The 71,884-nt window shown below is 42.1% G+C and overlaps 3 protein-coding genes and 2 non-coding genes across 5 annotated transcripts; 4 read left to right on the plus strand and 1 right to left on the minus strand.

Moving 5' to 3' along the window:
- Positions 1 to 4,987: 4,987 nt before the first annotated feature.
- On the plus strand, positions 4,988 to 20,743 carry kri1 (KRI1 homolog). The gene is made up of 18 exons (XM_039826330.1): positions 4,988 to 5,196; positions 5,361 to 5,437; positions 6,877 to 6,979; positions 7,637 to 7,736; positions 7,916 to 7,973; positions 8,057 to 8,106; positions 9,193 to 9,307; positions 9,399 to 9,476; positions 10,937 to 11,049; positions 11,147 to 11,375; positions 12,224 to 12,394; positions 14,770 to 14,842; positions 16,144 to 16,253; positions 16,388 to 16,550; positions 17,853 to 17,983; positions 18,923 to 18,987; positions 19,083 to 19,178; positions 19,931 to 20,743. The coding sequence occupies exons 1-18, from the start codon at positions 5,112 to 5,114 to the stop codon at positions 20,445 to 20,447; spliced, it is 2,334 nt and encodes a 777-aa protein (XP_039682264.1). The 5' UTR covers positions 4,988 to 5,111; the 3' UTR covers positions 20,448 to 20,743.
- LOC120575509 lies at positions 17,461 to 17,560 on the plus strand. The gene has a single exon (XR_005642000.1). It is a non-coding gene; the product is annotated as a Z30 small nucleolar RNA (small nucleolar RNA).
- On the plus strand, positions 18,688 to 18,787 carry LOC120575510. The gene has a single exon (XR_005642001.1). It is a non-coding gene; the product is annotated as a Z30 small nucleolar RNA (small nucleolar RNA).
- An 869-nt stretch (positions 20,744 to 21,612) lies between the features above and the next one.
- spc24 (SPC24 component of NDC80 kinetochore complex) lies at positions 21,613 to 31,867 on the plus strand. Its single transcript, XM_039826332.1, has 6 exons — positions 21,613 to 21,679; positions 27,020 to 27,202; positions 28,312 to 28,456; positions 29,397 to 29,501; positions 30,939 to 31,015; positions 31,646 to 31,867. Exons 2-6 carry the CDS (start codon positions 27,037 to 27,039, stop codon positions 31,750 to 31,752), a joined length of 600 nt encoding a protein of 199 aa, XP_039682266.1. The 5' UTR covers positions 21,613 to 21,679; positions 27,020 to 27,036; the 3' UTR covers positions 31,753 to 31,867.
- A 7,306-nt stretch (positions 31,868 to 39,173) lies between these two features.
- Positions 39,174 to 43,416, minus strand: s1pr5a (sphingosine-1-phosphate receptor 5a). Its single transcript, XM_039826331.1, has 2 exons — positions 43,243 to 43,416; positions 39,174 to 42,368 (listed from the first exon to the last, which is right to left on the minus strand). The coding sequence occupies exon 2, from the start codon at positions 42,108 to 42,110 to the stop codon at positions 40,905 to 40,907; it is 1,206 nt and encodes a 401-aa protein (XP_039682265.1). The 5' UTR covers positions 42,111 to 42,368; positions 43,243 to 43,416; the 3' UTR covers positions 39,174 to 40,904.
- Positions 43,417 to 71,884: the final 28,468 nt, after the last annotated feature.

Consider the following 71,884-nt stretch of genomic DNA (forward strand, 5'->3'; position numbering starts at 1 on the left):
TGACAGCTGCACACTGGGGGTTGAGGTTAAAGTCCCTTCATCAGACATGACTTTCAGTGTGAAGAATGGCAGGCTGTAGCTAGAGTGTTTGTACTAGGGTGGAAACAAGCTGGTTACTTCCCAGTGAAACTTGCAGAACCATTTCTGGAAGACGCATTGTATAGCTCGACAACCAGTAGTTTCAAGGATTCCCTTTTTCTGTACGTATCAGAAGAGGAAAGAGCTATCCTTTTGAAGGCTTTGGAGGACTTTCATTCAGTGAACACAGATGAACTTCTCGACGTACTCGATGCATATGAATGCAAGCAAGTCCCTAACAAGGACACATGTGCTCCCTGTTTTTGCACAGATAGGCCCCAATGTATGTCATTAAGTGCTGGCATCCTGTTGTGGGCTCTATAGCTAGTTTACTGCCACCAGAGGGTCTGCATCATTATATTGCACAAAAAAAACCTCCAAAAACAGTGAAGCAGTTTCTAAACTTCCCAGAGGAGATGACAAGAGCCCAATCAACAGTTTCTCAGTATCTGAACAGGTACATCGGGGAAATTGAACGCAACACTCTTCAGCTCCTTGCTGGACTGGATGGTGTTGTTATTTTAGCTCTGTAGTTCTGTGAGCCTTTTATGTGGGGCATTTTATTTCATCTGCTCTGAAAGTGGTTGCTGTGTTCTTTCACGTTCAAATGGTTAAAGGGATAGTTCAGTTTTTTTTGAGGTGGGGTTATGTAAAGTATTTATCTCTCGTCAGTGTTTACCTGCAGTAGACAGTGCTCAGCACTCTCACAGTTTGTAGAGTGTGTGTGGCGTTTGCAGAGCATAGTGCAGAAACAGAAACAGTGCAGAACACTGCTATGGACAGAAACCACAACACAGCAACAAAAAACATATTTAAGCCACCTAAAAGAACCCCCACTTTTAAAAAAAATCATCAGTTTAACTGTACGCTATATTTGGTACATTTTAAGCTTCACCTGGTCATAAAACAGCTGTTTTTTTGCTCTTTTAACAGTAAAGCTCCTCTATTGTGTAAGCTCATATGTACCTGCTGCATACTATTACTCCAGTTAGTGCCAAAAGAAATAGATGTTTAAGTCTAGGTAAAGCACTGACAATATTCCAAGTAAAGCATACAGTTTTGGAAGTGGGACTTCTTTTAGGTGGTTAAAATAAATTAGTTGTTGCTGTGTTACTACCCAGCCCAGTCTCACGGCAGTTCATGAAATGGTCACGTTACTGAATCTACTGATTTGTGTACTGAACACGTTAATGTCGTTATTTTCGTGTGGTGAGCACGAATTTTAAAGCAATGTATTTCAATGGGAAGCATATTTCGTGAAATATGAAACGATGACGGTAGCGAGTAGTATTGATAAGGCGCAAATCCGTGCAGGGAGGTTGGTCGGGGGGGGGTGGATTGGTCAAACAACACAGGACTTTCACCCCGGAGACCGTGGATCGCGTCCCGCGTGTGGCGGTCCGTCCCGTTGTTGTCGCCAGCGTGTGGCGTTTCATTTCCCCGTTGTGGCGTCCCCCAGAGCAGCCCAGTGTCATGGCAGTTTGTGAAATGGTCACGTTCGAGAATCGTGACCTGTACACAAATCAATAAATCTAAATAACGTGACCATTTCACGAACTGGCGTGAGACCGAGTTGTACTGCCTCTGTTCTTAGCAGTGTGTCACTCTGCTTTTAAAAACTGGGAGCTTACTGACCACTGTTTACTGCAGGTAATATACTGAGAATGTACCTCATAATACCCCACTTAGAAAAAACTAATTATCCTTTTTGTGTTATACAATGTTGTTTGTACCAACCCCATCAGAAACAAGAAGGTGAGCCTTGACTGATCGTTTTAAGGTCTTTAAAACTGAGTGAGTTGTTTACACTTTATTTCAAGTTAAATGATTTTGTAACTATGAACCTGCCTAACATGAGGCTTGGAACACAGTTCCTATCCTGTTATTATTCTGTACATACAAAATACAACATGTACCATACCATACCGCTCATTCTGTGCGCAATTTCCTGCAAGACAGGAAAGTTAGTGTTCTGCCATGGCCAGCGAAGGATCTCAATCCCATTGAGCACGTCTGGGACCTTTGGATCGGAGGGTGAGGGCAAGAACCATGCCCCCCTAGAAATTTCCGGGAACTTGCAGGTGTCTTGGTGGAAGAGTGGGGGTAACATCTCACAGCAAGAACTGGCAAACCTGGTGCACTCCATGAGGAGGAGATGCACTGCAGTACTTAATGCAGCTGGTGGCCACACCACATACTGACTGTGACTTTTGATTGTGACCATCCTTTGTTCAGGGACACATTTTTCCATTTCTGTTAGTCACATGTCTGCGAAAATTTGTTCAGTTTATTTCTTAGTAGTTAAATCTTTTTGTGTTCATACAAAAGTTTTATGCATGTTAAGTTGGCTGAAAATAAAAGCAGTTGAAAGTGAGAGCACGTTTCTTTTTTTGCTGAATATATACAGAGTATATATATATATATATATATATATATATATATATATATATATATTAAAAACATTTAAATGCTAATGAGAAAAGGAGACAAAAACTGTAAAAAATACAAAAACTTGTAAAAATATGGTAGAAAGAAGGAAGGAAGGAAGGCAAGAATAGGTCAAAATAGTATCAAACTTAAAAAACAGTGACATAAGAAGAAAAAAGCGAGAAACTTGTAAAAAGTAGGACAGTAGAAGGAAGGAAGGCAAGATTAGGTCCAAAGAAGTCATGAATGCAAGAATGTGACAAATGTCACATTTTTGGTAGAAAAAAAATAATTCTACATAAAGAGGAACAATGTTCTGGATAACAGCCTTGTTACTATTAAACATTTTCTTAAATATCTCACGTACCCCCTGCAGTACTCCAAAGTACCCCTAGGGGGACACGTACCCCCATTTGAGAAACACTGCATTAAAGGCAGAAAAGCCCAAAAAAATCTTTAAAAAAACAAACAAGTACATCTAATCAAGTACTTTACTTAAGTACAAATGTTAAGGTACTTAACTTGAGTCTTTTCTTTTCATGCCACTTTCTACTTCTACTCTGTTACATTTCAGAGAAATATTGTACTTTTTACTCCACTACATTCATCTGTTACAGCTTTAGTTACTAGTTACTTTAGTTACTCCACTACATTCATCTGTTACAGCTTTAGTTACTAGTTACTTTACAAATTAAGATTTTTGCACACAAAACACATGCAATATGATGATTTATTTTGAAACTACCCAACAATATGTCAGCCTACAAGTACAGCTAAATTGATCAAACACAGACAAAACTGTTTTGCTTGTTAGGATTTGTCTGCATTGAGTACTTTTACTTTTTGTACTTCAAGTACATTTTCCCTGATGATACTGATGATTTTCAATGCAAGACTTTTACAGTGTGGTATTAGTACTTTTATTTAAGTAAAGGATCTGAATACTTCTTCCACCACTGATCTTATGTAGCCTATGTATCATATGTACAGTATATTTTACATTTGTTACATGTCTTTTATGTTTTTTGAGCCTGCCCTGTCACGTGTGACAGACAATAACCCTTTTCGTATCTTATCTTATCTTATATGCCATGCACAAGAGCTATCTGGTGATCAATATTCAGTGCTTAAGCAGGCCAAAGTTTTGTGTTTACCTGCTGACCTGATACTGTACGAGTTATTAGCCTATGTTATTCTGTTTCAGGGGGGCGTTCTTGATGTTTTGGGTCTATATTAACGCTGTCAAGAGTCATATCTGAGCCATGTCAGTCAAGTTGATTCTGGATATGTTGTTCATCTCAGACTGCTCTGATAGGACATGACGTTGGACTGGTTAGTCTCCTCCATCACACAGCCTCGCCCCCTCAAATGCCCCGGCGTTGAGTAACCATCCTCTCAGTAAACTGGGGGGAAAAGGGGCGGCCTGTCCGATTAGTGATTACACAAAATGACTCACTTTAAATAATACTATGTAGGTCAGTGATTCTCAATGTGGGGCCCGGGGACCGTCAGGGGAACGTGGCACTCTGTTTCCAGATTCATTCAACTATACAAAATGCTTCATAGTTCAACAAATAATATTTAATTTTTTTTTTTTAAATCTATAATGGTTATTACATTCTAATTTAACAAATCTGTAACTCTTAGAATGTGTGAATATGTTATATAGCCTACATGTCTGATATCTTTCTAATACATTTTTCTTGTGTTGTTCTGTGTTTTCTTTAAACTGTTAAATATATAAATTTGTACCTGTGTGAGTTTCAGTCAATTATAAAAAGTAAAGACAAAAAAATTGGAAACCAAAAATGTTGTGAATGTTAGTGAATAAATAATTACCCCAGTAAAATAATTAAAATAACAACACATTAATTAATAGAGATTTGCTTCTGTCTGTCACGGTGAAAATAACAATATTTAAAGGATAAAGTGGTGAGAAATGTGATCAGGTAAAATCGGTATTAGTGCGCCCCCTGGAGGAAACTGTACTACACTCAATGCTACTTTATACATGTTGAAACCATTGACATATATAAAAGGTTGAAACAGACAGCGTCAGGTAAACATGAGACTTGTAACTGCAGGGAAACTGGTAAACGTGACTGTATTTAAAGAAAGGCTAACCACCTTTTTACAGTCTACGGGAGCACCAAAGGACAGTTAGAGACAGGTGTAAAACAAGTATAATACAAGTTTAATATCCAGAATATAATTTATTAATACAGATTTGCGTTTCTCAGGATGGAAAAGGCATGGCCCGCCCTAATCTGCATCTGATTGGCTAATACTCGTTTCCTTCTTTGGTTGGATTGGTTAGATTTAGTCATGAGGAGTGAGATTGGTTAGCGTTAGAGTAAGAATACCAAGGTAAGCCAATCAGAGGCAGAGTAAGGCAGAGCAGGGCGGAACATGCCTTCGCCATCCTAGGAAACGCATATTCGCCTCCGTTACAGTAGGTGGCGCATGCACCTTAAACGTTGATTTGTAGTCCGTCCGGACTCCGGAAGCCACCTGGTTCAGCTTTCCACACGCGCATGCTGTAGTTGGAATGACTTCCCTTTAATAGCGTGTAGTTTTAACTATCTGTAATATCATTCTTTTAAACCATGTCAGGCAAATCGGAGTTAAAAATCAACTCTGGCTTCGCGCAAAAATATGAGAAATACCGACAAAAAGAGGAGCTACAGAGACGTGAGTGTGTTACTGCTAACTTAGCTAGCTAATGATGGCTACGCTGTCAAGCTAACAACACAACGTGGGACAGAGTAACGTTAGCTAGCTTTTAAGTTGTTTTCCGCGACGCTGTGTAATATTTGTGGGTATAATATGTCTGCGTGTTGTGTGTTGTTGTGCAGTGAAGGACCGATACGGAGACCGAGCAGATGAGAGTGACTCCGAGTCGTCGGAGTCCAGCTCTGGTGACAGTGAAGTGGTTAGCATCGCTGCTTTTTCTCTTTCCACACACTATTTATCACACCGTTTTAATGGGATTTCATTGCTAGGCAACAGCCTGGCCCCTTGTTAACTTCCTGTCAGAACCAATCGAGCTGCTTCTTTTTATTTTTTTTATTTACTTATAGAAATCATTACAGTCAAATACAACACAAACCACACAGAACAAATGACATACAGCATTACATCAGATACACAACATACAGGGGTACAGTCACAACAGGCCTAAGTGGACAGGCTGGTAGGCAGAGAGAAAAAAAAACAACAACCTTATTAATAAACCTTAGAAAAAACATAGTTAGGGATCAAATTCAATAAGGATGCAGGGTTATTAAATCACTGGTCATTTTGTATTATGGCGTGACCACACTTGTAGATTGGTGAATTCATGATGCGGTCTAATGGCCAAAGACTCCTCAAATATGTCTTCCACCTTTCCTATTGTAAACTGTCTAATCCAGTTCATTTTGAAGGTGTTATTTAAGGTTGTGAAGATTTAAAAAGTTTGCTCGATGGTGTTTTGAGCCCCCAACGTCTCCTTCCAGGCAGCGCTGTGACCATTGACTTCAAGGCACCTAACCATAACCTTAACCTTAACCATAACTAGAGGGGTTGAAATTAATCAAATAATCGATGCATCGAATTGTGGACATGGACGATGCTGCATCGATAATCGTCCGGCTCATAATCGATTATTTCTGTTTACAATGTAATGTAGGCCTAACAACATTTCTGTTTACATATTCTGGTATGTTAACACATTCAGGAAGTGCCATGTGCTCAGTGCTGTATAGTTTTATGTATCCAGTTTATTTAGTATTAGAGCACTGCAGAATGTTTGGTTTTTGAAGCTTGAAAAGCTATGAATTAAATATCCTACATGGCTTTAATAGAAAAATGTATTTGATGCATTGAGATATAGAATTGAATCGCTGACATGATAACCGTAATCAAATCGGGAGATCAGTGAAGATTCACACCTCTAACCATAACCATTGCCTAATCCTAGCGCTGCCTGGAAGGAGACGTTGGGGGCTTAAAACACAGATAAGCAAAAAGTTCAGACCCCCCCCCCCCCATTGATTAGAGTTCATTATAACAGATTTTTTAATATAATGTAGTCTGTTTTTCCATATAAAGTTAAACAACATTGAATACATTTTTTTTGGACAAGCTACTATATACAGCTAAAGAGAGAGCACCATTACAAAGTCTGGACCAATCGAGCTGCTTCGTAGGGCGGGACTTTCCTAGAAGTTACGTGGGATCCCATAACACGTCCTTCACATACACTGAACAGGAAATCAACCTGGGGCCATTTATAATATTTATGTTTATAACTGTCAAATGGATAACCGTGTGTTACTCTCAACAACGGGCCGTTGTGTTTAAAATGTTGTCTTGTGTTTACCCTCCCAGGAACTAGACCCTGAAGTTGAGAGGGACTTTTACAGAACATTGTCTCTGCTGAAGAAGAAGGACCCCAAGATCTATGAGGCAGATGCAAAGTTCTACTCAGAAGGTGATTGTGGTGTACATTATAGTGTGATGCGCTGTCACTTAAAGCTGCAACTTAACGATTATTTTCAGTATCGATTAATCTGTCGATCATTTTCTCGATTAACCGATTAGTTGTTTGGTCTATAAAATGTAAAAACCTGTGAAAAGCCCAAGAGGACGTCCTCAGAGGTCTTGTTTTGTCCACAACTCAAAGATATTCAGTTTACTGTCACAGAGGAGAGAAGACACTAACTTCACATTTTAAAAAGCTGCAATCAGAGAATTTTCACTTAATAAAAAATGACTTAAATCTATTATCAAAATAGTTGGCGCTTAATTTCATAGTTCAGCTCTACTATCACTGGTATTTCTGTCACAGTGTCTAGGATATCTTTTTTAAATATTAGATTAGATTCAACTTTATTAAAGACAACGAAATGCAGTTTGCGTCCAACCAGAAGTGCGCAAAGAGCAGAAAAGTGCAATGCGATATACAAAGTATAGACAGGTATAGACAGGTGGTGCATAGACAGGACAAGGACTCTAGTGCAGTGTAGACAGTAGTATACAGTTGGTTTACAGAAGGTGAGTTTAGAGTAATATATATTAAACATAAATATGTGCAGTGTATTAGCAGTTACCTTATAAGACCTATAAACAGTACCTCTAAATCTTTCAGATGCATCCACCAGTAATGAGAAGCCTTCAACGTCGAAGACAGCAGTGAAGCCCATGTATCTCAAGGACTATGAACGTATAGTCATACTGGAAAAGGAAGGGTGAGCGAGCAAATGGCTAATTTGAGAATGTGACAAGATATAAGCTACTCTTATTTTGGCAACATTTTTTGCAAATTTAACCCTGATAACATTATCGTCTTTATTATTTACATATACACATAAAACCTGCTATTGTTCTTCTACTCCTATCTCTGATCTTTTTTGTTTTTACTTCACAGCAAATATGAGGATGACGACGACAGTGATGACGAGGAGGCTGCCGCCAAGAGAATAGAGGTAGACCCTGTTACCAAATAACTTTCTTCCCTCGAGAATATGGAGATAGTTTTTATTTTAATCCTCTTTGTTTTCTTTCAAAGAGAGCTGCCTCTCCTAGCTACATTCAGGAGCAGCGGGAGCTCAAACAGAGGTAAGACTCAAACAATCGTAAAGTGTCCGGCAGTATAAAGGCTGATTTATGCTTCTGCGTTAATTCAACGCCGTGGCTACGTACGTAGGTAGGTGGAGACACGGACCGTAGGCTGTAGCCTGACGTGCACCTCTCATAAAAATGTAACCGCACGTCGCTCGGCCGTGGCTTGGTAGCGTTGCATTTCCCCCCCGACTCATGTCCTGGTTCTCCTTCTCCATAAACATGAAATCAAGGAGAGGGTTAACTTCTCCTGCTCCAGATCTCCCACCGTGGTCAGAAAGAACAGGGGAGACCCTTTGGTTCTCTCACTAGGACTCTAGACTCTGAAGCTAATCGGCATCACTCTCTCATGCTGGCGATCCATTTGGCCGTGCGCTGCTTCTGTCGCGCTCCACTCTATTCCTATGGGTGACGTCAGGCGACTTCAACGTGCACGCAAAGCATCCCGGCAAGGCGGCACTGCATTTGAAAAATTGCTGCGCGTCCAAAAGCTGGCCGATGCCCATTTTTTTTATGCAAATTAATCCGTTGAACGCGATGCGACTATCCAGTAGAAGTAGACGAAAATCTTTCAAACTGACCTTTGTTGATCTGAAATGAAGAAAGATTCAGCAACTGCACGGCCTATTTCTCTCTTAAAATGTTTTCAGAAACACGTCTCGGTGAACTATCTTCGTAAAATACGAGATTGTATTCTCTAAGAGAAGCCAGACCCACGTCACGCGTTCATCCAATCGGCTGCCGGTCAGGGGTGTGGAGCATCAACCATGGATGTGTGACGTCGCGACACCACGTTTCAGTCGTGTCACCACGTTTCAGTCGTGTCACAAAAATGGATCAGCACAGTCACTCTCTCTAACACACACACACACACACACACACACACACACACACACACACACACACACGTGTGCCGGCCCTGCTATTCTCTTTTCTCTAGAGATCGACGCACACACCAGCGCACAAGTATAAACTTCAGGCCACTTACGGAGGCTACGGAGAAAGCTCTGCGTGGAGCCTCCACAGAACCATAAATCAAGCTCAACTCGCAAACTATTTACAGAAAATAAAACCTCTCCTCAGCTTCCGTAAGTTCATCCAAGACAGCGACGATGATGACGACGACGACGACAAGGACAGTGGGCGAGAGGGACCATCCAAGCTGCTCATCAGGAGGATCAAAACACAGGAAGAGAAGGTCAGAAGCCGTTAGCAGTTCCATCCCATCGTGAAATAGAGACGTACAAAAGCATTACAGACCAGGATGGATTTCTCTGCTCCTGTTGTAGGATAAAGAAGAGGCAGACTATGTGGACTGGCTGAAAGGCCAAGCTGACCTCGAGGGTCCGGAGGAGGTGAAGGACATGGTGAGTGTGAGATATATTGGGTGTAAAGACCAGTTCAGACCAAAGATTTGTAAAGCTTAGACAATGTTTTTAATATGTGGGCCGTTACAACTGACATTCTCAACTACAATTCTGAGTTGTTTGAACTGCAGAAATCGGTTTAGAAGGGCTATGCTTTGGAGAAGTAACACAAGAGGACGTTGAAGGCTGACTATCATCTTTTCTGCCATAGCGAGCCTGCTTCATGTGTCTGTTCGTCAAAGTCCCTGTTTTTTCTTTTTGCTGTCCTAGGCGAGCAGCGTGCCGCACTAAATGCACTCGACAAAGCCGACACATATGTTGTCGCTGCCCACGACTTGTTTAAAATGGTTCCATACCTCCGACTTTCCTCCAAATTTGATCAAAGTTAATTCTCCTGTTTTTTCTTTTTTTCTTTACATCCTCAAGCTCCATGTTGCTACACACAGCCCAGCAGGCCCGGTGTGATGCGTGCCAGTGGAGGAGACGCTGCGCATGATTATGGCATAGTTTTTTCCCCACCCAATTAGGCTAATAAAGTAATGTTTAAAAAAAACACAAATGCTTGATCAAGGGCCAAACCAGCTGGACGAGTCTCCAGAGGCTGGTTTTACAACGTAAGGGACGTCACCTGTTTCAACAGCCTATCAGCTTATAGCAAAGTCAGCTTGTAAAGTCAGCTACAAACTATAGAAATAAAATGACCCTTTTGACATTTTATTTCTATGTTACAAACGGTCAGCTGGTCAAAATGGCAGTTTTGGGCCCACAAGCGCGGTATGTGGTCGAGTGAGCTAGAGAATGACTGAAGAGAGGGAGCGGGGCTAAGTGGCGTTGGAACATCTTTATCTCTACTTTCCTGTTATTTCTGACAATTTAGTAAACAAAATGTCGATTATGCTTGAGTAAATGAAACCCCAATCAACAAAAACGCAAAAAAAATAATATTAATATTTAAATACCACCGTTAAAATCTCCGGGAGAGTTCAACCCAGCCAGACTCTGGACAGGATAACTTAGCTATTTACCTAAGTGCTACTATTCAAGTCTATGCTCTGCTTTTTCAGTTATTTTTGTCAATTGTTCATTCACCATAAAAGAACTTTATCTTTAACTTCATCTTAACCCAGTACGTTTACAAGAGAGACTTGCAGTCCTGGCATCTGGTTACCCTCGAACTCGTCCATGCGTTCTGTTTCCGCTTTGTCATGCGGCGCTGAAAAAAATAGTGGTGCACGACCTCGATGCTGGCGCGCCAGCGAGATCTACGTCATTTTGACGTCACATTGGCTCGCGACAGGTCTGCTGCGGTGACTGTAAAAAGGCCTTAAAACATGTTTGGGGGCGCCAGAAATTCCTCTTATGAAGAGAAACCCTGATCTTTGGTCTGAACTGGGCTTAAGAAAGCTTGATGGGAAATTGATTTTGGCTTGCTTAGTAATGAGACTTTTCTGTTGAGACAGAAGTACTTGAGGGACTACTGGAATGACCCAGAGCTGGACGAGAGGGAGCGTTTCCTGAGAGACTACGTCCTCAACAAGGGCTACCTCGATGATGCCGACGGTGATGATGAACGGTAGGTTGCTGCCTGTGTGGATGTTGGTTTTTGTTTTTGTTGCTATGAAGTGAAGGAAACGAGGCATTCATAATGCAAACTCTCCCGACGCGTTAAGGATCCCGACCTACGAAGAGGTGGTCCAGGATGATGTGGACGATTCTGAAGAGGAAGGGGAGACTTTCTTGGAGCGGCAGGCGGACTTTGAGAGAAGCTACAACTTCCGATTTGAAGAGCCCGACGCTCAGCGGGTCAAGACGTACCCCCGCAGCATCGCCACGTCCGTGCGCTCCAAAGACGACCGCAGGAAACGCAAAAGGGAGGAAGTGAAAGAAAGAAAGGATAAGGTGTGTATCGTGTTTGGGGGGGAAAAATCAAACCAAACTTTTGTCCCCTCTAGTATTAACCTTTCCCCCCTCTGCTTCTCACTTTCAAATTCATAATATCCATTATACTATACTATGACTTTTTTCTCAATACTGTACTATGACTTTTTTTATCACTCATTACTATATAGAGTTGGCTGATGTGGAAAAAATCAAATATCACAATTTTTTTTTGACCAAATACATTGATGTCACAAAATATTAACACCATGAGATTTTTTATAAATAATCACCAATAATGTGGATACATTGACTAAGTTGGTAAAGCCAGTCTGGTAAGGCTAACTGAAATAAAACCGTGCCAATCTCTAGGTATGTTGAAGGGTATGTGATGATGTGGGAGGGAGGGGGGGGTATTTTAATTCCAAAGGCCAAGGGAACTTTATCAGGATGCATAGTATCCTGGATCCATGAAATAACTGGCCTTTAAAAATAAAAATCTGCCTGCCTCTATATGGGAATTTATCATAGGGGTGGACTGACTTATGCCCCCTGTATTTTAAAAAGAACATTTATTTATTTACGATACATTATTCATTCACAAAGAAAATTGGTGTCCTTTAAAGGTTGGATTTTTCCTAATTTTTTTTTTTAATTAAGGCATTAAGATCAATTTCCAAAAGAGAATTTTTTTTATTCCTCTTTTTAGTCAACTTTAGCATGGGTGTTTAAACTTATGCAAGCCACTGTATATCGATGTAATATAATATTGATCTATTGCCCAGCCCTACTTTGTTCGTTAGCTAATATAAACCCACCTTTCTCTCTGCTTTTCCTTTTTGCTCCCTTTCCCCAACAACTGATTTCAGGAGAAAGAGCAGAAGCGGGAGCAGCTGAAGCAGCTGAAGAACCTGAAGCGCAACGAGATCATGGAGAAGCTAAAGAAGCTCCAGGAGCTGACCGGCAACGAGCAGCTCGCCTTCAGTCAGACTGACCTGGAGGGAGACTTCGATCCACAGCAACACGATCAGCTCATGCAGGTACACACACACACACACACACACACACACACACACACACACACACGAAAACATGGAAGAGCACCGTCAAACTCTCAAATGCTGCCATCCAATGAAACTGAAAGCTGAAAGTCGTTTTGGTTTATCTTCCTTAATTTAAGCACTTAAATACTATCATGCCGCTGCTATTCAGTGTAAAAACAAATCTAAGAGCTACAGGTTAGTTTTTGGGCAGTTGATGTCTGTATGAGGGCCGCCATTTCCCAGCTCATACAGGTGCAACGAATTAAACTTGTAAAGTTGTCAGGGATGTGTGTGCGTTGCCTCACAAGTTCTCTGGTTTGATCCTCTGTAGTCTATATCCTTGACGTGCTAGACTATCTGTCCAATCACAGACACGGACAGATAGTCTAGCTAGCTGTCTGGATTTACCCTGCAGAGATCTGAGGAGCAGTTAACCATAGTCCTCACAAATCAGCCGAATTTAAAATTCCAACACAAAGAAAGAGGAAGGAAATGGAAAATATTGTACATGCATCTGGCGGAATTTCCTGCAGCACCGGAGCAATCCCGGAAGTGGAATGCGAAGGATATAGACTACTGTAACGTTGACGTGTGCTCCAGTGTCCCTGGAAGCGGCCGTATAGCTTCAGGTGCAGGCTTACGAAACACTGAAAGAGTGTAGTTTAAATTCGCTTTTCGTTCTCCTTTAGTGGTTCACATTAGTTAATTCCATATTTGCGGAGAATGACCGCCAAGCAATTGTGTTGTTGTTACTAAGTGCCTCGCAACACAGACGGTGAATTTCTGAACGTTCTGTCACAAAACAATCGTTACGTAATGTTATCCTGTCGCTTTTGTAAGTGGGTATACGGAAATCCTGGAGCTTTCCTAGTGGGTATACGGCGTATACCTTATTCACAGCAGTCAGGTTGACATGTCATAGTAGGAAAAACACAGGTGTATTCCAAACCATTACTGATGGCTGCATTCCACTTAGGAGAGGTCCTGGTATTAAACCATTAATGATGGCTGCATTCCACTTAGGAGAGACCCTGGTATTAAACCATTACTGATGGCTGCATTCCACTTAGGAGAGACCCTGGTATTAAACCATAACTGATGGCTGCATTCCACTTAGGAGAGACCCTGGTATTAAACCATTACTGATGGCTGCATTCCACTTAGGAGAGGTCCTGGTATTAAACCATAACTGATGGCTGCATTCTACTTAGGAGAGACCCTGGTATTAAACCATTACTGATGGCTGCATTCCACTTAGGAGAGACCCTGGTATTAAACCATAACTGATGGCTGCATTCTACTTAGGAGAGACCCTGGTATTAAACCATTACTGATGGCTGCATTCCACTTAGGAGAGGTCCTGGTATTAAACCATTACTGATGGCTGCATTCCACTTAGGAGAGACCCTGGTATTAAACCATTACTGATGGCTGCATTCCACTTAGGAGAGGTCCTGGTATTAAACCATTAATGATGGCTGCATTCCACTTAGGAGAGGTCCTGGTATTAAACCATTACTGATGGCTGCATTCCACTTAGGAGAGGTCCTGGTATTGTTCATGCTGACTCACTGAAATATCTTACTGGGACACTTGCTGGAACTGAGCCATCATTAAGGTTATTAATTTCAGCTGTGCTTTTCCTACTATGGCTACGTTTACACATGGCCGGCTATTTTCATAAACTGACATTTCACCCTCTCCGTTTTTAAAAATAACATTGTGCACAGCTGTCAGTTATCAGAAAAGTGTTCGTTTACACGAACCAGTGTATATATGCCGTGAAGAGCACGCCAAACCTGTAGGTGGCAGCGTAACGAGAAGCTCAAGCCCACGTTAGCCAATCAGAAACCCGAAAATAGCAACGTAACAGCAACAAATCACTTCCTCTCTCTTTTGAACAAAGATGAAACCTCCGGTTGTCTCAGTTTACATGCAAACGTGCAAACGAAGTTTTGCAAAATCTCCACTCTGGCCAGAGTTTTCAGAAAGAATCGTTTTCAGAGGCAAATTCTCCCGTAAACTGGGTATCTGACAAGTAAAAAGGTTCATGACGTAGACTTCACCACTGCCTGGTTCAGTGCGTGCTCTCTCACTGTGGACACCGGAGTACAACAGAGCCATCGTTAGTGGTATCAGTACCACCTGGGCTTCTCCTGCTGCTTTCACAGACAGATGTTCTGAGTTTGGCTGATTAGACTTGTGCTCAGGGAGCTCAAGCTGCTTCTCCATTTAGAGGTTTTCAGCCAGCCAACGTAGAGTTACTACCACTACTGTCTTTCACCAAGGAAGCACGTTCCTGCTACCATTCTTCCTTTGCATTTCAACTCGTAAATGCCATTTGCTTTATTGGTTTTCCTTCCTGTTTGCAGAAGTTCTTTGGGAACGAATACTACGGAGAAGAAGAGGAGGGGAAGCCTCAGTTTGATGATGATGAGCTTGACGGTAAGCCTTGGTTTTATCCCTGTTAGCTGATGCAGCGGTGTGGAGACCTGCATGTTTTATTTGAATGCAGTCAGGGTTCAATATTGGCACCAGCCAAATGCTGGTATAATATGCATTTGGCTGGTAGATTTTCTTCACTCGCCAACCAAATAACCAATAGTAATCTTTTGGGTAGCTGGTAAAATTTTACATTTAGTAGCCATTTGGCTGGTGGATGTAAACCCTGAATGCAGTAGTACTTCATCACCTTAAAGTCCTCCTATTATGCTCATTTTCAGGTTCATAATTGTATTTAGGGATTTATTTATATCAGAATAGGTTTACATGGTTTAATTTTCAATAAACACCATATTTTTGTTGTACTGCACATTGCTGCAGCTCCTCTTTTCACCCTGTGTGGAGCTCTGTTTACACTACAGAGTGAGACCTCTCACTTCTGTTCCATCTTTGTTGGGAGTTGCACATGAGCACTAAGGACTACTAGCCAGTCAGAAGCAGAGTATGAGAGCATGCTCTGACAGTACCTAGGTAAGGACTACTAGCCAGTCAGAAGCAGAGTATGAGGGCGTGCCCTGACAGTAGCTAGGTAAGGACTACTAGCCAGTCAGAAGCAGAGTATGAGAGCATGCCCTGACAGTACCTAGGTAAGGACTACTAGCCAGTCAGAAGCAGAGTATGAGGGCGTGCCATGCTAGCAGCTAGGCGAGCATTATAACGTGTGTTCCAAAGTGACCACGTCTGTCTCTGAAGTAAAGGCTGGACTACAACAGAGCTGTTTGGAGCAGTTGGTGAACAGTGTTTTCTGTTGGAGATGGTAAGTCCCTTTGGGGGGGGACTTTGGGCTTTTTCACTTTGTAAACCTATAACATGCACACAAAAAATATGACACAAAGGAAAGGGAAAAAGCATAATATCAGTACTTCACTCAAGATTGAAAGTTTCTTAAAGTTTTAAAAGGAATCGAGAGATTCATGCAGAAAAGAATCATCGGACTTTAACCCTTGTGTTGTCTTCCCGTCAACCTTGAAAAAAAATACACTATTCGATGTTTTTGATGCAGTTTTTTTTGCTTTTTCCAACGTTTTAAATTTGTAAAATTTTTCTTTACATTTTCAGCGCTACGTCCTATATTTTCTGATAAACAAATTGAAAATGGGTCAATTTGACCCTAAGTCAACACAAGGGTTAATACTTGTGTAGCAACAAGAACCACAATCTGTCATTTGTGCTTTATTTCCTAGTGGAAAATGTTCAGGTCATTGCATTAATGTATCATATGGGGCTTGTTGTGTGTGCAACAGAGCACTGGAACTGGGACACGTGGACCGGAGAGGAACGAGAGGAAGACGGCGATGAAGAGGAGCAGGAGTATGACGCCTCTGGGGCCCACTGTGAAGATGAAAACTTCATTGTGAGTAGACGCAATTTTACTGAAAGCAACCATTCCTTCCGGGGAGTGGTCGGCTGAGATCAGCTGGACATCTTTTTGTGTTTTTTGTTCCGTTTAAAAAGAGAAACTGACACAAAGTCATCCTGTTGAAACAGATGGATGCGGACTACGACCCGAACCAGCACACCGCCTCCAAGAAGAAGAAGAAAAAGGAGCGCAAGAAGATGAAGAAAGAGGATTTGCCACAGTCGGGCAAGAAGAAGAAAAAGTCTCACTTTGCAGAAGTCATCACCAAAAACAAGCCTGTGTTTGATCCACGTAAGTGTCAGTAAAGTTTATTTTAAGGATCCCCATTAGCTGACGCCTGAACGACGAGCTAGTCGTCGTGGGGTCCAAAACGACATTAAATCAGACGATTTTGAAGTCTGTATTTAGTCGTGCAACAGAAAACTGAGATTGGACAGATAGTCTAGCTAGCTGTCTGGATTTACCCTGCAGAGATCTGAGGAGCAGTTAACCATAGTCCTCACAAATCCACCGGAGGTTAGAACGCCAACACAAAGGAAGCCCAAGGCAACGGATATCCGGCCAAAATGAGTGAAATCCGGCAGATTTTCAGGATATAGACTAGCCAATCAAAAACTGAGTTGATGGGGGTTTGTTACTTTTTTTGCCACTTTTGATGCTTTTTAATGTCTTAGACTTTTTTTTTTTTTACTATTTTTTTTTTAATTTATTTTTGATGTTTTTTGCTTTTTCAAAAAAATGTTTAGGCTTTTGACTTTTTTTTTATTTTTATTTTTTATATATAACTTTTCAAAAGAATTTTTTCACTTGCCCGACCAGACAAGTGATCCCTGCACAAAAAACGGAAAACAAAAGGAAGGAAATAACTAGAACCCCTCCCCAACCCCTTAAAAAATGATCAAAAAAAATTCTATTACACATGACTACATAACATGAAACTAAAAACTTCTTTCCAGAAGGGAGAAGCTGGAACTCGGGGTGCAAGCTGTCATTTAAAATGGAATCTGTTCTCCGCTGTTTCTGTCTAGTGTACAGGGACACCGGTTACATCTGGGATTCACCGATAAGCTTGCTCGACCATTTCACTAGGTTATGTGTTGACATATGTTATGTGTTGACATATGTTATGTGTTGACATATGTTATGTGTTGACATATGTTATGTGTTGACATGTTTGCTGACTGTATGTTGGTTGATAATGCTGCAGTGATGAGCCTTGAGGTGACTGATCTGGTATTGCTTTTCCTCCGGGGAGAGCTCTGACCAGGGAATGATCTCAATTTAATCTTCTCTCTGAGCAGACCACACAGCAGCAAACGTCAAGTATGTAACACAGACCGACTGTTAATCTGCCCCGGTGATACACGTGGGTTTAGAGTTAACATCTAGGTAGCTCACAGAGACGAGAAACGAAATGTTTACTGCTTCACTTTAACAAAAGGTAGCTTACTTTTCTTCCAACATTGTTCTTACAAGTTAGAGTTGACACTGTTGTGTGTAACTTGTCTTGTATCATAGAAAAGATTGTAAGTGGAGTCGTTGAAACAGAATTACCATGGGTCTTCCAACATACAGTAACTGTTTGTATTTCAGAGGAGAAGAGCTTTGAGCAGTACCTGGACGAGTACTACAAGCTGGACTACGAGGACATCATCGACGACCTGCCATGCCGGTTCCGCTACAGGCAGGTCCTCGCCAACGACTTCGGCCTGAGCACCGATGAGGTGAGAACGGCACTACTTCAGATACTGGAGCAGTCAGAGCAGTGAATCCTCCAGCCATGGTTTTTATTTAGAGCGATTTTTAAACAGGATGATGTAAGCAAGGACCTCCCTTCTGAGGGTTAAACTCTGATAGCATCCAGGACCAAGCTCTTTAAATCCTAGTATTAGTAGTAATAGAGTATTCTCTCTTCACTACATGTGGACAACTCTTTGACAGACTTTCCGTGGCTAGTTTCAGCTGCTAAGCTATGATTGGACAATAGCTTTTCAGGGGTGGGATCTAGAGAATGGTCAGTTGTAATTAGAAATTAAAAAATTCAATATCAATACAGTTTACTTCTGATACTTTTTTCGATACCAATTTATATAAAACAAAAATTACAATATTACACATTACGGCACAAAACTTTTACTTTTTTTCAGTTCCTACTACGTGAGCCCTGTCTCTGTAACGTAAATTTTTTTCTGTGTGTCTTTGTGACAATTAACGTTAGACAGCCAATCGCAGACATTAGACCTTGGTAGAAGCATGCTGATTGGCTCACTGATGCTGATGAGATTCACTCCTAAGGTATTGAAATTGGGTTTTGAATGATGAGGCATTTGGTTGGTGCCTAAAATGTTGAGTTCGGTACCCAGCCCTAGTTGCAATATGGGTGAGACCAAAGGAAACATGTTTGCTGACTGTATGTTGGTTGATAATGCTGCAGTGATGAGCCTTGAGGTGACTGATCTGGTATTGCTTTTCCACCGGGGAGAGCTCTGACCAGGGAATGATCTCAATTTAATCTTCTCTCTGAGCAGACCACACAGCAGCAAACGTAAAGTATGTAACACAGACCAACTCTTAATCTGCCCCGGTGATACAAAACCAGTTTGTTGCTGAAAGACGTGAGCTGTGGATTTTGAACTAATTAAAGACTCTGCTTCTTCCCGCAGATTTTAAGTGCTAACGATACGGAGCTGAACCGCTGGTGCTCTCTGAAGAAGACGTGCATGTTCAGGTACCGGCTCCGTCCTTCATGTTTTAAGTGTCCCGCCTGTTCTGTTGTCTCGGGTCATCTCCTACACTCGGATAATCTTTCTTTTGTTCTCTCAGGTCTGACAAGGAAGAGACGAGTGATTTGAAGAACTATATCATCAAGGCTCAGAATGAAAAGAGGAAAAAGGAAATCCTGAGCTCCGTGTATTCTGAGTGAGTAGAAAACCCAACATACTAATGAGGTGCACCAGGGATAATAGAGGCCAAGTCCCTCCTCTTCGGGGGACCACCACGGGACTTTATTTTGGAAAAAATATGTATGATAGTGAATGGAGAGAGAAATTATTTTTTGATCCCGTTTGAAATGAGCCATGAATTACACATGTGGCAATTTAAAAGAGAATTTTTGCAAGTATGACTGTGAAAATACATATTTGGAAAGACCACTCACCCCAAAGTTGCACAAGTGACGTCTCGCTGAAGCGACGATGTCTGTTTGGTTACCGGGATGTACCGTTACACAAGCAACGGATCTTGTTCGTTCTTTGACTTCCCAGCTGATGAAATGATGCTGGGTAAAACGCATCAGGTAAGATAACGTTACATGAGATGTGGAAGATGGCTAAGCTAGCTAGCTAGCGAGCGAACTGAGCAGCAAACGAGGTGACTTATATTGTGCGAGGCCAGATATAGTTCACTGAGCGGTTTCTCACACAAAGTGGTACTATGACAAACCGAGACCTTCTTAACTTGCGAAATGTATTTTTTAAATTGAAAAACATCATGTGTAATTCATAGCTCAATTCAAACGGGATCAAAAAATGATGCACTACCATACATATTGTATTTTTTTATTTACAAAATAAGGTCCCATGGTGGTCCACTGGAAGGGGAGGGACTTTGCCTCGCTATAAATCCATTACGGGAGTAATTTGTAACAATGTGTATCTGAATTTAATCTGTAGGGAAGACAAAGAGCTGGCCGAGGCTAAGACCAAGGTGGGGAAGAAGCGACGAGATCATCTGAAGGACGCTGAGAAGCGAGACGGAGCGACGGCTGAGGACGGCGCCTCAATCCTAGACTCTGCGGAAGAGACGGTAGTCCAAGCTCTCCGACAAGCGGGAGGCGAGGCAGAAGAAGCATCGGAGGAGGAGGAGGAGGAGGAGGAGATTCTGATACCCAAGAAAAAGATGAAACGGGAAGAGGAGCCCCAGACGGCGGTTTCTGCCGTGGCAGCGGCAGATAAAGCCGACGAGGTGGAAAACAGGACTGAGAGGCCAAAGTGGTCCAAGAAGAAGCACAAGCCCTCGGGCGGACGCCTCATATCGGGAACTGGCGGGGTGAGAATAGGCGGCCGGGAGTTCAGCAGACAGAGACTGAAGGCCTACGGTCTGAACCCCAAGAGACTGTTCTTCAGACAGCTCGGCAGACAGAAACGGAAGGCGCAGGAGAAGAAAGAGAAGCAGAAAAACAAGGAGTGAGCCGCCACCTCTGAGATAACTGACCGTATCGTACAATCATTGATATTTAATGGTCTAAGAATTAAATGCTTTATTAAAGTTAGTTACTTTATGGCCTCAAAGTTCTTTTTTTTTTTTTTTTAAACTTCAAGGAATTGTTTAAATAGTGGCTACAAATTTAGAATTTGTACCTAATTGGTCATACTTACGGTTGAGTATATGGTTGGATTCTGGGTTTGACATTAACAGATTTCTCTTGCCTATATTCATTGTCTAGATTTCACATAACTATGTAATAAACATGCAATTGTATATGACCCTGTGTCTGACTCTTTATGTAGAGTAAAAGGGTGCTTAAAGTGCTCATATTATGCTCATTTTCAGGTTCATAATTGTATTTAGAGGTTATATCAGAATAGGTTTACATGGTTTAATTTTCAAAAAACAATTTTTGTTGTACAACTCATTGCTGCAGCTCCTCTTTTCACCCTGTGTTGAGCTTTGTTGTAGCTACAGAGTGAGACATCTCACTTCTGTTCCATCTTTGTTGGGAGTTGCACATGCTCAGTACCTAGGTTAGCACTGCTAGCCAGTCAGAAGCAGAGTATAAGGGCATACCCTAAATTTAACACATCTGCAAGCACGCTGGCTGTCGTGTCCTTTCACAACCAATTCAAGCAGTGTGAACCATAAACTGTATTCCAACCACGTGGATAAAAACAATAAACTAGAACAGTTTATGCCTATGTGTGGACTAGATAGAAGTAGTTGATAGATGTGAAATTCTCCTCTCAACCCTGCTCAGTTTCACTAATTTATTTGCAATGATACATAAATTACTTGAACACAACAAATTAAAACCTGAACTTGTGTGTCTGGGCTAGACTAAACATTTTAAGAATTAGGTACTAGCTGTAAGTTTAGTGTGCATTTTACCCCACTAAATATGAATGTAAAATCAGGAAATGTACCAATCAAGACTGTAAAACAAAATAGGATTAAATGTGGATGAAAAACAAAAGGAAAGTGGAACAAATCATGAGAAAAGAAGGGCTGTTTTGAGTTTTTCTTTACTCTATAAACTTAGGAAAACAAATACGATTCTCGCGATAGGTTACTCCCGTCCAGTAGGGGGCGCTATGCTCGCGAGAGGCTGTGCGATATCAGCCAATGAGCAAGGCGGAAGCAGAAAAGGCGCGCTCCGCTTAGAGCTCAGTCTGGATTTGAATCCTGGGAGAGGAAAGAGCTGTACGGTATGTTTACTGCTTCACTTTAAGAAAAAGTAGCTTATTTTTTTTTTCCCGCAGACGTTGTTACAAGTTAGTCATAGAGTTGACACTGTTGTGTGTGAGTTGGGTTGTTTGTCAGTATCATTTTATCACAGTTTAGCTAGCTATCCGCGTACGTTAGCTAACGTTTACACTGCACTAGCTACTGTTGTAAACAAACACCGTTATGTGTTGGCTACCTGACCATGTTGCTTTGACTTTTAAATAAAAAAATCTGCAAAACGGGGTCGATGTTGTAAAGTATTATTATATAACGTTAAATGTCGTAAAGTTAGTCTCTTAAGTGCATGTGTGGTACTCTTTCTCTCGCGTAGCGTGACGTATTTTAGGGTTTTAAGAGAAGACTAGCTACGTTACAGGCAAACAATTTTTTTTAATGTTGAGATTTTGGGCTGTTTTGCTTCTTGCTTTTGCTATTTTGTCTTCTTTCAGACTAGTGGAAACAAACATCTAAAATAAATACATAACAGTGGTGCTCAGAAGTTTATGAACTCGTGCTAAAGTTGACTAATCTTTTGGAAATTGATATTAATGCCTTAATTAAAAAAAAAAGTGAGGAAGGACACCAATTGTCTTTGTGAATAAATAATATATCGTAAATAAATAAATGTTCTTCCTTAAAATACAGGGGGCATAAGTATACACACCCCTATGTTAAATTCCCATAGAGGCAGGCAGATGTTTATTTTTAAAGGCCAGTTATTTCATGGATCCAGGATACTATGCATCCTGATGAAGTTCCCTTGGCCTTTGGAATTAAAATAGCCCCCCGACATCATCACATACCCTTCACCATACCCCCACATCATCACATACCCTTCACCATACCCTCCATCATCACATACCCTTCACCATACCCCATCATCACATACCCTTCACCATACCCCCACATCATCACATACCCTTCGCCATACCCCACCATCACCTACCCTTCACACATACCCCACATCATCACATACCCTTCACCCATAACCCCACATCCTCACATCCCTTCACCTCCCCACATCATCATAAAACCCTTCACCATACCCCCCCATCATCACATACCCTTCACCATACCTAGATATTGGCATGGGGTACTTTCCATAAGATCATCTCCCAATGCAAATCAAACCTAGCCTGGCAAGCCAGACCCACATCAAATTAAATTTGCTGCCGCTAGGGTGCGTTTAGATTTCTAGGCTAAATCACACCAGCTTTTAGGCTAACTGAAATAAAAGCCATCCCAGTCTCTAGGTATGGTGAAGGGTATATGATGATGTGGGGGTATGTGAAGGTATGTGAGATGTGTATGTAGTGAAGGGTATGTGATGATGTGGGTGAAAGGAATATATGATGGGTATGAAGGGGTGTGATGATGAGAAAGGGTATGTAATGATAATGGGTATGGTGAAAAGGGTATATGATGATGGGGGGTATGGTGAAGGGTATGTAGTGATGTGGGGTATGGTGAAGGGTATGTGATGATGTGGGGGTATGGTGAAGGGTATGTGATGATGTGGGGGTATGGTGAAGGGTATGTGATGATGTGGGGGTATGGTGAAGGGTATGTGATGATGTGGGGGTATGGTGAAGGGTATGTATGATGGGGGGTATGGTGAAGGGTATATGATGATGTGGGGGTATGGTGAAGGGTATATGATGATGTGGGGGTATGGTGAAGGGTATGTGATGATGTGGGGGTATGGTGAAGGGTATGGTGATGATGGGGGGTATGGTGAAGGGTATGTGATGATGGGGGTATGGTGAAGGGTATGTGATGATGTGGGGGTATGGTGAAGGGTATGTGATGATGTGGGGGTATGGTGAAGGGTATGTGTGATGATGTGGGGGGTATGGTGAAGGGTATGTGATGATGTGGGGGTATGGTGAAGGGTATGTGATGATGTGGGGGTATGGTGAAGGGTATGTGATGATGTGGGGGTATGGTGAAGGGTATGTGATGATGGGGGGGTATTTTAATTCCAAAGGCCAAGGGAACTTTATCAGGATGCATAGTATCCTGGATCCATGAAATAACTGGCCTTTAAAAATAAAATCTGCCTTCCTCTATGGGAATGTAACATAGGGGTGTACTGACTTATGGCCCCTGTATTTTAAGGAAGAACATTTATTTATTTATGATACATTATTCATTCACAAAGAAAATAGTTGTCCTTAAAGGCTGGATTTTTCCTAAATGTTTTAATTAAGATCAATTTCCAAAAGATGTTGTGTTTTTTATTTTTTTATTTTTAATTTTTTTTTTAAAGTCAACTTTAGCATGGGTTTATAAACTTATGAGCACCACTGTATGTAGGTGTTTATTTTACTGACTTTGTGTGTTTGTGTCTATAAATTTCTCCTAAATTCACCAAAAGATAGCATTAGATAATGCCTTTTTTTACATATGTAAACATAACATTGCAGGAACCTTTTTTTTTAAAGGTTTTGTTCTCAGACTTTGAGCCAGAAATCTCCACCTCAGTAGCACTAACAGTCACCATACTTACAGTTTTAATCCTATCTATGGACCTTTTTCACATAGTAGGAAAAGCACAGCTGAGATTGATAACCTTAACGATGGCTCAGTTCCATCAAGTGTCCCAGTAAGATATTTCAGTGAGTCAGCATGCACAATATCAGGACCTCTCCTAAGTGGAATGCAGCCATCAGTAATGGTTTAATACCAGGACCTCTCCTAAGTGGAATGCAGCCATCATTAATGGTTTTGAATACACCTGTGCTTTTTCCTACTATGTCATGTCAACATGTCTGCTGTGAAAAAGGTCTATAATCTGAAGCTTTTCACACAGACTTTGTTCATATATCAATGGATTTTTATGGCTGACAGTATTTTCTGAATCCGGCTCTGGTTTATCGTGATTTCAACATTAACTGGCCCAATACACACATCGCAAAAGACACGCTAGAGATTTTTTTTTATCGGTAGAAAAGTTTACTTTAACCCTTTTGTTGTCTTCCGTCGACCAACAAGCAACTTTTGGTTCTTCTGGGTCAAAATCTAAACATTTTGGTCATTTTTTCCAGCACTTTTGTCGCTTTCCTCCCCCGATGTTTTTGGCACTTTTTCAGGAATGTTTTTATTTGATTTTTTTTATGATTTTCAACGTTCTTTTATCTTTTTTTTTTTTTTTTTTTTTTTTTTATTAATATACAGCCAAAAAATTCTAATTTGAAAGTAGTGAACTGATAATTTACTTGTATTTGTGATATAGAAACCTTTTTGAAAATTGGTCAAATTTGGCCCTAGGATAACAGGAGGATTAAAATGTAGCTGCATTTCTTTTTTCAGTGGTGCCTTTTATATTCAATTCAATGTTCAAATTGTCAAATAAAATGTTGGAAATGGTTTCCTTTTTATTTTTTTAATTAAAAAATGAATTGTTGTATTTTACCAGAATACTGAAAGCAGCAGATTCAATTCAATTTTATTTATAGTATCAAATCATAACGAGTTATCTCGAGACACTTTACAGATAGAGTAGGTCTTGACCCCACACTATAATTTACAAAGCCCCAACAATTACAGTAAGTAAGCGGTGCGACAGTGGCAAGGAAAAACTCCCTCTTGGGAAGAAACCTCAGACAGACCCAGGCTCTTGGTAGGCGGTGTCTGATGGTGCCGGTTGGGGATGTGATGAACAGTGGCGATAATAGTCACATTAATAATGGAACAGTGACTTAAAATGGTAGTAGTTCATGTCATATCAGTGCGCTGCAGGGCGTTACAGGATGTAGCGTGGCCCAGCAGAGCATGCATGGACATAGCAGGACGCAGCATGACATTGCAGGGCACCGCAGAGCTTAGCAGGGAGTGCAGCAGGACCACGGCGACAGCTGCAACCAGGATCTTGGTTCCAACGTTCTCCAAGGAAATACGCTGGGAGAAAAAACATAAGGACTCCGGGGAGTAAACTCCGGATTAGCTAGGATTAGTAACAAGCATTTCTGGGACGGGATGCACACAAATGGTAATAGAAAGGGAGAGCAGCTCAGTGTGTCAAAGGAAGGAAGTCCCCCGGCAGTCTAGAACTATAACAGCATAACTAAGAGAGACAGGTCATAAGGAGAGGTGGCCTGTTCAGGCTTGAAACTCTCCCCTGCCGGATCGGGCTGTGCTGGCCTGCCTCCCTCTACTTTTGTGATATTATTAATCTAATGACTATGAAGAGAAGCATGTGGGCCTGGTTAGGCGGACGCTGCAACTCCTCACTCCCTAACTATAAGCTTTATCAAATAGAGTTTTAAGTTTATTCTTAAATACGGTGACAGTGTTTGCCCCCCGAACCCAGATTGGGAGCTGGTTCCATAGGAGAGGAGCCTGGTAGCTGAAGGCTCTGGCTCCCATTCTACTTTTAGAGACTCTAGGTACCACAAGTAACTCTGCATTCTGGGAGCGCAGTGCTCTAGTGGGACAATAAGGTATTAGGAGCTCTTCTAGATATGATGGTGCTTGACCATTTAGAGCTTTGTAGGTCAGGAGAAGGATTTTAAATTAAATCCTGGATTTTACAGGAAGCCAGTGCAGAGAAGCTAAAACAGGAGAAATATGATCTCTTTTCTTAGTTCTTGTGAGACCACGCGCTGCAGCATTCTGGATCAGCTGGAGAGTCTTAAGGGACTTATTTGAGCAACCTGACAGTAGGGAATTACAGTAGTCCAGCTTGGAAGTAACAAATGCATGGACTAGTTTTTCAGCATCGTTTTGAGACAGGATATTCCTAATTTTGGCAATGTTACGAAGATGAAAAAAGGCTGTTCTTGAGGTTTGTTTTAGATGGGCGTTAAAGGATATATCCTGATCAAAAATAACCCCTAGATTTCTGACAGTAGTGCTGGAGGCCAGGACAATACCATCCAGAGTAGCTATATCTTTAGATAATGAGGTTCGGAGGTGTTTAGGGCCCAGCACAATAACTTCAGTTTTGTTACAGTTTAACATCAGAAAATTATAGGTCATCCAGGATTTTATATCTTTAATGCACGCTTGAAGTTTAGCTAGCTGACTGGTTTCGTCTGGTTTGATTGACAAGTATAATTGGGTGTCATCCGCATAGCAGTGAAAGTTACTTGAGTGTTTCCTAATAATATTACCAAAATGAAGCAGATGGATAGATCTGAGTGCAAGTTAATATCTGATTATTTATCACAAGCAATGTCGTTACAGCGATATTCAACAATGTTATCACATATTTTTCTCATATCGTGCAGCCCTAATGCAAAGCTTAACAAGCCTTGATGACCTCTCAGTCAGTGCACCATGCATAGAAAAACACTTTTCTCCTATTTATTTTCTTCTAGCTGTCAGTGTGACCACGATGGCTGACGGTAATAAGTTGCGGGACTTGGAGGAGGCGGGAGAGGTGTTGGTGGCCTACATCAAAAACAGCGAACTTGAGAAACTGAGACAAGTGAAAGATGAACATCAGGCTTTCTTTGACAAACACGCAGAAACAAAAAAGATTGTGAAACAGATTTTAAAAGGTAAGTAATCAGTCAGACATTTAATAACTTTTTTTTTAAGCTGTCAGTTTTCTACGTTTAGGAGAATAATTGCTGCCAAATTAAGAAGAAATGGACAGCATCTCTCATCTTCAATTTTATTTATAGTATCAAATCATAACAAGAGTTATCTCAAGACACTACAGATATAGTAGGTTAATATACAGTGTACATGAATAAGCTAATGTGGTCCTGGCAGAGATGTTCACAAGTCAAGTCTGAAGTCACTGTTTGCGCGACTTAAATGTGACTCGAGTCCAAGTCTCAGACTCGAGGTCCCATCTCTGGGTCCTGGGTAGTATCGATCAGCTAAATTTAGCCAGATGGCATTCCAGGGGCGGGAATCTTTAATGATCTCGCGATTCGATCGCGATTATCCTGTCTTTGATTCAATATCACGATACGTCACCGCCTCAATATTTTTTATATATTGCTACACATGGTTTTTCATCAACAAATTCAAGCAGTCTCCTATTTGTGAACTCTCCTTTTTTATTGTATCGGCTCTTAAAAAAAGACACTTCCTGAATGTAGCAGAGTCTGAACACAGAAGACAACACACAGAAGGCAAAAACAAAGTAACATCGGTAGGCAGTAATCGATTATGGTCCGTCACTGCATTGATGCATCCAGGCCCACATCGCGATGCAGTGATTGTGTATTACAGTAGAATAGAATACACTTTATTGTCCCAGAGGGGGAAATTTGTCTTGGACATAGTGCTACAATCTGTTGCTTCACAACATAAACATGTAACAGAAAAAACACTCTAAAATCAACAAATATGAGATCAACAAAGCGTCCTAGTACACAAGAGAAGGACACACCTGACAGCACAGACAACACAACATCCTAAGACTTAACTGTAATAATTAAAGTGCGAAGTGCAAAAAGTGCTGGTGTATTTATTGCACCCCTGCTCTGCTGTGCTAAGATTTACTATTGGAGTTCATTATAAACTTATGTGGTCTTGGATTTTGTCTATCAGCCACAATTAGCCAGATCACATTGGTTATGCATCCATTGAACTTTCCAAAATTCTCTCTGTCTCTTACTCCTTTTGTTATCTCTCTGTTGCTGTCCTTCCCCAGATGTGACTCAGCTGGAGGAGAGCGTGAGCCAGAAGCTGATTAATATGGAGGAGGAGAAGATGCAAAGGGAGGCGGAGCTGGAGAGCCTGGAGGAACAACTGAAGCAGTGCACAGCCCAGAGCCAGATGACCGACTCAGAACTACAGTATCTTTTTATACGTCTGTTTGTCATGAAAAAAAAAAAGTTTTAGTGTCATCAAATTTTTGACCATAAAAAAAAAATGCTGCAGAGAAAATGATTTATTTTGCACATTACACAGGGTTCCCCCAGGAAAGTTGTTAGGCCTGGATGTCAAATGTCTTTTTTTGACAAGGGCCCAGCTGGGTCCAGACTGATGGCAGCATTAATGTAGAGCCCAATAGTCTCAGTGATACCAAATAATGGATGGAATTGTGAAATTTAAGAATTTAAAAAAGCTATAAGACAGATTCCATAGGGACCTACATTAAGTCAGAGCTAAAAGATAATTGGAGATTTGAAAATATGACTATGCCTAAAGGCACACCAACCCGACCGCTGACAATCGGCAGAAAAGGGAGACGTAATAAGTCTCCATAACAGCAGGCTGCAATACAGATTGGCGCCGCCTGCTGTTATGAAGACGTATTACAAAAAATGAAAACTGGAAATGAGGGAACATTTCTCTAGACTTCGTAAACGCAGAGCACGCTGTCGTCAGTTATTGTTTCCATCAGAGAGAGGTGATAGTAGTCAAGAAGGATCGTTGTTGTCATTACTCGCTGAACACAAGAAAATACCACGGCTAGTAATAAGAAGATACTGGCGTTGTCAGCTCCAGTTTTCTCGTGCACTGATTCGCTAGTCAAAGGCTAGCGCTCCACCAATCAGATTGGTCATTGAGTCCGACTGCCCACCGGCCGATTCGACCAATCAAATTGGCCCAAATGAACGCCGACGGCTCCTCAGGCTGACGACAGCACCGAACACACCAAACAGACTCGAGTCACCGACCTCGCCAGACTGTCCGGCGGCCAATAATTGGGTTGGTGTGTCAGGGCCTATAGTTTCCCACCGAGATAATGTCTGTACATCTTATTTGTTAGCATCCTTAACTCTCCCCCAGATTTGTGCAGCGAGAGTTGGAGAGGCTGAGAACAAGCGAGCACGAGCTCGAGACTCTTCAGAACGAGGTGGACGAAGACACGACCGAGGTCATCCCTTCAGCAGTGTGAGTCTCAGATTTATCTCACCGCTGTAGGGCTGGGCATCGTTCAAAATCTTTCGATCCGGTGCCAGTTTACCTCAGTTTCGATGCTGGTTCCTAACGATATTTTTTTTTCCGATACCATATGTTTTAAAATCCATTTCAACATCAACAAAAATACATTAAACACAAAGCTTTTATTTTCCACGTTAATTGTGAATCAAAACAGTTATCAAAATTTTAAAATTCTGGTAAAACTGCTCACTCAGAGTAACATTTATTAAAAGTGCCTTGCCTTGCAACCTCAGCCTGTCAGTCAGTCACCAGGGCAGAGAAACCACCGTTCTGCCTGCTTTTCTAAAGAGGAAGTGTAACGTCAACAGCACCGCGACCGCTTTCGGCTCGCCATTAATATCATATCGCAGCAAACGCTGTCTGCGTGAAGTTTTGAAAAACTGTAACCACACTTGAAAGTGTGTGTGTGTGTGCAGAGAGGACAGATTGCTTGCGCTTACGCGCTTCGGGTGCCATAAAAGTATTGACGTTTGGTACCCAGCCCTACACAGCTGTTGATACCTTTTAGTCACAACATACAAAAATTAATATCCCCTCACAAGAAATTACATTTTTTTTAATTTTATTTATTTCCCTCAGCATCACTTCCCATAAATTTGTGGAAAATGCACATTTTAGTGTGTGGATGACATCAATAGATATGTAAAAGGGGTGGATATTACTGTATACAACATGAACACTGTATAATAGTGCAATGTAATGTAATACCTATGTAAAGGTTATGATGGTTTGACATTTTGCTTTCATTTCAGTTTAATTTGAGTTTTCAGAGTGTTTCATATATTTTCATTTTTTGTTTTAGAAATTTTTAATTTTACAGTAGTATTCTGAGATAGGAGAAAAAAACGCTCTGGGTTGTTTGCATTTCTTTAAAACCAATCGCAGTTTCTTTAAAACCAATCGCAGTCGTCTTGGGCGGCGCTAAGCTCCGGACACATCCAATATTAAATGAAGTTATCTGTTGACACAATACAGTAACGTGAGCTATTTAAATGAGCTGATAGATGGTTAAACCTGATTGGCTCTTACCAGTGTATCTCTATGTGTACTTGGTCCACAGCAATCCCACCAATCAGTCCCAAAACCTCCCAGTTAGAGAGGAAATGACCTAAACATATATTCTTTGTAAATCTTTACAATCATTCCCTGAAAGAACCAAGCACACCTGCCTTGTTAAACGATCCACATTTTTTTTCAAAACTTGCCATTTTCAGCGTGTAGCTTTCTAGCTCGAACATTGTTTTTGAGAACGGCAGCGCACGGAGAGCTGAAATGTGCCAGATGTCGGGCAGCTATCCTGGAAATGTACTTCCGTTGATCCAGACTCGGGAGTTGTAAGTAGTTTGACATATTTCTGATTTGAGTTATTTAATCTTACCTCAACAGATATGTGGCTCAGCTGTACCAACATATAACCAAGATCAAGTGGGAGTACGACACACCGCCCAACATCTTAAAAGGAGGTACGGTTTTTCGCTTTCTGTTATTTTCTGACTACAGTTCAGGCCAAAAGTTTGGACACACCTTCTCACTCAATGTGTTTTTTTATTTATTTTCATGACTATTTACATTGTAGATTCTCACTAAAGGCATCAAAACTATGAATGAACACACATGGAATTATGTACTTAACAAAAAAGTGTGAAATAACTGAAAACATGTCTTATATTTTAGATTCTTCAAAGTAGCCACCCTTTGCTTTTTTATTAATAAGGGAAAAACTTCCACTAATGAACCCTGACAAAGCACACCTGTGAAGGTAAAACCATTTCAGGTGACTACCCTCATGAAGCTCATTGAGAGAACACCAAGGGTTTGCAGAGTTATCAAAAAAGCAAAGGGTGGCTACTTTGAAGAATCTAAAATATAAGACATGTTTTCAGTTATTTCACACTTTTTTGTTAAGTACATAATTCCATATGTGTTCATTCATAGTTTTGATGCCTTCAGTGAGAATCTACAATGTAAATAGTCATGAAAATAAAGGAAATGCATTGAATGAGAAGGTGTGTCCAAACCTTTGGCCTGTACTGTACGTGTTGTGTGTCGGTTAACATGGCTTCAGGTGGTCAGTCTGTTCTCTGCTCTTGCAGTACACTACGGTGCAGACCTGGCGACTCCCATCGACATCGACACCTCTGTGCGATCTCGGCGGGAAGTAAGCGACCAGCTGTGGGGCTTTGTCAGCACTGAATGGTAGAGGAAGGAGGGCGGTGTGGTCAGAAACAATGTCTACTTTATTTGTCTGTAAATATGTTTGTTTTCTTCTGTTCCATACAGTGTATACTGTTTAAAATTAAATATTTCAAACCCAATTGGTTTAGTTGTTATCGAATTGTATTTGAGCAACATGGATTCCTCAACTCTATTTATAGAGCACCTTTCAGCCCAAAGTGCTTCACAGAGGAAAATTAAAACGACACAAATGAAAACGGAACAAAAATGAAGACAAAAAAAATGAACAGTTTAAAAAAAAAACACAAGCCATTACATCCAAGCCGTTGCCAAATGAGTTGTTACAAAGCTAATTAAGACTATCAGCTCCACAAAACTCTCTGGATTTCTAAGTATGACTATGTTCAGAAATGGTTCTCATCCGGCGACTTTCGCTCGCTCCTCCCTGGCTACTGGCAACTGCGTGGGGGATGGAGGATGGATACCCCAACGGTTTGGACAGATTTAGAAAGGATGTTCGGGGTGGGCTCGATCGCATCAGCGCTATAAGGCATTGAACATTAAAATCTATTTTTTTTTTTCCATAGGACAGATGGAGACATGAAAGGGTGGAGAGAGAGAGGGGGGGAATGACATGCAGCAAAGAGCCGCAGGTCGGAGTCGAACCTGCGGCCGCTGCGTCGAGGAGTAAACCTCTATATATGTGCACCTGCTCTTCCAACTGAGCTAACCCGGCCATGAACATCTTAAATAAAAAAAAATAAAAAACTTATGTACGTGCGCTTGTTGCCCCGTGTGCGCTGATGCGCTCATCTGTTGAAATTTCTGAATGCCTTCCTACAAGCGTACACGTGTCATTAGTATGAGAAAATAACAAGATTTTAATTGTCGGGCTCGGGCCAGGCTCTGACAGAAAAATGTGGCCCGATCCGTGCTCTAGTGGGGGGGGGGGGTGTTACGGAAGGCTTGTGTCATGTGGATACGACAAGTTTTGTTATTACTTAGAATTCCTCATGGGGGTGACAGAAACTACGCACTGTAGCTTTTAATAAATAAAAAATAAAAAAACAATTAAAATAACCAAGGGTTTAAAAATGATATAAGAACTAATGATAACACTTATAAACTAATGCTATAACATTACTCCAAATGAAAAGCCAGATTAAAGAGACAGATTTTTATTTTTGCAAAATACAGAGCATGCTCGCCATTTTAATATCCAGAGGCAGCAAGCTTCACAGTTTAGGGGTGTAAAAAACAGAATGCACTTTCACCGCTCCTTTAATGGGTCACATAAGGAACATTTAAAAGAAAAGCAAATTCTCTGATGTCGGCTTGTTAAATGTGAATATTGTTCTAGTTTCTTCTCTCCTCTGACAGTGAACTGAATATCTTTTTGAATTGTGGACAAAACAAGAGATTTGAGGGGCGGCCTTCTAGCTCACCCAGTAGAGCGTGCGCCCCATGTAGGCTGAGGCCTTGGCAGCGGCCCGGCTTCAAATCTGGCCCACGGCCCTTTGCCGCGTGTCGTCCCTCTTCTCTCTCTTCTTTCCTGTTTTCAAGCTGTCCTGTCAATTTAAAGGCCATAAAAAAGCCCAAAAAAATAATCTTTAAAAAAACACATCTTGGGCTTTTAGGAAACACTGATCCATATTTTCTGACATTTTAGGGAAGAAATTAAACTGTATGGGAGCGAGTAAGTTTGAAGCTTTATGAACAAGTAAAAGAATCAGTAGCCAGTATAGTATCGCGATAATTTCCTTGGCAATTTACTGTATCGATACACAGACGCCAAGTATCGATCTATTATTATGTTTGTCTGCTTTACAATCCCATTTTGCAGCAATAAAACTGAAGTGAGATGTACGGAGCCCCCCTGGTCCCACTTTGTCAAAAAAATTATTTATAACTATCTTGTGGCCTCAAGATAGTATCTCGTGGCCTCAAGATCGTATCTCGTGGCCTCAAGATCGTATCTCGTGGCCTCAAGATCGTATCTCGTGGCCTCAAGATAGTATCTCTGGCCTCAAGATAGTATCTCTGGCCTCAAGATAGTATCTCGTGGCCTCAAGATAGCATCTCGTGGCCTCAAGATAGTATCTCTGGCCTCAAGATAGTATCTCTGGCCTCAAGATACGTATCTCGTGGCCACGAGATAGTTATTAATTTTTTTTGACAAAGTGGGACCAGGGGGGCTCCGTAGAGATGAACAAACGGAAAAATTTATCTTTTTAGATAAAACAGATGTTGACCATGTTTTCTTTTGGGGGAAAAACTTGAAGTTGGAGAAAAGGCAATACAGTAAATGCAATATATTGCAATATGTTTAAAATCGCAATAATATGGTATCGTGACATAAGTATCGTGATGATATGGTATCGGGAGGCCTCTGGTGGTTCCCACCCATAGTAGCCAGTGCAGTGGGGGTGATGTGACCCACTGTCTGCTAGCTGTAGTTCCCCCAAATACTTTTTAGGTAATCCAGTAAAAATGGACTTGCAATAGTCTAAACCAGTGGTTCTCAAATGGGGGTATGCGTACCCCTGGGGGTACTTTGGAGTACTGCAACAGGGGGTACGTGAAGTTTTTGCAAAATGCTCATTTAAAAATGTCATTCATAATTCCTAAAATAATTATACTATATTAATGAATAAATTAAGTGATGGATTCTGAACATTGTGAAATGTAGCATTTAAATGTTTTTCAGTTACAAGGTTGTTGTTTAGTAAATCTATCACTGCCGACACTATTGTTCCTCTTCATACAGATGTAAAAATGTTTTTGGGCTGGTCCGGGGGTACTTGGCTTAAAAGCACAATTCAAAGGAGGTATATTACTGAAAAAAGTTTGAGAACCCCACGTCTAAACGACTTGTAGTATAAGTGTGAGTGAGGTTTTCAGCATCTTTCCGAAGTCTGACTTTGGGGATGTTCCTGAGTAGAAAAAAAGGTTTTTAATTAATGATCTTGTTAAAATGAGAATAAAAATCTGACCATTTAGGCAGAGTGGCGTGTTGGCCACTAGATGTCGCTTCAGAACTATTTTATGTTTGTGTCTACATGGTTTTGCAGAGAGACGGACACCTTTGTGCAGTTTAAAAAAATAGTTTTTGTTTTAGTTCCATAATTGGTTTACAAAATGACAACTGAGCCATTTCTTTCACAATTTAACTAAATCTATTTGCTGAGGGAACAGTGAGATGTTGTTAGAAGCTTTTAGAAGAAGCCTGGAGGTGGATTACTCTTACTTTAGTTTAGGCCAATGATTCCCAACCTTTTTTTGTCAGATAAACAGCTCTGTCAGATTAGCTCTGGTACCCCACGGGTCACATGCTTATTTCCACAGATAAGCGGAACATTTGATTCAGTGGTGTCTTCCAGTTTTAGCGGGAGCTTTTTCAACTTTCAAATAAAGCCAGACTAGAACAGAAGGCCGCTTACTGCGCTCCACGGCTGCAACACAACAAGTGCCTGGAAGTATGTCGGCTGCTACAGACACCAAACCTTGCACGTGTTAAATTTAGAACCAATGATCAGATTCAAAACCACATTTTTTAAGATTATTTTTTTGGGCTTTTCCGCCTTTTAATTGATAGGACAGCTAGGTGAGAGAGGAGAGAGAGAGGGGGGAAGACATGCAGGAAATCGTCACAGGTCAGAACCCTGGACCTCTGCGTCGAGGCATAAAGCTCTCAGTATATGTGCGCCTGCTCTACCCACTGACCCAACCCGGCCATGGAATCCTAATTTTTGAAACGTTTTCAAGTTGAAACCGGTTCTCGATGCCCAACCCTAGACTTCGGTTAGTGTAACAATTACGTTTATGTCTAATGTGCCAAAATCAGGCATGATATTGGTTAAATAAAGTGGCCTAACATATCCACAAGATGCTGGAATCTGATCTCCTATCCAGGCGACAGTGACTACGTTTACATGCACATAATATTCCGGTTTTTGGCCTTATTTCGAAAAAGACGACATTCCGACTAAACTGTTCAAATGGCTAATGAAAGGGAATATTCCCGTATACATGTAGCTGTGCAAAATAGGATTTTTTTCCAAAGTTTAGGGTTAGGACCGTGTCAACACAGCGTCCCTCTTTCATTCCTTCAACCAGCTTCTTAAAAAATTCGGCGTAGAGATGTGTGTGCATATCCAAAAACCTGTTGATCCAAGTCTTCGATAATGTTAAAAAGTAGCTGTGTTTCTCCTTTGTTATCGGGTCTGCAGCCCTGCAAACTGTCGGCTGGTTGGTTTGTGTACAACAACCATAGCAACGCACAGAACTGACCGTAAGCCGTAAACAGGCAAGAGTCCGTAAAGCTGCGGTAAAAACCCTTATTGAAACCATTTGGATATTCCAAATAATACCGGAATATCCCACATGTCTTAATCGGAAAATGCTATATTCGGAAAAAAGGCCTTATTCGGAATATCCAAACCGAAAATGCTGTTTACGTGACCTGTATCAAATTTGTTATATTGTCATATTCGGGATAATAGTGGAATATTGGCATGCATGTAAACGTATTCCATGATAGTGTACTTGTTGTTTCTGATTGCAGGGCTTGTGTTTTTTAATGTCATTTACCCATGAGCCTTCTCTGCTGAGAACTGAAACTCCCCCTTCTTTGAAAAAGACTTAATGCCACGATTGTGTACCACTGCAGCGTGGCGAGTGGTTAAGAGTGGGCAGGATGCCATATGCTCGTTCCACACGTACAATAACTTAGAACAATCATGCACCAGTATGTGGTTTCCTTACGGTAAACAGAGCCTCATCTAGCTCACAGCAGCTTGTTTCTACAGCTTCATCGGCGGTTAACAAGTGGTTTGAATGGAAGCGGGGGTTCTGCTCAGTCAAGACTAATCTCCTATCTGTCTTTAGTTTTCCTTTCATCTCTGCTTTTATGTTTGAGTCAGCTTTGTGTCATCCAATGTTAATATTCCATAAAGTCAAGTAGCACAGAACTACTTGGGTTTTGCTAGATTCACTGTTACGTGATGCTTAACTTTGCTGCCAAATAGTTTTAACGCTAAAGTAGAGCGGCAAAGATTAGTCGATTAGTTGTCAACTATTAAATTAATGAATGATGAACTAAAATGAAAAATGAACTATTTTGAACTATTATTTAGGTCATTTTTTATGAGTGAAAAAAAATCTAAATTCTCTTATTCCAGCTTGTTAAATGTGAATATGTTTCTAGTTTCTTGTCTCCTCTGTGACAGTAAACTGAATATCTTTGAGTTGTGGACAACATGACATTTGAGGATGTCCTCTTGGGCTTTTTGGGGAAACCCTGATCCACATTTTTCACAATTTTCTGACATTTTAGAGACCAAACAACTAATCGATTAATCGAGAAAACAATCAACAAATAAATTGAAAATAATCACTAGTTGCAGTCCTGTGCTAAACATAAACTAACTTGTGATATGGTATATCATAGAATACGCCTGCAACCTCTGATTATTAGCATTGTTGATTAATGTGTCCATGATTAATCGATTAGTTTGTGGTGTTGCGTTTGACGTGTGTTGGCCTTAACTAGTGTACATCCTCAGAAGTTACCATCGTGTAGAATCAAGACCTCTGTGCCAACAAACCTTTCACTTTCAGTGTTTCCCCGAGCTTTGTGGAAGACTTAGGTGCATGTGTGTATTTGGCGGAGGGGTTTAGGGGTCCTCCCTCAAGAAAATGTGATGGTTTTTCAATTAAACATGTCATTTTACATCATTTTGGACCATTGTTACTATATCTGTGTTTTAAAGTTATCATATTATGCTCATTTTCATGTTCATAATTGTATTTAGAGGTTATATCAGAATAGGATTACATGGTTTCATTTAAAAAAAACAAAAACAACATTTTTGTTGTACTGCTCATTGCTGCAGCTCCTCTTTTCACCCTGTGTGTTGACCTCTCTGTTTTAGCTACAGAGTGAGACATCTCACTTCTGTTCCATCTTTGTTGGGAGTCGCACATGTGCAGTACCTAGGTAAGGACTACTAGCCAGTCAGAAGCAGAGTATGAGGGCATGCGCTGACACTACCTAGGTAAGGACTACTAGCCAGTCAGAAGCAGAGTATGAGGGCATGCCCTGACAGTACCTAGGTAAGGACTACTAGCCAGTCAGAAGCAGAGTATGAGGGCATGCGCTGACACTACCTAGGTAAGGACTACTAGCCAGTCAGAAGCAGAGTATGAGGGCATGCCCTGACAGTACCTAGGTAAGGACTACTAGCCAGTCAGAAGCAGAGTATGAGGGCATGCGCTGACACTACCTAGGTAAGGACTACTAGCCAGTCAGAAGCAGAGTATGAGGGCATGCCCTGACAGTACCTAGGTAAGGACTACTAGCTAGAAGCTAGCGCTGCTAGCGGTTAGCCACTGTGTTTTCAATGGCAAAACACTGCTACAACACGAGTTCACCCCAATCTAGAAAAGAAATTGTTTTTGAAAAAGTTTTTTTTCTTTTTTTCATAATATGGGCACTATAAACATTGGAATAGCTAGAGCAGATAATAAATAAATGACTCTCAAAAAGCTTACAGTCAAAAACTTGCTAAGGAAAGCCACAGGGGATCTGAGAGAAGTCATTTAGTTCGTTTGATGCTCACATTGTTTTTGCATTCATTCTGGGTGGTGCCCAAAAACAGCTCGGCTGTTGCACTTACAACTTATAATGTTGACTTTTTAATTTTCACGAGAAGCAGGAACATTTGCTTCTATTGTTCTGCTCAATCAGTGTTTATTTACATTGTACAAATACATTATTAAACCTGAATGTATGTCTTTGTTTGGGACAAAGGAGAAAAAAAAGTTAGTTCATTTGAAATATTAAACCAAAAAATGATTCACATCTCCCAATAGCTTATAGCAGGGGTGTCAAACTCAGCTTCCCTAAGGGCCACCGTGGAAAATGAGGATCACATCCAGGGCCAGACATGTCGAGTACTGTATTATTGCAGGTGTCATATAGTAGACAAAAATGTTAAAGAAAATCCCAAAAACTGCAAAAAAAGGATGAAAAAAGGCCCACAAAGTGACAAAAACTAGACGGGCCGAAATTTATTGTGAATCTAAATTGATATGGGGGAAGGATTTGGCCCGCGGGCCTTGAGTTTGACATGTGTGGCTTATAGTGTCTGTATTTGCAGAACATTTAGTCTCATGTCAGCAACTAAATACTCAAGACTTCATGAGATAAAATCAATATGGAATAAAAAAAAAACAAGATAAGTACTTCTTCGTCTGAATATGTGGGCTGGAAGTAACATTTTCAGAGTCTATCTAGTTTCTTGATCAAGTTCAGAGTCTGTCTATTTGAATGTCATTCAGATGTGGATTTCTTTTGTAGTTAAATCACAGATGTCGGTCAGTGAGAAACCTTCAGACATTAACCTTGATGAGGAGACTCATAAGAGTCTAACATAAACCTCCAAGTAAACTTCATTCACATGTTTTATTCAGTGCACATACAAAGGTGACATAACTTAAAGAGATGTTTTTTTTACAATACAAAATGCAGTTCTGATAAGCTCAGAGAAAGACTATAGATATTTACAAAGTATACTACATTTTACATTTATGTACAATATTACAGTTTGCAAAGGACCCATTTCTAATGTCACTTTAACCACGATGAAATTCCCCCCGGCACTCTGAAGCCCACACACTCTGTAGTCTGGGCTTTGACAGACTGCTGTCTGCGTGGAACAAGGTCACATCTGTGCTCTTTCACGAGAAAAACCAGATCTGTATCATTTCACGGTGAACTTTGTCCACAAGCTGTGGCACATCGCTGCGATATTCTACTCTGTTACACCAGCTAAAAGGCGTCAACAAACCTCCACTGTCTGCTTTTATTGCTTTCAGTCATCCATCATGTGTCGCTACATATGTTAAAGGGACCTCCAAAGCTGCAAACCGCTGCGCTCAGCCCCTCCGTATGACGTGTTCGGTGCGTCTCCAGGCCACCGAGCTTCTGATCTTGGCCGATGGGGACCTCTACCCAGCACTACGGCTGACCAAAACTCACATGGCAGACATTAAAATGGGTTTGGCTGCAGATTTTGGGTGTGGATGCTCTGTTTGTAACAACATATCATTATGTGCTACACAGGGAGAGGAGATAAGGATAAACCTCAGATGTGCTGCCTAGCTGGCTGTATTTATGTGAAACGTCTGCACACAGTCTTTGATTTTATTTCATGTGGAAAACAAACTGATGAAATGAAACGACTTCTTCTGACAAATACTGGCCTTGCTTTCACTATCTAAAAGATAAATGTAACCGACAGCTACAATAAAAGCATCGACATTAGGGCTGCAACGAACGATCATTTTCATTGTCTGTTAATCTGTCGATTATTTTCTCGATTAATTGTTTGGTCTATAAGATGTCAGAAAGTCCGTCAGTATTTGCCAAAGCCCAAGATGATGTCCTCAAATGTCTTGTTTTGTCCACAACTCAAAGATATTCAGTTTGCTGTCACGGAGGAGAGAAGAGACTAGAAAATATTAACATTTAAGAAGCTGGAATCAGAGAAGTTTGACTTTTTCCCCTCAAAAATGGACTCCAATCGATTATCAAAATAGTTGGCAGTTAATTTAATAGTTGACAACTAATCGATTTATCGTTGCAGCTCTAATTGACATATCTGTTTGTCATGACTAAACATCTATAAAACTTAAAGTTAATGTCTGTCTCAATTTGTACTTCTATCTTCTCTAGGGCTGCCCCCTCTTAGTTGATTAGTCGACTGATTGGTCGTTTTAATCTTAGTCGACTAAGATTTCTTCAGTCGATTAGTCATTTATTTTTAATGCTTTTGAATGTTCTATTTCCAAGAAACTTGCGAGCACATCTCTGGTACATCACACGATTTAAAGAGGTGCTTTTGCATGATTCTCTGATCTGTCGATTAAATCAACTAATTGGTTACTCGACAAAATCCTGTGTTAGTCGACTGACTATAGTCGAGGACAGCCCTGCTTCAATCACATACATGGAGCTTATTCTGTTCATGAGGGTTTAATACCGAACCCTGGCGGAGTGCAACTCAAAACTTCCGCTCCTGTCGTACGCCGCCTGGAGCACAGCTCGGATTGGAGAGAAGCGGCCGAGTCTTAGTCCCAACGCTCGCTCTCAGCGTCATTCAGCGAGCCGCTGTGTCATGTTTTAGACATCCTGGGGTAAACGGCTTTGATCGTAGACGGTGTAAAGTTCCCGGAGGACACCGTCGTCTCCACTCCCTCCAGTTTGTGCGAGGCTGCGTCGACTCTGCTGGTGCTGCAGTCCAGGAAGGGCATCCCAATCTTCTTCACTTGTCCATCTTTGGTCAGGAGGCAGTGTCGGCAGAGCAGCCTGAGGATGGCCTTCCTCATGTCCTTGCTGGTCAGCGTGTAGATGATGGGGTTGAGGAGGGAGTTGAGCATAGCGATGCCCAGGAAATAGTCCGCTTTAAAGAGAACCCCGCAGCTTTTGGCCGGGCTGAAGAAGTCCAGCAGCAGGAGGACGAAGAGCGGCAGCCAACATATGATGAAGACGCCCAGGACGATGGTGACCGTCTTCAGCAGGGCCATGTACTTCTGGGACTTGCGGTAGAGGCCCTTGCGCTGCGGGGCCGACGCCAGGCGGTGCGTGTTGGACTTGACGATGCGGAAGATGCGCACGTAGAGCACCACGATGGCCATGAGGATGGCGCTGAAGACGGTGATGCAGAAGAGGATGTAGCTCTTGGCGTAGAGCGGCAGCACCGTGGAGCACTGGTCCAGCCGGCCCATGCAGTTCCAGCCGAGGACGGGCAGGACGCCGAGGAACACGGACAGCACCCAGCTGGCGCCGATCAGTGCGAACATCCGGCCCTGTTTGTCCCCCTGGTACGGCTTCATCCTCACCATGGTGACGTGGCGCTCTATGGCGATGGCCAGCAGACTGATGACGGAGGCGGCCAGCATGATGAACACGCCGCCCTCCCGCAGGAACCACAGCACCGGCGTCAGCTTTAACGTCTTGGCCCCGGACGTCATGATGTTCACCATGTAGGTGAAACCTGCGAGCAGGTCCGATAGAGTCAGGTTGCCCAGCAGGTAGTACATGGGCACGTGGAATTTCTTGTTCTTCCAGATAGCCAGAAGCACCACGGCGTTTTCGGCGACGATGAGCAGGCAGACGAGCAGGAAGGCGATGGCCTCCGGGGTGAGTCCTTCTTTGTACTTGTTCTTGGGCAGTTTGCCCGTGAAGTTGTAGTGGTCGATGATGACCGCGTTGCTCTGGTACTCCTGAAACATCCGAAGCAGGTTTCCTGTGGAGGGCGACATGGGGATTGCGGATGGAGCTACAGCAGCGTACGCAGCATGGAAAGACTCTGTGGCCATTCTTTATGTACTTCCACTGGATAGATTCTTCTTTCTTTTCTTCTTTCTTTTGGTTTTTAAGTTTTAGATCCACAGAGAAGACGTCATATAATCCTCTGGCTGTGCATTCTTTCTTGGTATTGAAAAGACAGAAGCAGTCCACTTGAAGTTTTCCTTTTGATGCTATCAAATAGGATTTCCTGTGGTTGAATTTTCCTCCAAAATAAATCACATTTTGTCAATGCCCGGGCTGCGCACTAGGCGGAGACGAGAGCCAGCCTGCATTTAAAGAAAAAAAAGAAAAAAGGAGAAGAAAGTTAGTATTGATGATGAAAAATGAGAATTAACGATAGGAAATAGATTGTTATTGTAATTGTGTGTAATTAATTTAGAAACCATGTCCAATGTCCAGAATACACACAGGTAATTACATCTAATAGGGACCATGTCTGCATGATTAATGAGGGGGAAAGCTTCCAGTGACGTTACGGAAAACGGCCACTTGCAGACAACGGTAGTAAAAAAAAGGAACATTTGAAAGTGTAAATTGTAATTGAACATTTTTCTTAATCCTTAGTGGCACTGTTTTCCTGACAACAAAAAATTAAACCCACTTTTTTGTATATATATATTAATGGATCATGCGTATTTACGCATGCATTTGCGTAAATAAGCATACATTAAAGTATCCAAACCGGCAAATTTAACTCGTACAGACAATTATACTGAGCTTATTAATTACAAATGTCTTTACATATATGTCCACTTTTCATTTGCAATCATACTTGGTTTTTATAGGCTAGAAATATAACGTCCAAACTGCCCTTATTAAAGATACTACAACTGTTCAAAATGACCACTTGATTACAGCAAAGTCACTATAAATGTATAAAAATGTATTTCTGAAGCGCTTGTCGCCGATGCAAGTGCTTTACAGTGGCATAAAAAGACACACAAAAAAATATAATACATATTGAAAAAAAACACAATACATATTTCAAATTACGTAATAAAACAAAGAAGTCCTGACAGGTCAGCCAAACGTCCGTTACCGGGCAGCACAGCACAGGCGCGTTTCACGCCACCCTCTATACGCATCTAATCGGACCAATTACGTTAAAAAAGGTAACTTTTAAAAAGACTTTCCACGCACCTGTAAAAACGTGTAATTATCCAGTGAGCCTTCAGTCGCAGGAGAAGTGATCCCACAGCCGGAGAGAGAGAGACGGGGCTCCGTGGATGAGTGCACCGCAGCGACATGCGAGTGTGCTGTGGGAAAGGAGCAGGGCAGGACTCAACATGCGCTCAGTGGTACAGTCACAGTGGGTTGGCCTATAATGTTTTTGCCCTTCGACGCTTTCCCTCCCTCCCTCCTTCCCGTGATCCCTTGAGTCTTCTTTTTCTCTCTCTGGTTCGCCCCCAGGAGAGATTAGAGCGCGATGATAGATTATGTGTTCCTGTTTGTCATTGCAACAAGGAAGAAAGTGATATTGTGTCACCTTGTCGTACAGTTTGCCCTCAGGTACAGCCAGTCTCGTATAAAGTACTTGCGTAAAAGTCTCAGACAGTTATATACAGTCAAGGGCGTAACTTTGGGTTCAACATTTCCACTAAAATTGACATTTTAAACCTCAAAAAACTTCATTTTCTGCATTGTGGTGGATTTCTCTGCACTCAATTTATGGTGCAAATGTCTTTATTTATGTAAAGGAAATAATAGTAGTTTTTTTTGTACTTAGTTACATTCCAACACTGGGTACAGCCACGGTGCCAGATGTAGCTCACCTTGTCTTGCTTGTATTCAATATTCTTTGGAAGTGTAATTATGGTTCCTAACAGTTTAAAGTCGCTCTTCAGGTTTGTCAGATTCTACTGGAAAACTCTATCCGTCTCTTTCTCTCTCTCTCTCTTTTTCCCACAGTTCATAAAAGAGAAACATCCCGGCACTTAGAAGAAGCAAACTCTAAACTAAAAAAAACTAAAAACCTCAAGTTAATCTGTCAAGTGGAAAAATAGTAATTTGTGAGGCAGGTGCAGCTGGATGTGTTTTGCAGGCCAGAAACCCCAGATTTCAGAAAATAACTTACTCAAATAGCCGTCATCTGTAATTATCTTTTAGATCACATACCGTACATTTAAAAAAAAAAAAAGCACTTTTTTTTGGCAGATGGGTCATTTACAGATCCTTTCCCCCCTCCAGACATGTTTGAAGACATAAAGAACTGCTTTCAATGATAATTTGTGCAACAACAAAAAAAGGTCAATTGCCTTGTCAATCATCTGTATTATGATATCTGCTCTTTCGCTGTCATTGAGAAATCCAAAATCTTTGAATATTTTTCAGTTTAACAGCTGGACTCGAGATGTCTCCTACCTCATTGGAAAGTTCATTCTCATGAGCAATGGAGGCTTCAAGATGTCATGTTTCATACTGGACCATAGGCGCAGATTTCAGGGGTGGGGTGGGTGGGTATGTCCCCCCCCCCTAATATATAGAGGAGGTAGATTTGTCTATGAAAGACAACCCACTCGCCTAAAGAGGTAAAAATAAACGTTCAGGGGGCCTCAAACCATGTATATATCCTTCTTAGAGTTGCTTCTTAGTAATGCGTTTCAAAAAACAACAATATTCAAATCCCCAAATTGAAAATCAAACACCTTCCCAACCAACGGATATCCGTATATTTGGATATTCGGATCCAACAGTTCCAGCCCTAGTTCTTACCGGCAGTAAATATATGTTTTACAACCATTTCAGACACAGAAAATGAAGTGTTTGACACTCAATAGGTTTTGGGGGAGGATCCCCAGACACCCTGGTTAGAGTGTGTGTGTGTGTGTGTGTGTGTGTGTGTGTGTGTGTGTGTGTGTGTGTGTGTGTGTGTGTGTGTCCCCAACCCCCCACCAAGCCAAAGTTGAAAGTAAACCTACCCCCTTGTACTGAACCACTGTTAGTTTCTATAATAGTTGTCACATACTGTACGTACTCAGAAGTGAAGTCAGAACACACTAGCTTTCACTTCTTAGAGCTCAGGATTGCAGTTAATTTCTGGCTTCCTCCTGAACTGCTTTGTATTTGTGTTGTGAAAAGTACTAAACAAATTAAGATTCCTAATCTTTTTAGTCACCCTTTATATCTCATTAGCAAACACAGCTGGACAGGGAGGTCCAGTCTTATCACCAAATCCTTTATTTCCTTACCCGCCAACTTTAAATACCTACTTTTCATGAACCAAACAAAGTCAATTCAATTGAATTTTATTTATAGTATCAAATCATAACAAGAGTTATCTCGAGACACTTTACAGATAGAGTAGGTCTAGACCACACTCTATAATTTACAGAGACCCAACAATTCCACTAATTCCCCCAAGAGCAAGCGTTCAGTGCGACAGTGGCGAGGAAAAACTCCTTTTAGCCAACACGTTTTTGTTTATTAACAATTTTGTTAATAATTTCAGTCATTTGTCAAGCAAAACTGCCAAACATTCAGGCTTTAGCTTCTTTCAAATGTAAGGAGTTGCTGCTTTTCTTAAATAATAATAATACATTTTATTGATATAGTGCTTTACACGGAACTCAAATACACTCTACAGTAAAATCAGCACGTTAAGCACATTAAAAACAGATGATGCAATAAAAACCAACACATAAAACAAGCATATTAAAAGCAACTGACACGATAAAACCAGTAACTAACGGAGGATAATATGTGACATTATTGTAGGTGAAGGGCCAATCTGAAGAGGTGTGTTTTGATGGGCGATCTGAATGTGTCTTTGGGATTTTTATGCCATGTTTCCAACCAAATGTATGCACATTTCCTCTGATGTGACATTGCGGGGATACTGGCAGAACGAGGGGGGGTAAATTACGTAAGGTCAGGGCTGGACTTGGGCCTTTCTCTAAACAGGAAGCTGCCTCATTGTGCCTCGAAAGGAGTGGGATATCCTTGAGAAAAAACACAGATGAAGTAACCGGTAGGAATTGACACAGATGGGAAGCTGTTACTACAGAGTGACGTGCAACACGCATGCACATAATTAACTACTTACTCATATCCACTTAGGATTTGTTCACAGTAGGAAATGTAGACACGTCATGTTATCAAAGGGTAACTTGGTTTTTCTAAGTGACTGATGGGAACAACAATCTTTGAAATTGGTCCAGTATTGAGCAAGAAACAAGCTACAATATAAGTTATTGGGCAATTGCGCACTTTCAATTTATGTCCACTAAAAGTTCTGTTTATGCCGCTGACAGACTCAGATTATTATTCTAAGTGTCTGACAACATTATGGGATGGATCCCTACAGAGAGAGACCTTTTAGTTAAAGAGTAAGATCCTTTTAGTTTAACATGAAACAGCCCCGAAATCCCCATCACCAAACTCCACCAGACTCCATGTAAATAATCAGGACTTTTATCATCGTAAAACACACTTTATTCAAAGTCGACAGAAACTAAATAAAACTATCAAAAGCCGTCTTGGTTCATCTTTCCACTGTTCCAACAATCACCACTCTGGTTTGGTTGAAGAAAAAAAAAAAAAAACTTAATTCCCCCATTTACATGTGGAAATCTGCTGGCTCTATACACTCTAAAAGTCCTGATTATTTACATGGAGTCTGGTGGGTAATACTGGACCAATTTCAAAGATGTTGTCCCCATCAATCACTTAGACACCAATGCATGTGAAAAAACCCTTTAAGAGACTGTTCTTCCCTGGTGGTCTTAACTTTTGTTTTGAAATAGTTATTTTCTTGAACAGAATTGTTCTTATTTTAGCTCCAACAGCTCCTCTCGCCACACCTGCCTGTCTGGGATCGTCCCCTTTAAGCGTCGGCCTGGTGCATGGTCGAGCGCTGCTCCCTGACTCATCTTGTTGCCTGAGGCCCACCCAAGTGATAACCAGGCCTGAACTTCGAGCCCTGTTAGCCGAGTGGCAGTTAACCCCCCCCTGCAGTGACACTGTGTGACAAGCTCTCAGCGTGCTGCCTCTGATTAGTTAACACACAAAGACATGACAGCAGGAACTCTCTTGCTCTGTCTTTTCTTTTCTTCCCACAGTGGGGATCTGCTCCGTCACTGCTTCTTTCCCTTAGGCCACAACTCAACTTTTTCAAACAGAGCGGGCAGTCGGGACCCACCCAGTCCTGTCACAGCCTGGGGGCAGAGGCATTCTGTAGTCAGTATGTTGTGTCCGACACTCCTGGCTCTGGGTGAATTTTCCTGTGACGTTAATGCGCTTGCAGAAAGGAAGTCAAGCCAGTCCTGCTTTTGTCGCGACAGCCCGCTTTAGCGTTACAGCAGCTTGTGTTGTCTCCTTGACTTGTCTGGCTGCTCTCTGTCACTGTTTGTGTGACTGATGAGCTTCTTGAGTAAATAATCCTAACGTTTCCTCTCTTTTTGGGACAGCGAGTCACAGATAATGTACCCCTTCTTCCCATGTTGCTACTTTAGAGAAACAAAATGTTTTACATACAATAATAAAAACTCTGTTTGGGGGCAATTCACACGCTGAAAACACGTCTTTGGTACCTGTTGCATTTCTCTGCTCTGAGGTGTTACCGTAGGCCCGTATGATGCAAAGTCACACCTCGAGCTGAGATTCTCACCTCTCGCTAAGCATCAGAAACACACGGGCTCTCTGGTTAATGTTATTTCACGAGGACAATAGAAAGAAGTCACACCTTTGTAATCAGTTGTTAATGCTTTTGTTTTTTGGACTTTTGAATATAGAGTCAGCGTGTGCTTTGAGTCAGATCCTACAGATACGCTGGCTGCTCTGTAGCGTTTACACTGGGGAAGGCTTGGAGGAGAAACATTTGGGATGAGGTGTTGACCGTAAATTAGCAGTCACATAGGGGTGTGGTCATTTCTCATTTGGAAAGTGTTGAGTTTGATGTCTTGACCTAGCCTGGTTGACACCAGACCCTTCTCAGCTGTAACTGAGAGTGGGTCTGGGAAAGGTTCATTGACAGTTAATTTCCAAAGGGGCGTCACCAACAGACGCCGCCCAAATGCCTCCATGACTTTTGTCTGGGTCTTATACCCCTCTCCAACTGGCCAAAAAAACACCATATCAGAAATATATGTATTGCCAGGTAAGTAGCACATAAAATAAACAATAAATACCGAAAGAAATAACACATACATACAGTACATCTCAAACACCCTCTGACATCTCGCGTTTGTCTGCAGCGGGAAAGGTTACAATCGGCATTCGGGTCGATACGCTGAAGTTTTCCCCCTTTTCCGTCGTGGTACTGTGACGGTCGGTAACTCGTGTCATCTTGACAACTTCCGTTCGTCTCTGCCAAACATCCAATCAGTCGGCGTTGAGTTTTGAAAGAACGATATAAGTACCAGCCCCTGGTGGCGAAGCTTTAAAACTGCAATGACCATAAAATGATAGCTTATAAATATCTCTGGTTGTTGTTTCTGTTCCACGACATTTTGTATGTCATGTATTGGGGTGTGGGATGAAGAGAGGGATAATTTTAGTAATTTTAAAATGATTTCATTCATCTTCAGTGTGTGTTGGCCAATCAGATTTGTCTTGACGCGATTGCGATTCAGCTTACGCATAGCATGCACGCACACTCAGAGCCACACACAACGACGAATGAGTTTCTCCTATATCTATCAGCGCTACGTAGCAATGTCTCAACAGAGGATTTTGGATTTTTTTTCAATCGCCCAACAAGCAGTAGGCCCTATGTTGGGATATAGTTTGTACGCACCGTTAGCTCAGCTGTACTTCATGGAAGGGAGGGGCGAGTGAGTTTTTAAAAGGAGATAGAGGTACAGTGGTCTGCAGAATACAGAGCCTGTGTAGCATAGTATCTTTAGACTCTATGTGGACCGTGGACCCCCCCCAGCACCCTGTGCCAAAAATATCTTCCTGCGCCTCTTAGTAGCAGATAAAAATAAAAGTAGCCACCACCATAACATTTTCTCTGGCCTCCATGCCGCTTCCTACTGTTTAGTAGAAAGCAAGCTAAGATATCCAGGGAATGTGCAGCAGAGTTTGCAGTTTTGTGCGCTGTAGCAGGAAAAGTTAACGCCTGTTTTCTGGCGCGTTTGTGACGTTGAGCGTTACACGAGAAAAAACAAAAACAAACGGGCATACTCATCTACTGGTAATGGGAAAGGAGTTCGTTTTCAGCAGGTTTACTCGTGTTTAAAGAACAAACTGAGGTGGGAACAGGGTGCTGGTGTGAGAGAGGCGGATCGACAGGGATTAGGAAAAATGCTGCACCAGAGCCCCTTTAAAAAAAAAAAAAAGAGGAAAACACAGGGACTCTAATGTAGTGTTCAGTACTGTTGTGGCTGCCAGAGATTTATGGGAATCCTAGAAATAGCTCGCCTTTTGTTGCTCTGCTGCCACGCTGATTCATGTGCAGCTGTGCCGGGCAGCCACCTCACTCTGAGCTCCTAATAAGGGGAAATGGGAAGAACATACGTTAATGTTGGATAGGTTTCTTTTCCATTGCTTCCACGCTACCCCGATGTCAGGCCTTTCCTTTCCCAGTCGGTTGTTAGCTTTGTATGTGTGTGGTGGAATTTACAGAAAGTCCATGTTGTGGTATGATGAGACTAAAGGGAAAGTTTAGACAACATGAGGTTATACATAGGTCACAGGTCAGGGGACGAGAATATTTGGCCAGTCTCTAATAACCGGTTCATGTATAATTATGTTCGTCTCTACAGATTCAGGGAATCTAGGCCGCTGTATGATAAGGGAATGTTTTGTCTCAGGACTGTCTCCTTTTGGAGGTCGGTGGGCCTGCCACACTTTTGGATACTTCCCAGAGAGAGAGAGAGGCTGAACTAGGCTTTAGCATCTGTGTTTAGGGCGCCTGGAATATGTTTACCTTGAAGGTTCAGCTAAATGTAACGCCTCCAGTGTGAGTTTTAATACACCTTCAGGAAGACCAGAACTTCAGAGATTTGGGACGGCACGGCACACTAACACGCTGTGTTTAAACTGTACCTAAGCTTAATTATCTCCTCAATTGAGTGTTCATGAAATGTTTCTGTGTAAATCATTAAAGTCTCCCGAACCTTCTTCACATACAATATGTGAAATGAGTTGTGCTGCTCCGGAGTTTTGCCTTAACAATGTGTATATTTGCACCATGTGTTTTGGCATTTTTTTGGCACACTGCTATCCTCAGCTTAGTCTGGTCCTACCAGACTCTGGTCCATTAGCCTGGTCCTACTAGACTCTGGTACACTAGCCTGGTCCTACCAGACTCTGGTACATTAGCCTGGTCCTACCAGACTCTGGTCCATTAGCCTGGTCCTACCAGACTCTGGTCCACTAGCCTGGTCCTACCAGACTCTGGTACATTAGCCTGGTCCTACCAGACTCTGGTCCACTAGCCTGGTCCTACCAGACTCTGGTACATTAGCCTGGTCCTACCAGACTCTGGTCCATTAGCCTGGTCCTACCAGACTCTGGTACATTAGCCTGGTCCTACCAGACTCTGGTCCACTAGCCTGGTCCTACCAGACTCTGGTACACTAGCCTGGTCCTACCAGACTCTGGTCCATTAACCTGGTCCTACCAGACTCTGGTACATTAGCCTGGTCCTACCAGACTCTGGTACATTTCATTAGTCCAGAGAGTCTGGCCTCTCTCCATTGACAAGTGTTAACTTCCTTGAAGGTGGGTACTCTGTTGAAGTTTAAAACTATTGGATCTGCCCAGAGCCACTCTGGATCTGCCAGAACCAATCGCTAACGTTTGGTCGTGACGTCGGCTTAGCATCGCTAGCGTTAGCCTTAGTCAACTCCTTCACCGCTAACGGATCGAGCTGGAAAATCAAACTGTTCCCGAACCCCGTGGGGAGGAGGGCCGCGACATCATGGCCCCCAACACAACTCAGCAAAGATTGGTCTTGCTCGGGCTTTAACTTCTGGATATTCAGCAGCGTTTTCTCCGCCGCCATTACGGAACTACAACTGTAACACGACCTCAACGTCATCGTTCTCAGCCACTCCCTCTGTTCGCTGATTACCTCCAGGATCTGTGCTAAGCTAGGCTAGCGGTGGGGGCGTCAGACAGAGTTACGACACGCACAGAGATGAGAAGGGTATGTATGGACTTATCTAACTCTGGGGGATACGGTGAATAAGACAAAGTCCCAATAAGGTGACGTGTTCCTTTAAAATACCAATAAAAGCAAAGCGATACAGCTTCTCTGCTGCAGCCCAACTAAAAGAAGAAAAAAAACGTGGTGCGGACACTGAAGATGCTTCCGATTGAAATACATTAGTTAAAAAAAACGTGCTGAGCGTTACGGACAAAACGGGGAAAATGTGTCCATGTGCACAAATCAATAGATTAAATTACGTTACTATTTCATGAACTGCCGTGAGACTGGGTTGCGCTTTCTGTACCGGACTCTCCCCGCTGTAGTCTCCAGTCTCCAGCTGCTCTGTATGCATGTTCATTGTCCCTTTCTTTTCTTATCCAACGGCACTCCACGCCTCGCAATCAAAGTATTCGAACTTCCGATCAGATTGAAACCTTAAAGGTCCAATGTGTGGGAATTTCTCCCATCTAGCGTTGAGATCATATATCGCAATCAACTCTCTCGCGCCACGCAGTTCAGAGTAGGTATTACAGCTACGGTAGCCGTCACGCTTCAAAAAGCCAAGATGTCATCCACATCTTCATCCAGCTTTCCCTCCGGTCAGGTCCGTTCGTTTAATTTTCTTTTTCTGAGCGAAGAAGAAGACTCCTGTTCCTGAAATTTGGATTTTGAATACCTGTGGTCCTCCATGTTTCCTTCTTCAAACTTGCCACCGGGGCCGGGAAGCTACGATACCCATTAGCAGCGTTAGCAGCAGCTGGGAGTTTATCATGTGACAGAGAAAACGGGAAAGGTGGAGCAGCATTTTATTTTTTGTATGTCCCTCACACACACACACACACACACACACACACACAAAGGCAGAGCAGTATGTCCTGTATGTGACTTACTGGCTAACGTATTTCTAACGTGCAGTAATACGGTACGTTCAGTTCAAGTTCGCCCAAAATATAAACGAGTTCATGAACTATCGTTCAATGAACGCGTTCAGGCACAACACTGGTGGTAAATATTCATGAAAAAGGACAAGTTTGTGAAACGGGCCACACAGATTTTGATAATGAACAACTAAACACGTTACACACCGGACCTTTAAACTCCGACCCGAGCACGGGCAAAGCACTGTTTACTCTTCCATTTCTTCTGCTCTTCATTTAATTACTTTTTGTTTTTCTATCCTGCAAACACATGTAAATCAAGACGAAATTTACATACAGTTTGAAGTGGTTCTGTGGAACGGGGAGAAATTCTTTCGCCGGAGCTGACCGTCTAAAAGTCTCTGATCTGAAGGCCTCATGTTTTTACAAGGAAAACACACTTGAAGTTTTCTTGTTTGTGTCAAAGCCAGACAGCCTTTACAGAGAGCTCGTATGCACTCAATTATTATCCGGATTTAAACATGTAAAAATGTTTTTTTTTCAATTATTTATTTGTTTTAAATCAGCTCCTGAGTAGATATTTTTTTTTTATAAGAATCAGGAGGTGGACATGAACGGCTTTACTGGTCGAAGTTTCTGAAGTCAGTGGAGTTTTTTTTGGGTAGAAATAAACACAGGAAGAGGCTGCTATTTGTAGCCATTTTGATTAGGCTTAAACTGAGTATATGTGGCTGTAAGTTGTGTCTGTATGCAAACATAAACATCCTCATTTCCCATGTAAACCTCTTGCCAGTTCTCACTCTCAAGCTGGGGCAGTTTCTTTGTCTGAGCTCCGACTTCAGCCTCAGCTTGCAGATGATTGTTTAGTCATTTTCTGCGTATTCATGACTTTGTCTCAGCTTTACTTACAGCTGTGTTTATTAGAATCCGCAATGGCGTCACTGAAAATGAATCCCGCAAGTTTTGCAGAGCCGTGTTTTAGGTTGACCACCAAGCTCTCTTGGCCTGAAAAGAGAAGAAATCAGCGTTGTGTTTGTAATGAAAGGAAGATAGCTCAGTTAGCGTTGTTGGCACTAAGCGCTCTATCTCATTAGTCATGAAGCCACTGGTTCTTCCGTCCCAGTTTTAACTTAATTGCTTTAGTCACATTCACTGGCATGACACATTCTTCTGTGTTTTATTTTTGTTTGTGGTGACTCTTCGTGAGGCCCTCAGGAGCTTTTCTTTTCTTTAAAGGACTAGATCAATACCATCTGGCCGTTAAAGGAATAGTTTGATATTTTTTGGGAAATTTGCTCATCTGCTTTCTTTGCCCGAGAGTTCGATGAGAAAATTGATACTACTGAAGCTACAGCCAGCAGCCCCTTAGCTTTAGCATAAAGCCAGGAAACAGCTAGCCTGGCTCTGTCCAACGGTAACAAAATCCACCTACCAGTGCCTCTAAAACTCACTAATTAACACGTTCTATCTCGTTTGTATCATGGCAACAACCACCTGTTGGTTTCTATTGGCCACCAGAAGGAAACATGGAGGACCACACGTATTCAAAATCCAAATTTCAGGAGCAGGAGTCTTCTTCTTCTTCTTCGCCCAGAAAAAGAAAAAGGAGATTGAAAAGAGCAAGAGACTGGCTTTTTGAAGCGTGAAGGCTACCGTAGCTGTAATACCTACTCTGAACTGCGTGGTGCGAGAGAGTTGATTGCGATATCTGATCTCAGCGCTAGATGGAAGAAATTCCCACACACTGGACCTTTAAATTCAAGGTATATTCATGCTTCAGTGTTTTGTCATGCATATCTTTGGATAAATAAGCTAAAAAAACAAACTTCAACGCAATATTGAGCAAATCACAGTGCATCAGTGATAACGGCTACGTTCCTCTTTTCTTCTACAAACCATGGAGGCTTTGTTTAGCTCCGTGTTTGGTTCAGTTTTTTAGACGTTTTGTTCTCATTGTATCCACATTCCTATGTTTTAACATTTCACCTTTCACCCCTTACCCTCTCCCCGTCCTACATGCGCTGGTAAACCCCAGAAAGGCACCAGGTCAGCCTCGATAAAGAGGCATTCTTTCCTAATAAGCTTCCTCTGTGAGAGTTAAAACTCCAGTTGTGGTGATTTTCATGTTTTAAAGGATAACATCATCATGATGTCATCTATGTCGGTTACCAAACCAAACTGCATGTCAAAAATGCATCATGGTCAGTCTTTTCCTTGTTCCTAAAAGAGTTGACATTGAGATATTTCCACAGTGACAAAATCCTCCACACAGACTGTCATTTACAATTCGCTGGCTGCCATGCAGTGGTCACTGACAGGCCAGCTTTAATACTTTTTCCACATTAGCTGTTAGGGGGGTGAGATGTGAATGGGCAGTTTTATGAAAAGCTTGTTTTGTTCATACAGCAGCGGTTTGGGGATGAGTTCATCTTGGAGGACAGAATGGAAGAAAGAGTAAAAGAGCATTCCCACTTCGGGGAATGGAAAGGGGGAGAGGAGAGTGGGCGTGGGCGGGATGTGTAACGGGGTTGAGTCATGAGAAATTAGTAACCGGCCACTGTGAGATTTATTCAAACTTTTTCAATTACCGAAACGCCAACAACCCACCAGCTCTTTCGTTCGGGGATCAGATTCTCGGAAGAACTCCCCCCCACATTCAACAAAGGGGGAATAAAATCATTAACAGCTTCTTTTGTGTGATGATGACGTTGGGGGAAATTCCTCATCTCTTTCTGGGACTGATAGGCTTCTTGGTCTATATCTGGGTTTGAGGTACCTCATAATACAAGTTAGAAATGATCAAACATGGGATGTACGATGCTGAAGATGCCCTGTACGTCTTGTGTTGTTTAAAAGAACTGTGGTTCCCAACCTGTTTGGTCCGAGGTACCCCCACTGCCCTGTCAGATGAACTCACGTACCCCTTCATCAATTCCCAATGTATGTTCCAAATGTAATGTATCTCATGATTGTTGGACTGACAATATTTAGGTTACGTAGCCTACTGTAGTTTCAACCGTTTATCCAGTTTTTAGCTATTTCAATTGTTTATCTGTTACTTTTAGCTAACTATTTCAACTGTTTATCCGTTACTTTTAGCTAACTATTTCAACTGTTTATCCATTACTTTTAGCTATTTCAACTGTTTATCCATTACTTTTAGCTATTTCAACTGTTTATCTATTACTTTTAGCTAACTATTTCAACTGTTTATTAATTTTAGCTAACTATTTCAACTGTTTATCTAATACTTTTAGCTAACTATTTCAACTGTTTATCTAATACTTTTAGCTAACTATTTCAAATGTTTATCCATTACTTTTAGCTAACTATTTCAACTGTTTAATCATTACTTTTAGCTAACTATTTCAACTGTTTATCCATTACTTTAAGCTAACAATTTCAACCGTTAGCAATTACTTTTAGCTAACTATTTCAACTGTTTTATCCAGTAATTTTTTATCTTACTATTTCAAACATATATCTATTACTTTTAGAAAATCATTTGAACTGTTTTAGCTAACTATTTCTACCGTTTAATCAGAATTTTTAGCTATACCTGCAATGTATTCATTCATTTTAGCCAACTACCTGTTTAAACTTCTGTGCTCGCTTGCTAACTAGTTTTCACACACCGTTAATATACACATAACTGCAACATGTAGTGTTCACGTGTTACAGCTGATATATTCTTTTGATTAAAACATCATTTATTTATTTTTCAAATTAGTTGAGCTTCTCCGCAATCTTTCCACGTACCCCCTGGCTAAAGTACAAGTACCCCTGGTTGGGAAGCACTGTATTAAAACACCAAAACCCCATTTGTTGGGCTTCGTATGCAGGTTTTCTCAGGACAAAGTCATAAATGACTTCCACCAGGGTGTCAGTCAGTGAATGAAAGCCTGCATGGCTGTATATAAAGGAAGCCAGGCAGCAAACAGGTAGGGGCAGATTAGTAATACAATAGCCAATCTAATATGTATTCAGGAAATGTCGCAGATATCAGCCAGACAGAAGAATTACAAATGGAGTCTATCACTGCCATAGTGAATGAGGTAATAGTGATTTTAGTGTACTTAGTGTGGCGGCTAAAAATACCCTCTTACAGCACTCCATTGTCTCAGTTCAATAGCTGTACCTTTCAGCATACACCGGCCAATCGCCACACACACACACACACACACACACACACACACACACACAATTCCTAGTCACGAAACAATTGTATAAGCATTTCACCGCCAATGAAAATAAAGTTGTATATTTCACAGACCAGACTTGAGAGACCGACTTCCTTTGAGGAAGGCTTTTATATGACAAATGCTGGATAAGGTGAAAGGCACTGCCGTATTGGGTAGATTACATTTAATCATCATTCTTTTTCTAATCCTGTTTGGCTTGTCACACCTTAGAACAATCCTTTTTCCCTTGTGTAGTCTAATGTAGGACACCATCCCTTCATATAAGATGTTGTTTTTGAAGATTAAATAGAAAAGAAAATTGAACATGTGCTTAACCAGTGGCCCACAGTGGCGATTGTCTAAGGTTGATGCTAGAATGGACAGTTCGGAGGGAAGGGAGAAGGCATGACTCGCGGCTGATTGGTTGATCGGTTGGTTAGGTTTTGGCATAAGGAGTAAGATTGGTTAAGGGTTAGGGTAAGAATATCAGAGTAAGCCAATCAGAGGCAGAGTAGAGACCGTCCCTCTGGACCATCCATTCTAGCATCAACTCAACTTAAAAAAGCTTTAAAGGTTATTTTACATTCCATTTAGCCATCGCCATCCTTAAAGCTTTTTCTTTTGTAAAATTAAAACAAATAATAATGAAAATATACAAAATGTGTTAGTTAAGCAGCCAAACAAGGTTAGGTTAGAAAAAAATAAGTCTTACCTTTTCCTTCATTATACTTAAAGCTGCAATGGGTAGAAGACAAACAAACGCCTCTCCCTCTCCCCTCTCTGTCCCACAGCAATGCATGCACAGCCAATAGGAACGCTCTCTCTCTCTCTCTCTGCAATGATCTGTGATTGGCCAAAGTCTCCCTTCAGGGGCTAGATTATCTAAACCCTGAAAACCGAGCCAAAAAGAGGGGCAGAAGTCTAGTTTTCTCTAAGACCTCATTTGACCAACGATGCCAAAAATAAATTGCCTATCACAGCTTTAAGTTTAAATGAAGTTGGAGCTTAATTAGCATGCTAGCTGCAGGGGATCAAATCCGACAGTGCTGGTGATAGTTTCAGCAAGTAAATAGATGGTCGCCGGTTAGAAATAAGAAGCCTGCTTTTGTCTAACTTTGTCTGAAATCAATGACCCACTGCGTGAAAATGAATTAATGTAAATCTGTCACCATTATCATTGTAAACTGTTTTTTGTGCTGTGCATGAACGCACAGTTTGACAGGCGTGGCAGGGCTTGTCTGTATGAAAAGTTTATCTTACACGAAGATACTTATTGGCTATATTGGCTCTATTTTCCTGATACTATGGTGAAATCAGTTCCCGTGGGCTTTTATGACATATTTTGGGGTTATAGTACTCCACAAAGTACAGATAATGCAAGTTGCATTCGCTTTAATATTGTTGGTAATTGCATTACATTATATTTGTTTCTTTGGCGTTGTTTCCCGAATGAAAGCGATTTATTATATATGATGGGAATATTATGAGCCTCTTTACACATCTGTTCAATTACAGAGTAGACAGATAAACAACATTTGTACTGCTACATGAAAATCCTTTGGTGTAATGAAGCACATTTTGACTTGCCAAACACCAAAAAGACCTCCCAAGACGACGTTATGTAATGAAACAAGCAAAAAAAAGGTACAAATTAATTACAGACACCATAAAGTCCAACATCTTTCCCTCGTACGTGTCTCTATGCTTATATTCGAGTCACATTTTGTGAAGTAAATATAATGTGTACATTGTTACATAGTGGTTCCAAAAAAAGCTGAGCAGAAACCCTTCATTACGAGCGTGCTCTGTGAGTGTGGTGTGGGCCCAGGCAGGGGGAAACCAGCAAGCTGTTTGGCTCAGCCAGACCATCACAGAGGCCCGGCTGGATATGTTTCACTGATCCTGTACTTAACTGAAACCAAAAGTATTGTTAGTCCCTCTCTGGTTTCATGTGTGTCTGTCATAAAAGAGGAGAAAGAGAGGGAAAGCTGGCCTAATGGGAGGCTCTCTTGGATGGATTTAAAATGTCCCTCGAAGCTTCACTTTGAAGTGTGTGTAATCAGTCCAATCACTCTAATAAGGAAAAGATAAGGATGCTTTTTTAATTACGGGGTTGTAATTGGGGTTCTTTCTCTGTGGTTGCTCTGCACCCTTCTGTTTTCATCAGGTCTTTGAGGTCCTTGGATCATTCTGATTTATGGGTTGTACGTAGGATCTACGCAGATCCTACGTAAGAGGCCTACGCCGTTGTGAGGTTTTATTCTTGTGCTCTTGTGTGTGTGTGTGTGCGTCGGTCTAGCGTACTTCTTTCAGACAATAGCAGAGCTGGTATTTGTTTGTGTGTGTGGGGAATGTTTGGTAGAGCGACAGGGATTAGCTTCGTAGTAAGTACCGACTCTGGTGGTGGAGACGGAGAAACAAAGTGACTCCCCTGTGCTTTCTGACCACGTTCGGGAAAGCTGTAGCAGGACAAGTTAACCCTCTCCTCGATTTCATGTTGTTTATGGAGAAGGAGAACCAGGAAATGAGTAGGAGGGAAATGTGACGCTACCAAGCCAATCACAGTTGTTGTGGTCTGCGTCGCCAAGCTACCTGGCACACCTGGCTACGACATATAGGGTCTGTATCTACACGTACCTACGTTCATACCTACGGCGCAGATTGAACAAAGAACCATAAATTGGGCATTATTGGCTGTTCCCCGTACAAAATATGGCACCAGACTGTGGAATGCTTTGCCTCAGGATTTGAGAGCGGCGGCCTATGCTAATATTTAAAAAAAGCAGCTAAAGACGCATCTTTTTAGTCAGGCGTTCGGTTAGAGTTACAAAGTGGAAAGTGAAGCAGATTGGAGGGACACATGTTGCAGTGAGAGACTGACCTACGGACTCAGGGAGAGTCAGTCGAGGAGGATTGTGTTTCTGATTTGTTGTGACATTTCCCCCACCAAGTTGTGTTAATGTTATGTCCGCGTCTTTGAGTGTCTACGAATGAACTGTCAACCGAGTGTCGACGCTGTTTGACACCAGAGCGGATACCGAGCTGGTCCGAAGAGACAAACGGAACGGTGCGGGCTACGACAAAGGTAGATCTGTCGTCTTTACCTTCAGTTGGGCATTTAGCTTTTCTAGTTTTTTAAATGCACGGGCAAAACAAACAAGTTTTCCCCAGGGGTTGTGGGTGTGCTGTGACATTATGAATGTTTTGTGAATTTTTGGGTTCTATTTCATCCTTACTGACCCTCTGGCGGTCATCCAGTATTCATAGAATCGTAGTTACATTCGTAACTTTCAATTTATTGTGATTTTTTGTTGGAATCAATGGGTTTTCATGTATTAATCTATTTGGCATGTGGCCCCTTTTTGACTCTGTCTGTGATAAGTGCTATAAAAATAAACGACTTCTCTCTGGGTACAGGGTTTTGGATCATTTTTGTGTGTTTTGTTACATAGACTCTCCCCGTCCTATGTCATTTCCTGTGGCTGAAGCAAGAAATGTATATGAAGGCAATACAATAACCTGGTGCACATAACCAGCAGAACAAGTCGTTTGTCTTTGGCACTCACAGCGCTGATAAACCCATTGCTACAGGAAGTGAATTGCTTAACATTTTGTAGGTTCTTCTGTTTTTATTGGCTGACACATGGCCAAATTCTGGAACCTATTAAAACCAGCTCAGCCTGGCTCACACACACACACACACACCCACACACACACACGATCATAAAGTGTGAATGCTCACACGATCACACATACTGTATACACATACCAAAACACAGCGTGTGTCACCATGTGAAAGCTGAGTTATTGAACTTGTCCGCAGGCTGCACGCTCGCTTCATACTCGTGGGTGATTTAGGTGTAGCAACAGGCATGCATCTGCAGAAAGCATAATGTTATAGGAAATTACTGAGCCTTTTATAAAAATGAAACTCATTGTCGTTTGGTTGAGTGATGAGCATGATCGCACTAAAAGTACACCGTTCATTGAAGGTGCTCACATTTTTGGTTAACAGCGAACTGAACGATTCAGGCTGTAACTTATAAACTTGAACGTGAACTTCTCTCCTTCTTTGAGCGTACATACGATCAAAGGTCCTAAACCGTCTCTGATACGATGTACCCTACATTTCACTCCCGTATACCACAATGCAACGCAGTCGTGTTTTCTCGGAGGAGAAGAAGAAACAGCTGCCCCTACAAAAACTGAAAAGGAAAAATGGAGCGGGCTTTGGTTTTACAGTGGAAATGAAATAACATGCAACATATATCATAATACAGCCTTTTAATATCCTCCTGAATGCTCGGTTTGTTTCAGGGACGTATTGTAGGTATTATATTTGGTTTGTGTACATGATGCTGGGCGCGCCCGCCTCCGTAACACAACTAACCGGCGCATCTACTGACGCAACGATACTGTCAGTGAGTGTCCGAAATCTCGTTTGGTCGTTCCCTATATACAGTAGTTCATTATTTAACCCTCCTGTTATCCTCGGGGTCAAATTTGACCCATTTTCAAAAAGTTTCTATGTCAGAAATGTAACGTGGATGGTTCCATACAACGCTCTTCACAAGTGAAATGAATAATCAGTTCACTACTTTCTTTGAATTTGGGTGTTTTATTAAATTTTATAACATTTGGAAAAAAATTGATAAAAGAACGTTGAAAAAAGTGACAAAAATTACGGAAAAAGCTCAAAAAACGTAGGGAAAAAAACAACAAAAACATCAGAAAAGCACAGAAGAAAAGTGACAAAAACATCGAGGGGAAATGTTTTTTTTATTTGGACCAAGAAAACAAAAATGTGCATAGTGGGCGGGAGGACAACACGAGGGTTAATCAACACTATAGAGGGAATAGTGAGTGAGTGGATAGATAGATAGATAGATAGATAGATAGATAGATAGATAGATAGATAGATAGATAGATAGATAGATTTGTATTGATCCCAAAAAATGGGAAATAACGGTGTTGCAGCAGCAAAATATCAGACACACCGCACACATACAGAGTATACATTAAATAATAGGAAACAATATACATGAAATAATAATTGAATACTACACGAGAAATATTTAAAATATATACAATTTGGAAATAAAATGTGCAACTGATTCAACAGATATAGATAAACTTAATGTGCAAGTTGGGGAGCAAAAATGTCCCTAATAATGATAGGATGTAGATAAACCTATTTTGCAAGGTTGTGCAAGGTGCATTCAGTGCAGTTGTGGTGTATATGAGTCTTATCTCACACTCATCATGTGTGATCAATGATTTCCTGTAGCGGTCCGTGCGACATCGAAGCTGTCGGAGCCTCTTAGAGAAGGTGCTCCTCTGTTGGACCCGTGTGGGGGGGTGGAGAGAATGAGGGGAACGGTTTCAAACACAGCTCTTGCCGTCAGACTGACTGTTGGCCTGTCCCTCTCTGGTGATGTGTCGGTTCCAGCAGTAGGTATGAAACACTTGTGGGACTCCAGTTGCTGTGAATGACGGCATGTTCTGTGACTCTGGGCGGTACATAACGGTGACAGGACCCGGCACATGGCGACCAGGGGACCCCAGCACCCTGCTGCCATGAGTTCTGGCTGTGTTACTGTTGGCTGTGAAGTTATGTGAAGAATTCCACTGTAAAACCTCACCAGGAGACAAGGAGTATATTCTTTCCAGCCCTTTTTTTTTTTTGTTACCCTCGGGGCTGAGTAACTGTAGCCCTGCATGAGAACGCTCGCAGCTACGCAACCTCAGCCTCCGCTCTCGGTTCCCAGAGAGGCGAAACTCTCTCATCTGGACACTTTCACAGGGATGTGAAATCACTGCTCCGAGCAATCAGATTGCGTGACATTTTTTTTGTTGATATTCTTTCTCTGATTAGTCTCATCCTCGTATAGTTTATAACGACGAGCTGTGTCACTTCTGGAGAAGATAATCTACTTGAACACATGGTTGCTGTTACTAATATCATGATTATCCTCGTGAGATTCCATGCTCTTTAGTCTGATCTTTGGAAACGCCTCCAGTGTTCTCGTCTTGTATCAATTGAAGCCAATTATCCCCCTCCCCAAATCCCTTTCTCACTGTCCTCACCGTGAGTCACATGTTTATGCATGTCTCTCTCGCCAGTTGCAGGCCGATGCCTCACTTCGCTTAATCGCTATAAACAGATCACTGCTGCGTTCGAGTCGAATGAGGTTTAAAGATCAGACGGAGGGGGGCTTTCTTTGTTAAAATATGAGGTCTTGTTGGGAAGATTATGAGGGTTAGATGATTGAGCAGAGCAGGAAGGATGGGGGAGAGCCAGTTCTGTTTGGATAACCGCGGTTTTAATGAGATGATCCTGCCTCCAGCCAGCTCACTCTTGTGTGTGTTGTTAAGATTTAAGTATTGTGGTGGAGAACAGAAAGCGCCTGGACGGCACATGTAGCGTCTCTCGGAGAGAACTGGCCCGCTCTGTTGAGGCACGAAATGTTGTCTTCGAAGTAGGCAGGTCATCGGTCATCATTCTCCCAAGACTGCGTCCCACACACACACACGTTGTTCCCCAGTGAGCTCATCGTCTACATCCATCTCTATAAATATTTGAACCACTAACTTTATATGCTCCTAGGAATATATTAACCTGTCATTGGACTCTGTATCTGTGGTAGAAAATGAGCAGCCTGGTGATTAATGTCTTACACTGCGGCTTGTCAAAGGAGTCATTAAATCCGTAAATCAGTGTGACGGAGTGACTGTTGATACTGTAGGTAAGAGAGGGATCCTTCTCTGCTTCTCTCGGGCCAGTTGTGAATGTATTCAGTTCAGCTTGTGTAAAGCATAAGTTTGGATCCAAATGCAATTCTCGCGGGATCTAGTGATCATGTCCCGGGAGTGTTTTAATCCAAACCATGATCTTTTTCACAAACTAACTAACTAGTCGTTTTTGATGCCTAATCTTAAAGTAGGTAAGCCTTATAAAACTACCTTTCTGTCATATTTGCTGAAACTGACCCCATGTTCCAGTAGAACTACATGAAGCAGGTCATTTAAAGGTGCCCTGCCACACGTATTTCATGACTTTGTGATAATGTCTGAAGGTCTACCATGGACTCTGTAACCTTGGTTACCTTGTTTCAAGCCATTCTAGCATGGTATAGAAAGCCTGCAGGAAGACTCAGCTCGATTTCTGCCAGTTCTCATTAATATTCAACAAGCTAAGCTGTTTGAATCTGATTGGCTAACAGCTAGCCAATGAGAGCCTGGCTGTCAGAATCCTTTACCCAGCCCAACTGGGCGAGCTCATGAATAGTAATGAGCTCAGGCAACACGATGTCAGACTGACCAGCTTTTGTGATTGGTCTGATTTCTCTGCTTATTTCTTTTCAATGTCTAGAGCTGACAGAGGAGGTAGCAGTTCATTTTCACATTCACAGCATAACACAAACACATATGGACCTAACATATTTCAAAAATGCAAGTAAAAACGGTTTTGTATGGCAGGACACCTTTTAAAAAAAAAAAAAAACGGCTTCTCTGGCACCACCTACAGCCTGTAGTGCGATTTGCAAAAATCCACCGCTCCCTGTTCAGATGCACCAATCAGGGCCAGGGGGGGTGTCTAACTGCGTGTCAATCACTGCTCATGCACACGCATTTCATAGCATCCTGCGCACGAGCTGCAGATAGGTTTCCTCCCCTTCCCCCCTCTTCACACGCGCTCTATCGTGCACAGCTCTTCCTTGTGGGGGGAGGGGCTTAGGAGACCGTTTTGGGCTTGAGCAGAAAGGGTGGGAGGGACTGAGAAGTGGTCGATGTTCAAATGTTTTGGCTAAGTCCTGGATCTTCCCAATCCTACCTACGGCACCTTTTAACTGGCGTCACCGCATGGCGCTCAGTGGTTCGGTTCGCTGCTGTTTGAACAAAAAACAACAACACAGTCAATAGAAACCTGACAAGATGGATTTTTGTGTGATATGATTCTCGCGTGATCTTGTAATATCGCGAGAATCCAGCTGCTGTGGAGAGAAGCAGTTTGATGCACCAGAAAGAACAGTTAAATCTCTCGGCTGGAGAAGAGCCATGAACTGGTCTGGCGAGGGAGTGTTGTGAGGAAGCAGCTTTCAGACCTGCGTAACATTTCGGGAGGTTTGCAAGCCGTGACACGGGGCATTTCCTCAGTGAACTGCACAGAGTCTGAGGCTGGCCCGATTCTGTTGTTTGCGGTTTCACACTCTGCTTCTCTGTGTATTTCTGTAAATGGAAGGAAACACACAAAAAAAACCACACACCACAGTTTAGCCAAAGGTTTGCAGAAAAAAAATGCCTCTTTTTTTCATGTGACATATTTTCACACATTTTAAATCCACTTGTGAAGGGTTTTTTCTGAAACATTACCTAGAAAATACAACAAAAAAAAATTCACACATCCCCACGAGACACCATGTTGTACGACTTAATTGTTTTCACATTCTCGTTTCTCTTTGTCATCGTTTCCTTCGCCGTTGGACACGATTGGGCAGCTCCACAAGTGAGGCAGGGGTCTCAAAGAGAGGGGAAGAAGACCTTCAGAATGCTTCTGACTCACTGGGAATTTTAATGACCACACACACACACACACACACACACACACACACACACACACACACACACACACACACACACACACACACACACACACACATTGCATGCCCATACTTTGTTGTCCCAGACGTTAATTGCCACTGAGTCACAAACCTGTGTCACTGCCGGAGCGCTGAGCAAAGACAAAAGCACTGTGACAAATATTGGGCTGAATTGTATAATGGCGGGGCACGCCTGTGAAATGAAAAGGCCGAGAGCGATGTGAACCAGGCCTCTGGCGCGAAACAAAGAGAGGATTTGTTGTTGTTTTTCAGACTTCCAATTTGTCTTTGTGCCAATGAAAAGGGAGAGGATTTGGATGAAGGGGGAAATAGTTACACTGTGCAGCAGCTGTGTGCAGACCAGGCGCTTCTTACTTTAGTAATGCTCTGGTTTCCTTTTAACCACTGCCCACAATCAGCATGTAGTGTCTGTGTGGTGTGGTGTGGGAATCCTGGTGAAGGTGCACATTGTGTAGCACTAAACTATGCTGGAAAAACAAAAAAAGAACAGGTAGAAAGACACTAGCCAGTAGAGACACAGGCCGGCAGAGTTCTCTCAGCGAATGACTCAGGCTTTATTTTATGAATTAGCTCTCTAGCTTTAAAGCTATAGTGTCTCGGATCGCCAGACCTATCTCCACAGCGCTGTGGAGGAAGGTCTGGCTACACCACAGATGCGTTCTAGGATAGGAGGGAAAAAAACGCTCTGGGTTGTTTTGCATTTCTTTAAACCAATCACAGTCTAAGCTAAGCTCTGGACGCAGCGACGGTGGCTCTGCTAAATAGTCTCAGGAAGGAACTTGTTCTGGTGGAACATTTGCACCCCGCAAAAGAAAACGCCACATCCAATATTAAGTTATCTGTTGACACAATACAGTAACGTGAGCTATTTAAATTAGCCCACCAACCTGTCCGAAAACCTCCCAGTTAGAGAGTAAATGCCGTAAACATATTCTTTGTAAATCATTACAATCATTCCCCGAAAGAACCAAGCAGGCCGGCCTCGTTGCACGATCCAAATGTTCTTAAAAACTTGAGATTTTCCGCGTGTCGCCCGCTAGTTCAAAGTTTGATGTTGTTTCCCGTAGCGAAGGGATTTCGAGAACGCCAACGCAGAGAGAGCGGAAGGGGAGGGATAAGGCCTGACGGCTATAGTGCGTAGTTTCTGTCTCCCCCAGGAGGAATCCTAAGTAATGACAACAAAGCTGTCGGCGCGTCCACATGATACAAGCCTTCCGTCATCGCCCCTTCCTCCACGCAGTTGCTAGTGGCCAAGGAGGACAGTATGACCACATAACAGTCCTTCCAGAAAAATGCGAGAGTTTTTTTGTGATTGTTGCTGGCAAAAATCCTTGATTATGTGGCACGTTTTTTTTAAAAATGCGATGGAATATGCAGGATATATATTTATGCAATTTCATGCGATGAAATTGCGGGAACTTGCAAAAACTGCGGTTTGATGAAAAGGAGAAAAAACACCCTGCTTTTCGATAATGTTCACGTCGCGTAATTATGCCACTTCACTTTCTGCTAAGATATATTATGTGATTTTTTTGCAATGAAAATGCAGGGATTATGAAATCATGCAAGCCCCGCATATTTTGCGCGGAAATCGGCAATTTATGCGGCGAAAGTGTGTCTTATTTGAAAAAATGCCCCCCCCCCCCCCCTCGCATAAATATGCAGACTTATTATTTATGGTCAAGCCCCTCTGTATATTTCCGATCTCCTGTCCACTTACTCTGCCGCCGGGGCACTCGGCGGTGTTGGGTCCACAACCCAACACCTCCTTGTCATCCACCAGACACGCCTAAAAACCAGAGGAGGCCGAGCCTTTTTCTGTAGTAGCCCCCAAACTCTGGAATTCCCTCCCCCCTCATATCAAATCCTGTAAAACAATTGCCAGTTTTAAGTCAAATCTGAAGATGCACTTTTACTCTCTTGCTTTTAATTCCCTTTAAAGGTCCCATGGCATGAAAATGTCACTTTATGAGGTTTTTTAACATTAATATGAGTTCCCCCAGCCTGCCTATGGTCCCCCAGTGGCTAGAAATGGTGATAGGTGTAAACCGAGCCCTGGGTATCCTGCTCTGCCTTTGAGAAAATGAAAGCTCAGATGGGCCAATCAGGAATCTTCTCCTTATGAGGTCATAAGCACCATGAGCACCATGTCATGGGACCTTTAATTCCTTTTGTTCTATTGTTGTTTTATTCTATGCTATATTATTTGACTTGTGCCTTATTATATTCATGGAGTCTTGTAAACTTGATTATGTATTTTCAAGGCATACTGTTTCTGCCTTCCCTGCTCTACCTGTAAAGCACTGTGGGTCGACTGTTGTTCGTTTAAATGTGCTATAGAAATTAAATGACTTGACTTGACACGGAGGATTAAAAAAACATAATGGATTCTTCAGAAGAGGTGGTTATCTTCACACCAGTTTCTATGTGCGAAAGTCACCGGACGCCACATTCTTCTGAACATACTCATACTGAGAGATCCAGAGAGAGAGTTGTGTGGAGCTGATAGTCTTAATTAGCTTTGGAGCAACTCATTTGGCAACGGCTTGAATGTAACGGACGTTCATTAATATAAAAGAATTACGCACTAAAACTTTAAAATAATGTGTGTATCGTGCATGTAAAAACTGATATAAGTGTATAAGTGTTTTCTGCAAGTTGTAGCCACTGGCTCAATAATAATAAATTCAACTCGACAGAGCGCTTCTGACCTTTTCTGGGTGGAGCAGGTGTTTTCACACCACAAAACACATTTACATCACACTTTAGCCTGCACTTGTGTTCCGCGCTCGGGCTCATGAAAATGTGTGAATGCATTTTGCAGCCATGCAAGACACGAGAGAAAGAAACACAAGATGTGTTTCCAGATAAGATGCAGTTTACATTTCTGAGGTACTGGTAAATAAGATGTTGAGGTTTTACAAAAATAAAACCCTTTTTTTGTTTAACAACTTAATGATTTTGTCATGAGTTTGCATGTGGGTAAAACTAAATTACTACGAGCTGTGAGAACTTTTTCAAAAGTAAAAAACAACCATCTTTCCCTCAGGGCTTCTGTAGTTCTTAGATAAGCCAATATCAGCAGGTTGTATGAGCAGAATGTATATGTGTGTGAGGGTCACCAAACACTCAGCTTCAGTCAAGGTTTCCTGTTATTTCTCCCATTTGATGGATTTCCTCTATGCCCATCATGTTTGAGAGTTTTCCCATGAAAACCTGTTTCCTGTTGCAGACGACAGTGAACGCACTGCATGTTCTTATTGAGCTGTTTGGACCCCAAAAACGGTGATTAAAATCGACATGAAGTGTCGTAAAATCACCCAACAAGAGTAGTTAATATACTGCACATGGATGGAGGTTAGACATCATCTTAAGACACAAATGAGAACCAGCCAAAACGTGGATTTTTAATTGAGTGTGATGTTTTTTTTTTTTTTATGAAACCGACTAAATGTCCATAAAGATTAGAGAGTAGAGATTGAGAGAGGGGTGGGAGAGGGAGCGAGGGAGTGAGAGGGGGGAGAGAGGGGTGGGAGGGAGAGAGGGAGAGGGGAGGGAGAAGAGAGGGGTGGGAGGGAGCGAGAGAGAGAGGGGAGTGAGAGAGAGGGGGAAAGAGAGAGAGGGAGAGGAGAGGGGGAGAGAGAGAGAGAGGGAGGGAGAGAGAGAGAGAGGGAGAGAGAGAGGGAGAGAGAGGGAGAGAGAATTCAGCAGCCTACAAGTTTACAAGAAGCAGAATAATGCAAGAAGCTAAGACAAGCTAACATGGCTAGTTAGGCAGTTAAGTGGCTCATAGTCTCGCATTGCCACACCTTCCTCCACAGCGCTGCGGAGGAGGGTCTGTCTAGTCCACACAGCATTCCTGGATGGGAGAAAAACATGCTCTGGTTTATTGGCATTTCTTTAAACCAATCACAATCATCTGGGGCGGTGCTGAGCGCCGGACGGAGCCACGGCGCCTCTGCTTAATACTTGAAGTAGTTTTAGTCGTGCAACAGAAAACTCCGATTGGACAGATAGTCTAGCTAGCTGTCTGGATTTACCCTGCAGAGATCTGAGGAGCAGTTAACCATAGTCCTCACAAATCAGCCGGAGGTTAGAACACCAACACAATCGCCGTAATTTCGTATAGATATCATACGAATTGTTGTGCATAGGTTTTCGTACCACGTCATACGAACCCGTTCATGACGGTGCGATTACCCATGGCTGTTACGTACCGGACTGTTTATTGAGTTTATTGGTGCTTTTTGCCCCCAACGGTGCCTTCCAGGCAGCGCTGCCGTTGGGAGGCACTGGTTATGGTTAGGGTTAAGGTTAAGGTTAAGGTTAGGGTTAGGTGCCTTGAAGGCAGAGGTCGCAGCGCTGCCTGGAAGGAGCAGTTGGGGGAAAAAAACACCATCGAGCGTTTATTGACTGGAAACAGTTCTCCCCAGGTCGTCTGGCAACTTCTCCAAAACGAAACATGTAGATTAGTGAGCTTTCAAGGTGACGGTAGACTGATTTTCTATTTTTCTTTTTCACTTCTGCAATTTGTCTTTTAAAATGTAAAAAAAAAATCACCCAACATGTCAGTCATAACACGTTGACAGAACTCCGCCCACTCCCACACACTGTACAATGAACACACACATTTTCTTTTCTTCTTCTTTTTTCTTCTCCTAAAGGATAGGTCATAACCTTTCAGTCCAAGCAGTCTCACAGTGTAACCGATAAAGGCGGATATGGCAACCTTTTCCATTGCGTACCGTGACATTTTATAAAAGACAGCTAGACATGCACAGTGCTTGAACCTTTTTCATCTCTCTCGCTCTCTCTCTGTCACAGGGTCTGTCATGTCCACAGCGGGAGCCTCCGTGTCTGTTTTCTTTGTGTGGGAGCATTCCCGTGTTGAAGCCTGTCTCCTGAAGGAACAGACATGTTTACAGCATCACTCTGCCCTCGCTCTGCTCCTTCACTCTGAGGTGGGTGGGTCTGTTTTTTCCTCCCATGACTTCACTGTTTTCGGTCGTTGTTGTGCTGTTTTGAAAGGCTGTCCACATCCGGACAACAAGTTGCATCACTGCAGGATATCCGGCCGTAATGCTCCAAGACTATATATAGCATGTGGATGATCATGTATCGTTTACATTAGGCCTACATTACATTTTAATTCATCCAAAGCGACTTCCAATGAGATAAACATTCACGCAAATTCATACACCGATTCAGGGTTCAGTGTCTTGGCCAAGGACACCTCAACATGGGACTTCGGGACCACTTCCCTTCCGAATGGTAGACGACCGCTCTACCACCTGAGCCACAGCCGCCCCCAAATAAAGTAAGAAAACAATTTCACAATTTTCCATTTCTGGTAATGGTTTGTAGCACAATAGTCTCGCTTTGCCAGACCATCCACACGCTGCGGAGCGGAGGAGGGTCTGGCTAGTCCGCACAGCATTCTGGGATGGGAGAAAAACGTGCTCTGGTTTATTGGCATTTCTTTAAACCAATCACAATCGTCTTGGGCGGCGCTAAGTGCCAGACAGAGCCACGGTGCCTCTGCAAAATAGTCTCGGGAAGAAACTTGTTTTGGTGGAACATGTGTACGTTCAAAAGTAGTTTTAGTCGTGCAACAGAAAACTCTGATTGGACAGATAGTCTAGCTAGCTGTCTGGATTTACCCTGCAGAGATCTGAGGAGCAGGTAACCATAGTCCTCACAAATCCACCGGAGGTTAGAACGCCAACACAGAGACAGAGGAAGGGGACAGGCATCAGCGAAATGAGGGACATCCGGGCGGAATTTCCTGCGGCACCGGAGCAATCCCGGAAGTGGAAAGTAGAGATAGACTAGTGGCAGAGTAACATGCCTACTGGAACTCCTTCTACTGTTGCAAACAAACACATGGAATTAATTGTTGGTATATTATTTCCTTGAGACAATTCAGAGACCGATTGCAACACAAAAGCTGTCCTGACCTGAATCACTCCGACTAAAGGCCTTCAAATTTTTACCACAATTAAAGTCTGTTTCAGCTATAGACAGTACAAGAAATGGACACATCGACGCCGTAGACTTGGACAGAGACCAGTGAAGGATATTAGAAGCACTTTTCCGGTGATGGCTGAGCGTACTGCCCAGCCTCAAACTGAGCTTTTCAAACTGAGACGTAGATGTGACGTGAGCAACCTGTCTGAAAGTGTGAAGTCTTCTGGTAGCTGTGCCGAGAGAAATCTCAATCATTCCCAATCTTACAGAGACGGAGAGCGTGAGTAGGAGCTGTCCGTGAGCGTAGGAGCAGGAGCAAAACGTTGCTGAAATATTTTGTTCCGATGCTTACGTGGACTCTCTATGGGCTTCTCCCTTGACTGTATGATGCCTCCACGGCCCCCTGATTGCCTGCGAGCTTCTCCTGTACTATACGGTAATTTCTCTACTGTGCGACAGAAAGTGGCCTGGTCATGACCCAATCGTTAGCCTGTTTTTATAAAAGCGTCTGCTACGGAGCCATAACGTGAGGTACAAGGTAATGGAGCCTTTTATACATTGTCGTGTTTCTTTAGAAATAAACAACGGACAAATAGAGTCTTTAAACGCTTCAGATGTAAAGTTATTCGCTGTCAAAGTGACGTCAAAATGAATGGGAGTCAATGGGATGCTAACGGGAGGAGATGGCCAGGTAGCCTTAGAATCTCCCCAAAGGGGGTATGCTTTCCAGAAGCTCGCTTACCCCCCTTGGCTTCACAGATCTAGATCTAGATCTAGATGGAATCCATTATAAAAAGCATTGTGACAGAAAAACCGTATCAACTTTTGGGGCATTTACATTTCATCTGGCGTACAAACAAAGTTGTGCATTTCCGAAAATTAGAAGACAAAGAATCAATAAAAGCTTGACGCCTCAGCTTGGGCGCAAAAGCAGTCCCACATTTACAGGTAAAAGAATGACAAACCAAATGAAGAGTATAGCTACTAGGTGCTGTGAAGTTGTTAAAGGGGCTGTTTGCTGTAAGCCATCTGCTTCTCAAT

The sequence above is a fragment of the Perca fluviatilis genome, chromosome 15, assembly GCF_010015445.1.
Source record: "Perca fluviatilis chromosome 15, GENO_Pfluv_1.0, whole genome shotgun sequence".
NCBI lineage: Eukaryota > Metazoa > Chordata > Actinopteri > Perciformes > Percidae > Perca > Perca fluviatilis.

Bases quoted from the DNA above. Each gene is read 5' to 3' on its own strand.
- spc24 (XM_039826332.1), top strand. From the start codon at position 27,037: ATGGCTGACGGTAATAAGTTGCGGGACTTGGAGGAGGCGGGAGAGGTG. The intron at 28,457-29,396 runs GTATCTTTTTAT...ACTCTCCCCCAG, and splicing joins ATGACCGACTCAGAACTACA to ATTTGTGCAGCGAGAGTTGG. The intron at 29,502-30,938 runs GTGAGTCTCAGA...TTACCTCAACAG, and splicing joins GAGGTCATCCCTTCAGCAGT to ATATGTGGCTCAGCTGTACC.
- s1pr5a (XM_039826331.1), bottom strand. From the start codon at position 42,110: ATGGCCACAGAGTCTTTCCATGCTGCGTACGCTGCTGTAGCTCCATCC.
- kri1 (XM_039826330.1), top strand. From the start codon at position 5,112: ATGTCAGGCAAATCGGAGTTAAAAATCAACTCTGGCTTCGCGCAAAAA. The intron at 18,988-19,082 runs GTACCGGCTCCG...TTGTTCTCTCAG, and splicing joins AAGAAGACGTGCATGTTCAG to GTCTGACAAGGAAGAGACGA. The intron at 19,179-19,930 runs GTGAGTAGAAAA...TTTAATCTGTAG, and splicing joins CTGAGCTCCGTGTATTCTGA to GGAAGACAAAGAGCTGGCCG.